Source organism: Sceloporus occidentalis, unplaced genomic scaffold, assembly GCF_023333645.1.
Source record: "Sceloporus occidentalis isolate IW3139 unplaced genomic scaffold, rSceOcc1.0.p SCAF_95, whole genome shotgun sequence".
Classification (NCBI taxonomy): Eukaryota; Metazoa; Chordata; class Lepidosauria; order Squamata; family Phrynosomatidae; genus Sceloporus; species Sceloporus occidentalis.
Genome location: NW_028317075.1, coordinates 172,381 through 239,064, shown reverse-complemented (window position 1 = coordinate 239,064; position 66,684 = coordinate 172,381). Strand labels below are relative to the sequence as shown.

General features: G+C 39.6%; 3 protein-coding genes across 3 annotated transcripts; 1 reads left to right on the top strand and 2 right to left on the bottom strand.

Moving 5' to 3' along the window:
- Nucleotides 1–9,798: 9,798 nt before the first annotated feature.
- LOC149284286 (nuclear pore complex protein Nup54-like) lies at nucleotides 9,799–22,925 on the top strand. The gene is made up of 13 exons (XM_089496876.1): nucleotides 9,799–9,844; nucleotides 10,886–10,984; nucleotides 14,006–14,095; nucleotides 14,779–14,925; nucleotides 15,205–15,443; nucleotides 18,658–18,845; nucleotides 19,234–19,430; nucleotides 19,664–19,718; nucleotides 20,053–20,146; nucleotides 20,231–20,338; nucleotides 20,523–20,642; nucleotides 22,113–22,223; nucleotides 22,770–22,925. The coding sequence occupies exons 1-13, from the start codon at nucleotides 9,799–9,801 to the stop codon at nucleotides 22,923–22,925; spliced, it is 1,650 nt and encodes a 549-aa protein (XP_089353002.1).
- Nucleotides 22,926–27,714: 4,789 nt separating this feature from the next.
- LOC149284285 (serine/threonine-protein phosphatase with EF-hands 2-like) lies at nucleotides 27,715–49,078 on the bottom strand. The gene is made up of 16 exons (XM_089496875.1): nucleotides 49,042–49,078; nucleotides 40,969–41,096; nucleotides 39,536–39,593; nucleotides 38,602–38,777; nucleotides 36,208–36,322; nucleotides 35,829–35,875; nucleotides 34,907–35,073; nucleotides 34,786–34,822; nucleotides 34,427–34,576; nucleotides 33,492–33,884; nucleotides 32,546–32,731; nucleotides 32,305–32,447; nucleotides 31,113–31,219; nucleotides 30,277–30,440; nucleotides 29,187–29,274; nucleotides 27,715–27,920 (listed from the first exon to the last, which is right to left on the bottom strand). The coding sequence occupies exons 1-16, from the start codon at nucleotides 49,076–49,078 to the stop codon at nucleotides 27,715–27,717; spliced, it is 2,202 nt and encodes a 733-aa protein (XP_089353001.1).
- A 373-nt stretch (nucleotides 49,079–49,451) lies between these two features.
- On the bottom strand, nucleotides 49,452–66,186 carry LOC149284284 (N-acylethanolamine-hydrolyzing acid amidase-like). The gene is made up of 11 exons (XM_089496873.1): nucleotides 66,002–66,186; nucleotides 65,036–65,203; nucleotides 64,320–64,446; nucleotides 62,369–62,459; nucleotides 61,298–61,377; nucleotides 60,228–60,400; nucleotides 56,340–56,402; nucleotides 54,270–54,336; nucleotides 52,893–52,921; nucleotides 51,714–51,790; nucleotides 49,452–49,456 (listed from the first exon to the last, which is right to left on the bottom strand). Exons 1-11 carry the CDS (start codon nucleotides 66,184–66,186, stop codon nucleotides 49,452–49,454), a joined length of 1,065 nt encoding a protein of 354 aa, XP_089352999.1.
- Between the last annotated feature and the right edge of the window lie 498 nt (nucleotides 66,187–66,684).

The window sequence follows — 66,684 nt, the reverse complement described above, 5'->3', positions numbered from 1 at the left end:
TGAACAGATTTGCATTTTTGCACTTACATATTAAATAATATCATATCAAGAATTGAAGGGATTAGGGTTTCAGTTTTCCTTAAAAAGTATTTTAGTTGCCGCCAGTATAATTTTTAGCAGAAGGGTGTTTTGGCTAAGATGCTTACAATACTAGATGCAACTTACACTATATGCCGCTGTATTCCTTGACCTAAGCCAGCTTTTAATGTGTACCAGAGACAAACTACCATAGATGACTCTTAAACTGCTATAGGACACAACGGGAGTGACCAGAGGCGTCAATACTTGGGTTCTCTATAGCTTTTGCACTTTATGGTGCAGGGAGAGTTTACTACTTAGAGACAAATGTTAATACAATGTCAATATTTCTTTAGATACCGTATGTACCCAGGGGCATTATTTTATTTTCAGGTAACAGTACACAGATGATTCTGTGCTTATGGTGACAGTCAACTGGCTAATGGCATTGGTAGTCGTTACAGTCACCCAAATTTAATTGACTACCATCTATTTTAATTAGAAGGATGTATACGTTTGACACTTATGTAGCACCAAATAAACGTTTTACAAAGATAACTGGCTGCATGACGTTGGGCAGTCTGGTTTCTTTATTACCTTTTTTGTGTTGGAGCCCAAGGTGCAAGTGGTTCCATATGTCGTGGAGAAGTGGAGTGAAACAAGATGCTCAGGAGGAGACAAAGTAGATCACAGTTCACTTCTGGGGCTACACTTCTATGCATTTTCTTCCCAAAAGCCCAGCGAGAGGGCTGATTCTTGCCCTCTCTCCAAGAAGGGGAACCACTGAAGAAAGGGAGTAATGAGTGCAAAGGAACCACTCCGCAAAAAGCCTAATCTTTGAGAATATGTCTTCACTGTGGCCTTTTCACCAAATAAAAAAAACATGTGCTTCAGTATATTTAGTAACATAGTTCATAAGGTTGAAAAAAGACCAAAGTCCATCAAGTTCAACCTATATACATATTGTGTCCCTACTGTGTTGATCCAGAGGAAGGCAAAAAACCCTTATGAAGCAGATGCCAATTGCCCCATACCAGGGGGAAAATTCCTTCCCGACTCCAAATATGGCAATCAGAATAAATCCCTGGATCAACGTTCTGTCCCTATTAATCTAATATCCATAACTTGTAATATTATTGCTTTCAAGAAACACGTCCAGGCTCCTTTTGAACTCTTTTATTGAGTTTACCATTACCACTTCCTCTGGCAGAGAGTTCCATAATCTCACTGCTCTTACTGTAAAGAACCCCCGTCTGTGCTGGTGTAGAAAACTTCTTTCCTCCAGCCGTAGAGGATGTCCCCTTGTTATAGATACAGTCCTGGGTATAAATAGGTCCTGGGAGTGATCTCTGTACTGCCCCCTTATATATTAATACATAGTTATTAAGCCCCCCCCAAGCCTTCTTTTTTCCAAACTAAATAACCCTAATTCTGATAATCTTTCTGGGTACTGTAGTCCTCCCATTCCCCTTATTACTCTGGTTGCCCGTTTTCGAACCCTCTCCAGCTCCACTATATCTTTCTTGTACACTGGTGCCCAGTACTGTACACAGTATTCCATGTGTGGTCTCACTAGTGACTTGTACAGTGGTAGAATTATTTTCTTGTCGTGGGCATCTATACCCCTTTTGATGTACCCCATGATTTTATTTGCCTTAGCAGCAGCTGCCTGACACTGGTCGCTACAGGTAAATTCCTCCTAAGTCCTTTTCCATGTCAGTCATCCCCAGTGTTTTCCCATTTAATACATATTCCCAGCCTGGATTTTTCTTCCCCATGTGCATAACCTTACATTTATCTGTGTTGAACCTCATCTGCCACATCCCAGCCCAAGCCTCCAACCTATGCAGATCCATTTGTAATCGTGCACTGTCCTCTATTGTGTTAACCACGTTACAGAGCTTAGTATCGTCTGCAAAGATTGATACTTTACTATACAATCCCTCATACAAGGTCATTAATAAATATATTAAAAAGAATAGGACCCAAAACTGACCCCTGTGGTACCCCACTAGTAGCAGTCACCCACTCAGAGTATGTACCATTAATAACCACCCTCTGTTTCCTATCACTGAGCCAGTTACTTACCCACATACACACATTCTCCCCCAGCCCAAGCATTCTCATTTTATGTACGAGCCTTTTATGTGGCACCGTATCAAATGCTTTGGAAAAATCAAGATATACGACATCCAGCGATTCACCCCGATCCAGTCTTGAGCTCACCTCCTCATAAAAGCTGATCAGGTAAGTTTGCCGGGACCGATCACTTGTAAACCCATGCTGATATGGAGTCATACATTTATTTTTATTGAGATACTCCAAAATAGCATCTCTTAGGAAACCCTCAAACAGTTTACACACAACAGAAGTTAAACTAACAGGCCTATAATTCCCCGGGTCACTTTTTGTCCCCTTTTTGAATATTGGCACAACATTTGCTATGCGCCAGTCCTGGGGAACAGACCCTGTCACTATAGAGTCCTTGAATATTAGAAATAGGGGTCTGTCTATTACATTACTTAACTCCCTTAGAACGCGGGGGTGAATGCCATCTGGACCTGGTGATTTGTCTATTGTGATTTTTTTAGGCTGCACTGCACTTCTTCCTGGGTTAGACAGGCGACATGTACTGGGGCATTTATCTCATCCTGCTGTATATTACCCGGCATTTTCCTCTGTGAATACAGCAGAGAAGAATATATTTAATAGATTAGCTTTTTCCTGATCCCCGTCTATAACTTCTCCCTCATTACTTTTTAAGGGGCCAACGCTTTTTTTTAACCTTTTTACTATTTATATAGTTAAAGAACATTTTGGGGTTTGTTTTACTCTCTTTGGCAATGAGTCTTTCTGTCTCCAATTTTGCTGCTTTTATCTGATTTTTACATATTTAATTTTTTTCCCCGATAGCTTTTTAGTGCTTCCTCACTGCCTTCCTGTTTTAGTAGCTTAAATGCCTTTTTTTTGCCATTTATTGCCCCCTTTACATTTTTATTTATCCACATTGGTTTTCTCTTGTTCCTGACTCTTTTATTCCCATATGGTATGTACCTTTCACAGTGAAAATTTAAGATATTCTTAAAAATCTCCCATTGAGTGTCTGTACTCTTGTTTTTGAGGACATTTTCCCAATTTACAGTGTTAAGGGCTTCTCTTAGTTGATCAAACTTTGCCTTCCTAAAGTTCATAGTTCTTGTGGCTCCTCTAAGAGTTCCCTTATTGAAGGACAAGTTATAATGTATTATATTGTGATCACTATTTCCTAGATGCCCCCTGACCTGCACATTAGTTACTCTGTCAGGTCTGTAGGGCGCCTCCTCTGGTCGGGTCCTGTGCCATTTGGGACAGATAATTATCCTTACTTATAGTCAGAAACCGGTTTCCTTTATGAGATTCACAGGTCTCGGTTTCCCAGTTTATGTCGGGATAGTTAAAGTCCCCCATAATAACCACCTCATTGTGATTTGCTGCCTTGTTTATTTGCTTTAATAATTGATCTTCTGCTGCTTCCATTATATTTGGTGGCTTATAGCAAACCCCGATCAGTATTTTATTATTTTTCTTTCCATATATTTCTACCCATAATGACTCCACATTATCATTTCCCTCACATATATTCTCCCGCAGTGTGGCCTTTAGGCTGGACTTTACATAAAGGCAAACTCCTCCCCCTTTTCGTTTTTTCCGATCCTTCCTGAATAGACTATACCCCTGTATGTTAACCGCCCAGTCATAGCTATCATCCAACCATGTCTCTGTTATACCCACTATGTCATAATTTTCTTCAGACATTATTAACTCCAGTTCGTCAGTTTTATTGGTCAGACTTCTGGCATTAGTAAGCATACAATTTAGAGGTGTACGTTTTTTTTCCCTATGAAGCCTCTCCCTATTAACTATTCTAACCCCTCCCTCCGCTCCACCCCCAGGTACATTTATAAGCCCCAGCTCTCTATCTGCACTATCTTTCCCTTTTATATTGTAGTTTCCCTCCCCCCATTTCCCTAGTTTAAACACTCCTCCACCCTTCTGGCCATCTTCTCCCCTAGCACAGCTGCACCCTCCCCATTGAGGTGCAGCCCGTCCCTACCGTAGAGCCTGTATCCGACCGAGAAGTCGGCCCAGTTCTCCATGAACCCAAACCCCTCCTTCCTACACCAGCTTCTGAGCCACTTGTTTAGCTCCCTAATCTCCCGCTGCCTCTCTGGTGTGGCACGTGGTACAGGTAATATTCCAGAAAATACTACCTTGGAGGTCCTTGCCTTAAGCTTGCTACCTAAGTCCCTGAAATCATTTTTAAGGACACTCCGCCTACCTCTCACTTTGTCATTGGTGCCAATGTGCACCATGACTGCTGGGTCTTCCCCAGCCCCTCCCAGTAATCTGTCAACCCGATCCGCGATGTGCCGAACTCGAGCGCCAGGCAGACAACATGCTGCTCGGCGATCCCGGTCTTTATGACAGATCGCCCTGTCTGTCCCCCTAATAATTGAGTCCCCCACTACCAGCACCTGTCTGGCCTGCCCTGCGCTCCTCCTTCCCTCCTTACTAAAGCAGACACCCCTCTGGTGGTCAGAGACAGTGACTTGCTGCAGTACTGCTAACTCTGAACTAACATCCCCCTCATCTGCCAACCGGGCAAACTTGTTGGGGTCTGCTAGATCAGGACTAGCCTCCCTAGCGCTTTTCCCCCTACCCCGCCTTCTAACTGTAACCCAGCTAGCTGCCTGACTGTCCTGTACCTCCATCCCGCTATCCTCCCCCACCTCTACCCGCGAGAGAGCTTGCTCAGTGAGCAGCAGACTCCTCTCCAAGTTGTCAATAGATCTCAGTGTTGCCAGTTGCTCCTCTAGACTCAGGATTTGTGCTTCCAAATGAGCAACCCGCACACATCTCGCACAGGATTGCATACATTGAGCAAGATGTACACCTGACCGCGTTGTCAAACATGGAAGACATCTTGGCAATGGGGATAGCTCAAATAACTGGCAAAAACAGACAGTAAGGCGCAAAATATATATAAATATATTATATGGAATCACTAGGATTTATACTTTACCCTCCTTCTTGCTTTTTAACTCCTTCTTTGCTTGTAACTCCTCACTTAGAGATGTCACTTAGGAGATGCGCCCCAGCTCAGGATTCGCTTGTGTGTCCAAGCTAAATGCAACTGCAAAAGCCTTTTTTATTTGCTTGAATAAATATCTTTAAATCCAGAAAAGTGATAAAAATCGATTTTGATGGCAAATAAGGTAATCTGCTCATTTTTCATGTTGTAAAGACAGTCATTGGTCTTGTCATAGATTTACATCTATCAAATAAAATTGAGGAAAAACTGTAATTTTGTAATTCACTGCTTGTTGGGATTGATTTGCTACAGGAAAGTTGTGATTAATCTCTGAATTCACAATTCATTATTAAGGGCCAATCTTAGCAAATTTATCTAGCAAGAAGGACTGAGCTGACCTTATATCATGTATAATCCAGTGGGTGGGAGGCTTTAAATAATTCTCACTGACTTAATTATACATTATACGGGCAGCCAAGCTCTTCCTGCAGAAGAAGCTCTGTGGGTTGGCTCTTCACAATGTATAGTGAAGTTAAGGAGCTGAACTATAACTCTCCTGACAACTCTTCCTTAACTTAACAATTCTTCATAATGCAGTGTGCCTGTCAATATGGTGAGCTTTGTTTTTACCTCTTACAGACCCCTTAATGTATTTTTATAAATGCAATGTCAACCTGATTTCTAATAATGTAAATGGAAAATAATACAAAATAAAGGTTTGCTTGTTTACCAAACCAGAAGTGTTTCCCTTATAAATGCTGGGTTAGGTATTATCTCATGGTGTCCTCATCAACCTTGAGTCAGAGCTGCTGGTGATAAATGCCTAGACTTTAATACCTAATGTTTAATGTTACAGGAAATAAAGTCAGTGTCTATTGCTGATCGTTTCCTTTTAAGGTTATAATTTAGGGGCAATATTAACACAATAATCTACGTTGCACCTTAGTGGATATTTAATGGCAGGTGCCGCATAACCATTCCTTTATTTTCGTTCTCCCTATTGCTGCTTCTGTGGCTCGGGGGCCATATCATATTTCATCATGTGAGTTGAAAAAAAAAATTGCAAGGTACAATTACTTAAATTAGAGTAAAATGAATGCAACCACAAAACAGCCGCCTTCTTATCTTGGATGCTCTCTAAGTAAAGGCAGATAACATTTAGCCTGGGCATGATAGGAGTGTGATTGCTGTTAACAATCGTGTATATATATATATATATATATATATATAATATATTAATATTGTTATTACATTTTTTGTCCGATTTTGGTGTGTTACTTACTTTTAATAAAAGTGTGGTTAACACACCAAAATTGGCCAAAAAAAATACAACAATATTAATTTATATATGATTGTTAACAGCAGTCACACTCCTATCATGCCCAGGCAACCAGTACATGCTGAAATCTGGGTATGCCTGAGATTGCTGTTAACAATCATATATATATATTAACATTGTTGAATTTTTGGTACAATCTTGGTGTTACTTTTAATAAAAGTGTGGTTATTTTTTTTATTTTTTAAAAGTGGGGGGGTCATTTTCAGTTTTTGCTTCAGCTAAGTGAATCCTGAATTTTCCTTTTCGGTCCAGAATTTTCGTTTCAGTGGATCCCTAGAATAAATAGAACTATTTAATTTTTACGTATCCAGAATCCTGAATTTGTAGTCTCTTTAGAGGACAAAACCTTCTAGGCCCAGAAATCAGTGAGAGGAAAAGTAAAGGTTTTGTGCCATTTACTTTATTTCAATCTGCATATCTTATTAAAGGCCATATTTTCTCTCAATGAAAAATGAGTGTGGCCCACGCACATATACATTTCTGATGAAGTGGCCCACTGCAGAAAAAACTTGGACACCCCTGGTATAGAGTAATAACCCCCAAGTGCTGTATTCCAATAAATTTCCTTTATCTGCAGACCTGGAGGCTGCCACTAGGCTGTACTAAATCAACTACAACTGCTTTAAAAAGAAAACAGCAAATGGTAAAGTGTGACTTAAACATTAATGTATGTATTTGTAAAATATTTGCTGACATTTTATACAAAATAGATATGAATAACAAGAAATATTATTTCTAAGCCTCCTTTATCTTTATAAAAAAAGACAAGATGTCTGTGGTTTATCTATAGAAAGGAGGAGAAATGTTAACAAGAGGTCATGATCAAAAGCTAGAGGGTCAGAGATTTAGATGTAGTGTGAGGAAGTTTTACTTAACTGAGTTATTTGGAACTGCCTTCAGGCAGAGGTAGTAAAGGCTTATACAGTAAGAGACTTTAACCATTCATGGGATACACATATGGCTCCTGATGAGACCCACAACTGTCAGTTACCGAGTAATTGTTGCCACATAAAATGTATCTTCTCTTTTATATGCTGCTCTATCACTTCACTATAAGACCTAATAACTAAAATATCGCTGCCCTGTGAAGATGATGTGAAATAAGACCCTTTAAAGGTTAAATTAACTTGTTTATCCTTCTTTAATTGGAAAATGACAATTAAAAGCAAATAAGGAGTTGAACTAAAAAAATTCACAAACACCGATTATGAGATTATTAATAGACTTTATTATATAATCAATTTTTTTCTATTTAATCGACCTTAAAGCAGGTCGAGGAGGGGGCCACCTCTGGACTCACAAAGAGTCATTCACCAGCACGCAGTATAGGAAAAACCCCCTGTTTGGAGGAAACCTATGAGGGACCATGGCTGGAAGAATTGCCCTTCCCTCTGGGCATTAAGAGGTTAATCCTATCTTGTGGATGGGGCAAAATTAAATGAAAAAATAAAAGTTAATAGATGATCACAAATGTCCATCTGCGGGTTACAATCTTCAGACCTCTGCTGGGATCCCGACACTCTGCGAATCTCTTTGCCGGAGAGCCGACACTCCGCAGATCTCTTTGTCAGGCGGCCAGCAGTTTTGACATGGTTCTTCCGACTACCTTGCTGCTGTAGAATTGCCCTTCTCTCTGGGCATTAAGAGGTTAATCCTATCTTGTGGATGGGGAAAATTAAATGAAAAAATAAAAGTAAATAGATGATCACAAATGTCCATCTGCGGGTTACAATCTTCAGACCTCTGCTGGGATCCCGACACTCTGCGAATCTCTTAGCCGGAGAGCCGATACTCCGCAGATCTCTTTGTCAGGCGGCCAGCAGTTTTGACATGGTTCTTCCGACTACCTTGCTGCTGTAGAATTGCCCTTCTCTCTGGGCATTAAGAGGTTAATCCTATCTTGTGGATGGGGCAAAATTAAATGAAAAAATAAAAGTAAATAGGATGATCACAAATGTCCATCTGCGGGTTACAATCTTCAGACCTCTGCTGGGATCCCGACACTCTGCGAATCTCTTAGCCGGAGAGCCGACACTCCGCAGATCTGTTTGTCAGGCGGCCAGCAGTTTTGACATGGTTCTTCCGACTACCTTGCTGCTGTAGAATTGCCCTTCTCTCTGGGCATTAAGAGGTTAATCCTATCTTGTGGATGGGGCAAAATTAAATGAAAAAATAAAAGTAAATAGATGATCACAAATGTCCATCTGCGGGTTACAATCTTCAGACCTCTGCTGGGATCCCGACACTCTGCGAATCTCTTAGCCGGAGAGCCGACACTTCGCAGATCTCTTTGTCAGGCGGCCAGCAGTTTTGACATGGTTCTTCAGACTACCTTGCTGCTATAGAAGATTTGCCCTTCCCTCTGGGCATTAAGAGGTTAATCCTATCTTGTGGATAGGGCAAAATTAAATGAAAAACTAAAAGTAAATAGATGATCACAAATGTCCATCTGCGGGTTACAATCTTCAGACCTCTGCTGGGATCCCGACACTCTGCGAATCTCTTAGCCGGAGAGCCGACACTCCGCAGATCTCTTTGTCAGGCGGCCAGCAGTTTTGACATGGTTCTTCAGACTACCTTGCTGCTGTAGAAGATGCTCCAGAGTGATGGCTGCTCTCCTGTGTGGAGATCTGTGCACCTTCGGTTATGACATCACAGTGGGAGGAACAAAATAAAAAAAAACTTTATTTACACACACGTTTACACAAAACTTTACAGATTTTATAACGGGAACTGGGCATGGCTGAAAATGGTTGCTGTAGTGGGAAAAGTAACCTACAACCTGCTCAAAATGCATAACTTTACTACTGATAGGATGGTAGAAGGTGGAAAAGCTTCCCAGCAGAAGCGGTAGAGGCTAATGCAGTGAGGGAACTTAAACATGCATGGGAAAAGCATATGGCTCCTGCGTTAATAAATGTGTAAAACAAATAAAAACTTTAAAAAAAAGAACGTGTTCTACTGCCCTAAAAGCCATAATAAAGTGTATAGAGGCAAAAAACAAAACAAAAAAACGGTTAATTGTGTAAACTTCTGTGAATATTTCGCTGTCCCCGAGTGCTGTAGGACGTTTGTGTGGACGTTTGTGTGATCATTTGTGATATTGCGTCGCCTCCGTGTTCGACAATAAACGTTATAATTCATTCTGGCATCAATATACCGCCAACGCGCATTTTGGCTCACATCTTGCATTGCTGCCTAGCAACCAACCGTAGCTGCAGGGAGGCGCCGGCACGGCTCACTGCGCATGCGCGGAAATGTAAGCGTGACCTCGTTACGTATGCGTGCTACCCAGACGCAAACGCGCGCGGTTGTTTCGTTCCGGTGATTCGTCTGGAAGTGTGTTTCCGGCCGGCTCTCGAGCAGTGACATGGCCTTTAACTTTGGAGCCAGTACGGGGACCGCGACCAACCCGGGTGAGATAGCGTTAGAAAGAAGTCGCTGGGCTACCGACTTATTTTGCAGGGCCCTGCGTGAGATAGGAGTTGTAATAGTGAGCTGGGGGTAGTTAGAGGAAATCATTATGAGACGAACGAAAGGTAAACAAGGCTGCTGAGACAAACTGCACCATGGCAATTGAGCTGCATTGGCCATTCATGGAACGCAAGCTGTCTAGAGTGATATGAAGTGTCTGTGGTGGAAGTGGGTTGCAGCAATAGAGGGCTGTCGTACTGGTCCTCTATATAGAATGTAATATGGTGTGAGACAATGAAGTAAAGTATGATGGGGCAGATGGATATTTAGAGGTGTAGTTGGGCAAAGGCATGCTATATAGAAGGACCTAGCTGTTGTAATGGGTGTGGTAGGTGACAGGGAGCAGGCTTTTCTGATTACAGGATGATTACATGGCTCCATACTGATGTACAAGCCCAAGGTTTTTTTTTCCAAACTACCAAAGCTTGGATTGTGTTTTTGTGTTGTGGATGTTGTGTAGCTGCATTAATGTTACGTGTGTGTGGCTTGTGTCGCATGCACTGCCTTAATGTCATACTGTGAGAACCCTTGTTAATAATCAGCCCCGGGGAAGAAGAAAAAAATAAAGAAAACCAGAAATATAGTACTAAGATATATATTCCCTTTACAGTTGTATGGTACTAAAGCCATCAAATTGGTGGCATCAAAGAGGCAAAAGTAGGGCATAGAGCTAAAGCTATATCCACGCCTGCCTAAAATATGGTAGCTTGCCATAAATAAAGTAACACAATGTTTAGCCTGTTGGCAAATAATGTCTATCAAATCACTCCGCGTGTTTCGAAGCTGGCACGCTGCTGTGGCATCTGGGACTACGTTAGATATCTCGAATAGTAACTGCCATATATCCCAAAATCAATTGAACGTGAACTACATGTTTTGTGTCATTCATGGTCAAAGTCTCCTTTGGGTAAAGGAAATGCATTCATTTATTCATTCATTGGTCTTCTAATTTTGTATAATTTGTTTTGTGTGCTGTCCACTAGGTACGACTGGATTCTCGCTGGGGACTTTTACTCCCAAAACAACCACCTCGGGCCTCGGTTTTGGTACGGCCACCACTACTGCGTCAACTGGTTTTGGAGGTAAGGGCAGATAGAGGTGATCAAGATTTAAAGAGGGCTAATGTTTTTAAAGAGTATGTTAACTTTGATTGTGCGCCCTGAAATGTTAATGTGTTGCTTATAGCCATCAAAAGAAATGCTTTATTACTTAGTAATATAGAGTTTTCCTCTGTTTTGTGTAGTTCAGTTACTGCATAATATGTTGTCTAGCTAGAACCTTTGGATGTGAGAAGTGACTTGAATGATTGATTAAATGACCAACATCATATCCAGAATTTCCAAGTATCTTATTTAAAGTGTTTTCAAACCAACAAGTCTCATTCTTGTGTTTCCTCTTATGTTTAGGTCAGTAGTGAATCAAATCTTCTTCCATCTGTTTAACAGATAAACCTGCTGAATATTTTTTTTTTGTGTGCCCATGAGTAGGATAGAATAATGCTACAAGGAACATTATCCTACCCATGAGTACAAAACACTATATGTTACATTAGGACTGTTTATTGTAGGGATTGGGTATACACTTAGTGTTTTCTTCAGATTGCTCTATCCTTGCGGATAGCAGTTAGTTTTTTTTTTTTTTTGTAAGGGCAAGATTTACTAAGCAGCAGGATTTCTAAAAAGTTCACACTTGCCTGTGTTGTGTTTGTGCAATTAAGGAATATGCAACCTTAACCAGCCATACGTTTTCCTTCTCCAACTTTTGGCCTGTTATCAAGGCTATCTTTTCCTGCACAGCCACTGTTCCTCTTGCTAAACTTCTATGCTATTACATTTTCTATGCTGGATCCCTTAACGGAATTCAAATGCCTTTCCACAGAGTGATTGCGTGGCATTGTATGATTAGGTATTGTTCATGGGGTTAGGATTATTTATTAAGGGTAGTTTGTGGCCAGTGGCGATTGCTGTTTGCAGTCCCTTTGTCTATTCTAGCTATATGGTATTAGTCACATGTTTGTCGAATATTTGGTTTAGTGCAGAATAGCTGTACTTGCACAAAGACAACCCCGCACGTGTAACTGCTTCCTATAATGCTCCTATTGCTAGCTGTATACCCCAACATGGTGTAGGCGATCCTCACTTTTATGCTGCTTTCTTTCTGTGCACTTCTTTTCTTTTCTTCTATGCTTGTTTCTAACTCTTGCCACCTTTTCTTCATGCTTCCCATGCCTCAGGATTTGGAGGGCTTGAATCTGCGACCTCCAGTAACAGTGGGTTTAACTTTGGGGGGTTTGGACTAGCCTCTAATCCTGCATTAAATTTTAACATTGGGAATTTCAGTGTTTCTTCTGCTCCCGCAGCACCCTTCAATTTTGGTAACACCCTGGCAAGTGCAGGTAGAGAGATATATGTATGTGATGTTTGTTTGTGAACACTTTAAACACAGTGGTGCACGAATAGCCAGAAGATGCTAATGTTGAAGAATGTGTATAAAAAGGCTTGCTGCTTCCTTTAAGAAAAAAAAGTAATAAAACAGTATTTCTCTTTGGTAAAATTTCACTGCATTTTAGAACATTACGCTGCATGTCTACTCTGGCATGATTTATTTGAATAACTTTTTTGAGCAATGTTGTTTTGGTATAAGTGTCCCTTGAAGCTGCCTTTTTCCCAGTGAGTGCAATGGAGTTCTCCTCCAGCATGCTTTATAATGGCTCTCAAGAGCCTTTGGTTCAGTCAATGATTTGACAGTTATGTATGTGTTTGTTCCTAGGGAAATCTATGCATATATTTTTTGTTATATAGCGATAGCACTTGTGTTATTGTTGATGGGTATTACAACTTTCGTTGGTGCTATAGCTACTGTAAACACTACTAGTTGCATGTGGAATAAGTAGTTTCAGCTCAGTGAAGCAACACACACACGCTTTCATATACTTCTTGCCCATCTCCAAAGAATTTTCTATCTAGCAAGATTCTTAAGACTGTATCTGTGCTTGCAATCTTTGCTGCAAACAAACAAGACCTCTGTAGAACCCGTTTGAGACTTGCGTAACCAAGCCATTGGCATTCCCTAAAGATTTACTTGAGATTTTGCGCACTACTGTAAAACCAGAAGATTTTCCATAATGTCCTCTTTACTTTAAACTTTACTATGTTCTGTTTGGCACTAGTTATTCTTGGACCACTGTGATTTCAAACACATTCCACCAATCTGTTACCATTCTGCTTTTGTCAAGTCATTTTATACGGTTGACTCTTCGTTCAGTATCTGTATGCCGGGAGAAGGGAAACTGGAGATGTCATATTTGATGCCTCATTTTACATCTTTCTGTTTGTACTTTTCCCTCTACATTTACCGTACCCCTTACGACAATATATATATATGACGATGTAACGATCAGACTGTTTAATCTGTGCCCCATATATATAAATACAGCTATATACATATACAGCCATATAACCACTACCTCTTACAGAGAGTTTGTGTGAAACATTGTGCTAGCTATTTAACTCTGCACCTTTGGCTTAATGACATGTTAGCCTGTTTATGTACACCATAGAAAGGTATCTTAACTTTCTTATAAACCTGTTATGTCTAATCTGTTAAATTATGGGTTTGGTCAAATAGTCTTTGTAAGGATGAGAAGAAAAGAGAGAACATCACAGAAGGAAGTCCATTACATGAGACCCGCACTGCCGCAGAGTCACAGATCTGACCTTCCATGCTTGTTAACCTTTTAACTAAATATCTTCATAGCAATCACACAATTCTATTAAAGCAACCTATAGTTTGCTTTTATGCTAAAAGCTGTGATGGCAACAGATCCACTTAAGGGAGTAAATCCACATGGATGTGCTAGCTTTAGTACCAAATAAACTGTAGCAAAATGGGTTCAACTTAACACTTTAACCATTCATTTTGGCATTATTATGTGACTATTAACGATAATAGAATATTTATCTGAAATTAGGATATTTGCACCTACACACGAGGTGTGTTTAATGATTAGGGCTCTTTTAGATCAGCCCCCACCACCAATTTTCCAAACCATTCTCCTTTTCTTTGTAGTTTTATGACAACTGCTTTTGTTTTCTTAGCGTCAGGTGGTTTTGGAGGATTTGGGAACACAGCTACGACAACAGCTTCTGGGTCTGCGTTTAACTTTTCTACTCCTTCAAATGCTGGCACTACAGGTAAGACAGAGTTACATAGGCAAAGAAACCTGTGTGTGTGTGTTTCCAGTTCTCCGTTTTAACCCCTTAATGACAATTGCCGGTTTTGGCACGTCATGGCTTTAAACGGTCTACATTTTCTTTCTGCACCGAAACGGTGTCGATGTAATGCCTTGAAATAGCAAAACGCTACTTATTGGCCAATAACGTGCAAACAAAACATAAAAACATTGGGCATTTCTAAACTCAGAACAAATAGTAGAATTTATTTAGCAAATTTTTTTTCCATTAGCTTTTATAGATGAGTAAAAGTCCGTTTTTTTTCTCAAAATTTTTTACCATATTTTAATGGTAAATGGAATGATACAATCAAAACAATGACATCTAAAGAAAGCCCTTCTTGTCGTGGAAAAAACAATATATAACTTGTGTGAGTTCAGTAAACGGAAAAGAAGAAAATTACAACTAATCACGAGTACCACAGGAATGTTAACACAGCCATTGTCACGAAGGGTACCAAAAATTAAATCAGCCATTGTCACAAAGGCGTTAACATTGTTCCTTTATTTTACTTATTGGGTGTAAAACCAATCCATGTTTAATGTTGGCTGCACATATATCTGCTGGATTGTATTCATTATGTGTATTATTTCCTTCTCTTGGAGAAGGAATGCTTAATATTTATTGTGCTTTTTCTTCTGTAGGACTGTTTGGTGCCACTCAAAACAAAAGTTTTGGGTTTGGAACTGCGTTTGGAGCTACTGCCCCAAGTACAGGTCTGGGTACTGGCTTAGGAACAGGTCTTGGCTTTGGTGCATTCAACACCCAGCAGCAACAGCAGCAGCAAACTGGTCAGTATCATCTCTTCGGATCACTGTCTGTTCTGTGAAAACCTATGCAAAATAGTTTGTGGCATCAGCTGATTGCCTCAGTCGCCACTAGTCATTCCAGTGTCCATCCAAAAGTCATGACTTGCATTATAATATCCATTTAAAGTGTGTCCCTGGGGTAAATGGTGCTGTGCATCTGGGTCGGATTCATTGGTAGAACGTTTTCCTAAGCAGGGAAGTAGTACTGGTGCTAAAAACTGCAACTCTTTTTAACAATTCTGTATGTTCTATCACTCCTAGGACTCGGTAGTGGTCTGTTTGGTCAGCCTGTTCAAAATGTTCAAGCAAATGCCCAGTCCAACCAGCTGATAAACACGGCGAGTGCTCTTTCTGCACCAACTTTGCTTGGAGATGAAAGAGATGCGATCTTGGCGAAATGGAATCAGCTTCAGGCGTTTTGGGGAACTGGGAAAGGTTATTTCAACAACAGCATTCCTCCAGTTGAATTCACCCAAGAAAACCCATTTTGTAGATTTAAGGTAGAACACCTATATTTTAATGGCTACACATTTTTAATTCAATTTTTTTTTTAACAGTAAGATTAACTAGAAAGTAGTTTTGTTTTCCCATAAAGTTCCTTAGAAATATACCATATTGGCTCGGATATAGGCCGCACCCTAAAAGTTTGGTGCTTTTTTAAAGAAAACATTTTGTAATAGATATGCTGCCACTCTGTCCTCCCCCCCTCGAGATATGCTGCCACTCTGCCACCCCCCCGACTTACCAGAGCAGACTCCTGGGTGTCTTGTGGGGCCAGAGGGGGACATCTACGCAAAACGCGTATACAACTCCTGGTGCCGGCACTCAGCGGAAGTTCCGGCACCGGAAGTTGTATTGCGTAGATGTCCCCCGCCGGCCCGGCAAGACACCCGGGAGTCTGCTCTGGTAAGTCTTTGGGGGCAGAGGTAAAACGCATCGTGCGGACGTTCACCGGCTGCGGCGTTGCGCGTAAACAACCTCCGCTGCCGGCATGTCTGCACGATGTGCTTTAACCCCTTCGTGACAAAGGCTGATTTTACTTTTTGTACCCTTCGTGACAATGGCCGTTTTAACATTTCTGCGCTGCTCGTATTTAGCTGTAATTTTCTTATTTCCCGTTTACTGAACCCACACACATTAGATATTGTTTTTTTCAGGACAAGAAGGGCTTTCTTTAGATGACATTGTTTTGATTGTATCATATTGTTTACTATTAAAAAAAAAAGTATAAAATATGGTGAAAAATTTAGAAAAAAATGACTGTTTCTAACTTTTAGTTGAAAAATCTTTTACTCATCTATAAAAGGTAATGAAAAAAACCTGCTAAATAGATTCCACTATTTGTCCTGAGTTTAGAAATACCCAATGTTTTTATGGTTTTTTTGCTTTTTTCTGCACGTTATGGGGCAATAAGTACAGGTAGCGTTTGCTATTTCAAAGCCATTTTTTCCAAATCTGGTAATTCTTCCCCCCACGTGCCATTTCGGGTATATTTGAAGCCGGCCCACGCAATTTACCCCATCAAATCGCATTTTTTTTAAAACTAGACAGCCCAGGGTATTCCAAATGCTAGTATTTTAACCCTTTCCAAGCACTTATTCTACCATCAGCCTTTGTCAAACTTTATGGTAGTAATTTTTTTTGCATTTGTTTTTTCACACACATTTTACTTCAGGTATGAATTAAAAAGTTCTCGTATATGTCACTATCAAAAAACACCCCAATATGTGTTTAGCAACATCTCCTGAGTACAGCGATACCTCACATGAATGATTTTGCCTGGCTGTTTGGGGGCAAAAGGGCCACATTTGGGGCATGCACATTTTTCAATGTTGAACTTTGGCATTTGGGGATCCACTGCCCATGCCCTATTTGGTACATCTTTGAGCCGGGCCATTTCAGTGTGCCCAGAATTACCACCAGAATTTTTTCAAAGTTTGCAGTAGTATTTTTGTGTGTGTATTTTTCCCACACACACCTACTTTATGTATGAATTTACAGCTCCTGGTATATGCCGCTGTCACACGACACCCCAATATGTGTTCAGCAACATCTCCTGAGCGCAGTGATACGCCACATGCATGGGTTTGCATTTTTTGAGGGAACTAAAAGGCCACATTTGGTACGTGTGCATTTTTCTAATTGGAAATTAGATGTGGCCATCCTTCCCCCCGTGTTATTTGGGACCTTGTTGAACCCGGCCAATTCATTTTACCCCATCAAATCATACATTTTTGTTAAAGTAGACACCCCATGGGCATTTAATATGCCAGTATTTTAACTCTTTCCATGCGAGAATTGTTTTAAGCTAATATACTAATTTTAGGACTTGCTCACAAAAATATATTTTTTATATATATATATGTAATTTTTTTGCCTTTTTTAAAAAAAAATTACAAAATTTTTTCAACTTCAAGATTCCCCTGATAGTGAATCAGTGGGAAATTATTTTTACATTTTACTGTTTTTTACAATTTTATTCTAATTATTATTAATTCTAATTTATTTTTACTAATCACGCTGTGATTAGAAAGCTGGGCTCCATTGACTTGCATGGTAGAATGCAGTACCTGTATTCAACCTGCAAGTGGAGCCAGAGTTCTCTAGAGGGTCTGGAGACCATCTAGCGAACTTTTTCGTCTTTGTTTTTTTTCCCGGGCCGGTCACAGTCCATCCAGAGGTAAGTGTTTGGTGTCGCTGGATGCCTCCTGATCGAGGCATTCCAGCGACACCATTTAAGTTTAGGAGGTGATCGTTGATCGCCTCCTAAACGCTTTTAAAACGGGCGTCCGCCGCCATACAATGTATGGCGGATGTTGACGCCCCAGGGAGGGGCCAGAGATGGCCCCTAGTGCCGATCGTGGCGTTGCTGAATGCCTCGAGGTCGAGGCATTACAGCAACGCCGTTTGGGTGCAGAAAGCGAAAGTAGATTGCTTTCTGCACCCGTTTAAAGACGTGCCGGTCCTGGCACGTCAATTGTCGTTAACGACTTGATTTTCCGTGCATGCCCGGACCGGCAATTGTCATCAAGGGGTTAACAATCTCCCTTGCCCCGGGACTCCCCTTGTTGGAATTCCCGGCAAGGGAGATTGTTAAAGCACATCGTGCAGACATGCCGGCAGCGGGGGTTCACCGGCGATGCGCGTAAACGTCTGCGCGATGCGCTTAGACAACCTCCCGTGCCGGCACCCCCCCCCGTGGGAAGTGCTGGCAGGGGAGGCTGTCTGAGCGTATCGGGGAGTAGGATGCAGGTCCCCTGCACCGCTGCGGGGGATCTGTATCCTAACCCCGCTGCCTGCCCGGCGCCCGGAACTGCATGTCCCGGGCGTCGGGCGCTAGAACCCGAATATAGGCTGCACCCCCACTTTAAAGACTTAAAGTGGGGGGAAAAAGTGCGGCCTATATTCGAGCCAATACGGTAAATATCCCGTCTCTGTACCAGAGTGACATGTTGCTCTTTATATAAAGACTGGTGGGTTTTTCAAGGCATTAACTGTTTATAAAAGTTTTTTATTGTTATATTATCACTGACTTCTTTTAAAATGGTATCCTGCAACATTGACAGAATAGAGCACTGCTATGTTTTACTGCATTGTGTCATTTGCATAGGGTTTATATTTTTGATTTATGTTCCATCCAAGTATACTAAACTCTTCCTGATTTTCGGAACAAGAAAAAATAAGTTGGTAATTATCGTCTCCTTTTACGTACAGGCTGTAGGTTACAGTTTCATACCCAATAACAAGGATGAAGATGGCCTGGTAGCGCTTGTGTTTAACAAAAAGGAATCTGACGTAAGGGGCCAGCAGCAACAGCTGGTGGAAAGTCTGCACAAAGTCCTTGGATCAAACCAAACACTCACTGTGAATGTGGAAGGTGTTAAAGCAATGCCCGATGACCAGTAAGTAGTGTCTACAAAGCTGACATGTGAAACGCAATAAAGTAACTCCCGGGTAGTAGATGAGACTTATATTTCCCTTCTACTTAATGCGACCGCCGTTACCGAAAATGCTTCAATGGCTCTAGCAAGCTGTGCCATGCTAAAATAGAACATAGACTCCTGCTTAGTGGAGTATGTATGAGGTGGATGGCTTTCTAAGGCTCTCAATGGTCCTTGCCATATGAATGTCTCATAACCGAGTGAATATTCACTGGGATGTAGATTTGATCCACAACAATACTATGAGAATTGAAATCGCCTTTCAGAGAATCGCCTTTTTCTTTTTCCCCCCTGAGCTGATAAATGGCAGTACCACAGATTGAAAATATGATTTGTCTTTTCTCTGCAGGACCGAGGTGGTGGTCTATGTTGTTGAGCGATCTCCAAATGGCACCTCCAGGCGGGTTCCAGCCACAACTTTGTACAATTATTTTGAGCAAGCCAATATCAAGGGAAACCTGCAGCAACTGGGAGTCACTCTTGCCGTTGCAAGGACAGAGCTTTCCCCAGCGCAAATAAAACAGCTCCTACAGACCCCACCTGCAGGCAAGTGTTAACACATCAGTGGAACTGCTCTTGTTGCATGCATCGTAATCATAAGCGCCTGTTCAGGGCTCTCAACTTTATAAACTATATATGTTTTATGCAAACTGACCAGAAGAAATAAGAAAAGTATTATAGTTCATGCTAATAATTTTGCGTTCTTGTGGATTGATGCTACCGTAAAACAAATGCAAAGAATTAAAGTTGTTTTTTGGGGTTTTTTTTTGTGTGTGTAGGTGTTGATCCAATCATTTGGGAACAAGCTAAAGTAGATAACCCGGATCCTGAGAGGTAAGTAAATATCTGAGTGTTTGTGTGAAATTCATTTTGAAGTACTTTTTGTCCTATTGATTTATTTTAACCATGCCAGTGACAAAAAGGTACAGAAAATTTTGCTTAGCTATAGAAAATGTAGTCACCTTTTGTACTAAATATTATATAAATTGTAATACGTTTTCTGATGTATATTTAATTCCTACAGCTTTAGTATTACTGGTTTTTCATTCCTATGTAATATGTAGGAACTGTAGCCATCGTAGGAGTCTTTGGTCCGAGTAATACAATGCAGTTGTTTTTGTTAAAGGCTTCATGCCTTTGAAACAATATGTTGATTTTGTTCTTCCAGACTGATCCCTGTACCCATGGTTGGCTTCAAGGAACTTCTGCGTAGACTTAAAGTTCAAGACAAAATGACTAAACAGCACCAGTCCAGATTAGATGTAAGTTTTAGGGTTGCTAGTGCCAATCATTTTTGGAGATTATTTCAGTGCCGTTTTACCCAACTTACCCTCCTCCATTTTTAGATAATATCAGAAGACATAAGTGAGCTACAGAAAAACCAAGCTACAACAATGGCTAAAATTGCGCAGTACAAAAGAAAGTTAATGGAATTATCTCACAGAGTTCTCCAGGTATCTACCCATACATATACCTCTCTCTCTCTCTCTCTCTCTCTCTCTCTCTCTCTCTCTCTCTCTCTCTCTCTCTCTCTCTCTCTATATATATATATATATATATATATATATATCTATCATTTATAATTTTATCTGTTGGTCCACAATATATACTCTCACTGAGGACCCTTTTGTCGTTTAGGTTTTAATAAAGCAAGAAATTCAGCGGAAGAGTGGGTTTGCTATCCAAGCTGAAGAGGAACATCTACGTGTTCAGCTGGACACAATTCAATCTGAACTTAATGCACCTACTCAGTTCAAGGTAAGACTCAACCTGTGTCCTGATGTTTTAGATTCTGCTTACTATAATATAATATTGGTATTACGCATATGGAAAGCAAAGTTCTGAATGTGGTCTTCTTTCTTATTCAAATTCAACTCCAGAATCCACAAATGATAGTGTAATATAGGGCTGAAACAACGAATCGATAAAATCGATAATAATCAATAACGGAAATCGTTGTCGACGATTTCCGTTATCGATTAATCGAGTGATCGATTCGTTGTTGGAGCACTCGGCTCCTTTTACTTACCTCCGCGAGCGTTCCCCGCTTCCGCTACACGCTCCTTCTTTTAGTTGCGGTTCGCTCTGTGCGAGTGGCTCCATTCGCACAGAGCGATTCGCGGGGGTGGGGTTTCAGGGGATGCAGGGCAGAGTGGGGGTGGGGGGGCAGGCCAGGGTAGGAGACTGAGTGCAGGGCAGGGTGGGGGTGGGGATGCAGGGCAGGGTGTGAGTGTGGGGGCAGGGCAGGAGACTGGGTGCAGGGCAGAGTGGGGGTGGGGGTGCAGGGCAGAGTTGGAGACTGCGTGCAGGGCAGAGTGTGGGTGCAGAGCAGAGTGGGTGCAGGGTGTGAGTGTGGGGGCAGGGCAGAATGTGGGGGCAGGGCTGGGTGCAGGGGCACAGTGCAAAGTGCCAGGGCTGGGTGCAAAGTGCTGGGTGCAAAGTGCCAGGGCTGGGTGCAAAGTGCCAGGACTGGGTGCAAAGTGCCAGGGCTGGGTGCAAAGTGCCAGGGCTGGGTGCAAAGTTCTGGGTGCAAAGTGCCAGGGCTGGGTGCAAAGTGCCAGGTGCAAAGTGCCAGGGCTGGGTGCAAAGTGCCGGGTGCAAAGTGCCAGGGCTGGGTGCAAAGTGCCAGGGCTGGGTGCAAAGTGCTGGGTGCAAAGTGCCAGGGCTGGGGCAAAGTGCCAGGGCTGGGGCAAAGTGCCGGGTGCAAAGTGCCGGGTGCAAAGTTTCTTGAACAGTAATAGTCCACCTCTTTTCAGAATGTTTGGGGTTATTTTGTTTCATAAATATTGTGTTTGGGTTTTTGTACTTTGAAAATATTGTTTTTTTATTACATCATAACAAAATAAGAATGTTAATGTAAATTTTAAGTTGTTTTTTAACATCCAGTTCATTAAATTATTTTAAATAAACAAAAAATTTGCATATTGTTTTTTTTTTATCCGATTAATCGAAAAAATAATCGGCCAACTAATCGATTATTAAAATAATCGTTAGTTGCAGCCCTAGTGTAATAAAACACAATTTATAAGGAATATATTTGGAAATGGAGTCTGATTGGCACTGATTTATTAAGCGTTAAAAAGCCACGTATATAAACTCTGTCCCTTATCTACAGCGTTAGAAATCCTCTCTTTTTACCCAGTGTTAAGTGTTTGTCAAGTGGTAATTCTAATTCAAGTGGGCTAAGCATCCGAGATTATTTAGTACATTTACCTTTCCTTTTTTCAGGGCCGACTTAATGAGCTTATGTCACAGATCAGAATGCAGAATCACTTTGGAGCAGTTAGATCGGAAGAAAAATATTACGTAGATGGTGATCTTCTGAGGGAAATCAAACAAGTAAGTGGCTTCTTATCTAGCTGTTGCCCTTGATGGCTAAAGTGTGGTGTTACACATCGGTCTGGTTCAGATGTGTATTAAAACAAAGCCATCGTCTGATGATAGTCAATAAATGCTATGTGGTAAAAACCACTCTCCTGCAAATTGTCTGAGTTATTGGAAAATAGGTGTAGTCTTACTGGTTAGTTCCTTGCCGGATTAGTTCTTTCCAGGAGCCAGGACCCTCATCTTCTGTACCAGTCTATTTTTAAGATGTATTAATGTCATTTTAAATAGTCAAATATTATTGCCCTGTACTGTAACGGTCATATGGAATGTTGAAGCTATGTTAATGTAAGTCGGGATTCCATTTTATTTGGAGAGCACAAGAAATTGTAGTCACAATCTTCCGGCACCTCGGATGGGTTCCATCAGAAGTAGAGACCCTAAAACATATGCGACTGCATCCTTTTGTTTGTCCATATGATTATTGGGAAATCGGGAGTAAACATTGGACTGTAAAACTTTTGAATTATACTAACATTTCTTTCTCCCCTCAACTGCTAGCATTTAAAGCAACAACAAGAAGGACTGAGCCACCTAATTGGCATAATCAGAGATGACCTGGAAGACTTAAAGCTCGTTGAACAGGGACTCACTGATAATGTTCACATCCGAGGGGGAATGCTAAGCAGCCAAAACACAGCAAGTTCGTTTTTTTAGAGGCCCTGGTTCTATGACAACTTTACTGCATATCGAGCAACACGTACTACACAGATATGACCAAAATAAAAGCAAGTCAATGGATAATGCACTTGTTTGGTAGATTTACAGCATTACTTGATGCCGCTGTATACATAATGCTACAGTTTGACAGTCCTGGGTTTTTATTGAAAAGATTCTTTGGTTTCTATAACACTCTAAACCAGCTGGAATAAACTCATGGAATAGTTTGTGAAACATCAATTGCATAAGCTGCGGATTTAGTGAATGTAAAGTTCTGATTTAGAAGACTTTTCATCTCGGTGGTTTGTGTGTGAAATGGGGGGGATATCATGATATATGGTATTTTGCAAGAATATTAATAATGTTGCTATGGCTACAGTACAAACTTTACCTAAAATGTGGTCTTTAAATATATGTAAAACTGTTTTTTATGGCTCCTATAAATATTTTCTTAATATTTCTACTGGAAAGAGATTTATTTTTTTTTGCGGGAAAAGCTGTTCCATTCCAAAATGCATAATCTTAAAATGGCAAAATGATACACTATATGATCAAATGTATATGGAAATGACTCTTAATTATTGAGTTAAGTTGTTTCAACCTCGCTAATTTGGTGTATAAAATGAAGCAAATGGTTGAATATGGGTTTGGCGGATAAATGCTCTTTTGGCTGAATCTGTGCTCGGATTTCCTCAGACACATTCCACAAACGTCTGGTCATGAAGTGTATGTTTTAAAAAAAACAAAAAAAACCCACCAATTTTTAATAGCCTATCAGTGTCCACATTTTATCAAATGACTATCAGTTAGTATTAAACCCTTATGAACTGTACACACACACACACACACACCCACACGGTATCGGTTGATTGTTAAACTTATTCCATGCAAGTCTACTGGTCAAATGAAAATAAGATGAATCTATCGGTTTATTACAGTGCTTACTTAAGGGAAAAAACAAAATGGGTATATAAATATCCTGTAGTGCCAACGCAGTAGTACAAGAAACTGCATGTAAGAAAAGGAAAATGACCAATCCTGTGAATGCATAAATACAGGGGTCGTAGTGGTTAAAGAGAGCAAAGTTGGCAGCAAGCTTCCGTTTGTTAGTAAAGGGCTTTTTTTTTCATTCAGCAAAGTTGGCAGGAGAGTTATGGTTTAAAACTACACCCATCATGCTAATTCAAATTTAATTACGGTAATTTGATAGAGCATTAGATTCCCTTATAGGTGGGGCTGGGTGAACTTCCCAAAAATGTTGTTTTTTTGTTTTTTACGTTCTTAAAGTTTAGTCCTGTCCCTGAAATCAGATGAACCAAACTAAACGTAAAAAAAAAATTAAGTGAGGTTGTTGCTTCTGTGGTTGTAAGTAACTTGCACAGCTTTTATTACATGTGTGTAGGCATCCCTGTCTAAGTCAATCCACCTGTCCAAAAGGGGTCACTTCATCAAATAAAAAGTCATAAAATAGACTTAAAACTTAAAATAAAGAAAAGGAAGTACAGACTAAAAAGCATATTAATTCTGATTTTGTAAATACTTTTTGTAATCGCCTACCTGAGGCATACATTTTGGGGATTCTATCACAGTATATAGCCATATATTGCTTAGCCCACCACTTAGTCAAGTTTGGCACATTCTACCTATATTTCTTACCAAGGAGCTCAATTAACTGGACAGCACAGCTTCACTAAGTTTAATTTACAGCTCTGCAGTCTTGACAAAGTATCCCCCCCTTGAAGTAAGTCTGCCTTGCAGGTGGATCTTATACTTTGTGTGACTGTTCCGGCCAGTCGCTTTATAACAGTATGTGCATGTCTATAATAAGTCTCCCCAATGCCCCTCTTTTCTAAGTATACATTGGTTGCTACATGTATACCATGGCCTTGTCAGGCACAGACTAGTCATCTGGCATATTTTGGCATTTAGTGTTTTAACCTTTTGAACTCGGGAAGCATTAATTAGGCCAGTGCGACAATTAAACCTTGCATTCAGCGCCTACATAGATCTGAACTTGGTACTGTATAGACTTTGTGAACAGCCATTTACCTTTATTTTTTATGCTGTTTCTACTTCCCATCACCTTCCCACAATTGCAGAGGAAGGTCTGTTGATACAGGCCCCAGATGACAACCAGGGTCCCGAATGGCAACAAAGAAAACTTGCAGAATACTGCCGTCTTTATTACAAAAACTGAGAGTGGCAAATGAATTAAGTAAATACAAGAGTTGGGCAGATCAAAAAAAAATGATGATGTAGTCAATGTGCACAACAAGCTGGTTGACCACCATACTGAAGTTATGACTAGGCAACTGACCAACTTTAATTTTGTTGTTTTTAGCCATTCAGAGATGGACTTGCTTTTGTGTACTTTGGGTCATTGTCCTGCTGCATAAACCAACTGTTCTTGAGCTTTAGGTCACAGACTGATGGCCAGATCTTCTTCAGGATTTTCTGGTAGAGAGCAGAATTCATGGCTCCGTCATTTATTACAAGTTGCGGAGGTCCTGAAGCAGCCCCAGACTCTCACACTACCATCACCCTGACTGTTGGTATGATGTTCTTACTGTAAAGTGCTGTGTTAGCTTTATGCTAGATGTAACGGGACCTGTGTCTTTCAAAATTTCCCCTTTTGACTCATGAATCCACACAATAATATCCCAAAAGTGCTGGGGGTTAACAAGGTTTTTTTTTGGCAAATGTGAGAAGTCTTTGTGTTCTTTTATGTTATCAGTGGTTTACGCTTTTCAACTCTCCCATGGATGCCATTCTCTTTCTTGTTGTGGAATTGTGAACACTGGCCTTCTTCTTTACATGTTAGTTTGGGTTCCTTTGTGACCTCCTGGATGAGTCGTCCATATGGTCTTGGAGGAATTTGGTAAGCCTGACACTCCTGGGGAAGGTTCACCACTGTTCCAAGTTTTCTTTATTTGATAATGGCTCCTACAGTTGTTCTCTGGAGTTCCAGAGCCTTAGAAATAGCTTTGTAACCATTTCCATACTGATAAGTCAGTGACTTTGTTTCTCATCTGTTCTTGAATTTTAGATTGTGGTACCATGTGCTGTTTTTTGAGATCTTTTAGCCTACTTCACTTTGCAAGACAGGTTCTTTTTAATTAATGTTTAGATTCAACAGGGCTGACCATGGGTGTATCTAGTAAAATTAAACCAAATTATTAATTTGGTTAACTGTTTAATAACTAAAGAGGAAATTACCTTTTCACATATGGCTAGGTAGGGTTGGATAGCTTTTTTTCCCTTCTACGATAAATCATAATTTAAAAACTGCATTAGTTTGATCATCTGAAACCGTTAAATGTGAGAAATGTGCAAAAATAGAAGAAATCTGGAAGGGGCAAATACTTTTGCACAGCACTGTAGGAGCAACCACAGATTAACCTCAAAGTGGTAGGCTGAACAACCTTCAGTCTGCATTCTGCCACTTTCCTTGGTGTTGTCTCTTCTGTTTTGCTCCTGTGAATTCCATCTGACCCAGTTTGGTGTATTTCACCCGACTAGTTGTTGGACTTTTTTTGCGGTTCCTGAATTGGCTCTGAAACTCGGTTTTTGTTCATACTTGGCTTGTCCAGGGACCTCACTCATGTCTCCTGATTTGGCACCTGTTGTCTTTCTGAACTGGTTCTGACCCAGCTCCTGCTTGCCGTTCGGCTTCTGATGTTCCTAACTCGAGGTTTCAGACTTGTCATGCTCCTTCAACTACTCCTGTCATTCCTGTGGCTCATACCTCCTCCTACTCCTATTCTTGTGGTGTCACTCTGGAAGCAATGTCAGTACAATAACTATTTTTTAGTAACTTCATGAATTGGGTTCCCATGGCTGAGTCACACACAAGACTAACATCAGTGAGGTATGTTCACTAAACGGAAGAACTTGGCTGGCCTTGTATCATCAAATGTATAATATATATAGTCACATCGGTGAAGGTTCTTGAAAGCCTTTTTACACAGTTAGCATTATACAGGGCAAGTTTGCTAGGAATAGGCCTTCATTCTGAATAATGAAGCGAGAAAGTTAAAATTAAAATAAACGCCACTCTCCTGACAACTGACCCTTAAGTGGATATACCCCACTGTCCAGTGACAAATATCAGCAGAGGTGGTATAAAGCGTCTCTGGAGTCATTCTTCATTTGACAGTCCAATAGGTGACTGGGTGAGTATGAGAAGAGGGTGCTACCTCCCTGCCTGCATTCTGCCAATAAGATAACACAATAATTGTTGAATAAGAAATAACGGAGTTGCTTTTCGTACCTTGGGTTGGGCCCTGTAATTCCTTTGAAAAGTCATCTAAAGCATGAAATAATGTTCAACATTATTCTTTGCTTAAAAAGTCAAAGCCAAAAAATTCAGTCGCGGGATGTTTCTGAGAGGTGACATAGGAATCCACTAGGGAAGCCAACATATTGAGTTACTTATTTAATGATTGTCAATGTTAAATGGACTTTCAGACTTTTTATGTTTGTGTCATAAGTGCTGTAGATGTCCATGTTAAGGATACGGATGTAGATGGCAGGTGCTGGTATAAGTATATATGAGTTTATGTATTTATTTATAGATGCAAACACAATCCAAACATCTATATGTAACCTGATGCTGATGAACTTAGGGTAGCTATAGTGGCTCCTTCATTAGTGCTTTTAGATGTTTTTAAGCTCAAAATCTTAATGCCCTACTTTATCTATTAATAATTCAGTACTTTGCAGAATGCACAATAAGATTGCTGTACAGGTTTTATGTGCTGAATGTCAGCCCAAGAATATAACAAGCTCAATAAATTTCTAATTCTCTGTCTCCAATATGAGGTCTGTCAACTAATCGGAAGGCTTCCAGGAACTCATTGATGTCTATGTTCCCATCCTTATTGAAGTCAATGCTTCGGGCCATGTTCCAGACTGCCTCATCACTAATTTCTATGTTTAAGTGGGAACTTAGTAATTTCCAGGTGTGTTGGAACTCCTCAAATGAAATAAGACCTAAAACAGGAGAAAACAAGTAATACATCTTATTCACATGTGTAAAAATGAACAACATATTTTATTAATGAAATTGCATCCTATTATCTTCTTCTGTAGAGAACAATCACCTAATCAAATGTGTTTAATTACAAAATATCTATACTTTTCTCCCCAATGTCTCGCTTTTCTATGAACTAAGAATGTTTGCTGAAAAAGTCACAATAACATATGTAGAAATAGCAGAAGTCTAGAACTTGAACTGTGTAAATAACACATGGTTCCTCTTCTAAATACTTTATTAAATTATTTAAATGGATATCAATTGGTCACCAAGTCACATAAACCATCTGAGCAAAGCCCTGACCACTACCCTTACTACACACACACACACACACACACACACACACACACTAACAAGTGTCTCTCATTCACCACTTGAAATAATGGGGGTATCAATTTATATTCCTTAGCAAATTTACATTCTTTTAACACTTTGAAAAGCCTTTGTTAAGGCGAAACGTGTAGTGTGCAGTTTTATATTATTTTATAGTTTTTATTATGTAAAGTATAAATAGATTTTTACATTGCTCCTGGGACCATTTTTTTTTTTATTTTTATTTTTTTTATTAAAAAGGACACCTGCTGTTCCAATATCCTTGGTGGGGATCATACCACCTACGCCTGTAGGAAAGAGCAACCTTCAAATTGCTCTTAACCACGATTTTAACCAACACCTGAGTACCACACCATTGCTGCTATTTCTTTAAATCCTTAGGCGAGGATTGTATCGCCCATACGTGCATTTTGGAGCTAGGACAGCTCCAAAAAATTGTGAGTACCACATTTTTATCTCTTTTTATATATACCTGGAATACAAACATACTACACCATTGTGCTGCTTTTCTTTTTTCTATTTTATATTGTTGAAGCGCAACCACTACCCTCTTTGTGAATTTCTACTAGCAATCAAGCCAAGAAGAGGAAACCTTGGCAAGTAAGCTGCTGCTATATTTTTGAACTTTTAAGAATCTGTTTTATATGTTTTTAACAAAGAATTACCTTTAGAAAGTTCTGTCTAGCGTGTTTTCATCCCCCTATTTAAAATTTACATTCTGTATCCTGTTTTTTCCCATCTACCTACTACCTGAAAAAAGGGAGGGAAACGCTTCAAATATGTTTAAAAACGAGACATTATGGCATCCTGTCAATTCAGTATAATTAATTTGACATATAATAAAGAGGTGCCTATCAATAAGGACTAAGTCTTATGTGTATTCAACGTACCAGAGTTGTCACTGTCTATTATCCTAAATATGGTCTCCAAATCCGATCGGTTTCTGTAGAGAGCTTCCAGTAAACTGGCATGTAAGTTCTGCAATACAAAAACCATTCATATAAAATACACACATGGCATTCCATATTTGCCAGTTCACTATTTTTTACAGATGTTATTGTAAAAAATATTATTCATTTACAATTATTACAAATCAATTTATTGAAATGTACAGAAACATTGTTTATGTTACACTAATTACTGTGCAAATGGGCCAAAAAATATATGTAGAATATTTCTTCACTAGCATCCTCTTCATCTTCTTGCTCTTTCTTATGTCTTTCGTTTTTTGGGGGTTTTTTTGTCCGCATCTCCATAGACATGTCCTCCCGGTGAACGCAAAAATGGCGGGATTCCGGTGACACCCTTCAATCAGAGAGAAGATATCATGGAAGCTACACCATTTTTGTGGACGTTCACCGGGAGGTCATGCCCATGGAGATACGGAAGAAGAGGGAAGAACAAGAAGATGTAGAAGATGCTAGAGACAAAGGGGAGCTTTGAGATATGGAAGGTCGTGGAGAAGGTAGGGAGACATTCAGACAGTGTGAGAGAGTGGAGAGAGTGAATGAGCCTACGAATGAAAATTCAGAGATTTTGGCTTAGTTTTTTTTTCGTTTCGTCTGGGGTTTTGAATTGAAAAAATATGCAAGTTTCATAAAATTTGCGATTTGTAGGAATCTGAATGCACAAAGTCTCTTACTAAGCCTCTTATTGGCATTTAAGCTTCAAGCCAAGAGAGTGTTATCTGGCCTTGAGTTCCCCTTGCACAGGTTCTAGCCACACCCTGCCCCTTCCAAAACTATTTGATCAATTCCAAATAGACAAATTATATTAGACTGACAAAATAATGACCCTGCATAATAGATTGTAAGTGCGCAAGAGCAAGGCCCTCTACCAGTATGTTTTAACATGTTATTCTTATTGTGGAATTGTATATTGTCAATTTTAATGTTAATGTCAAGTACTAATATTCCCTGTGCTCCCTTTTGTAATAGCACTATGGAATTTGCTTGGGCACTGTAAATAATGTAGCAGTACCTCTCTAATTGGTTGGCATGCAGAAAGTTCATCAAACCACTCTCTATATTTAAGAAGTCCCTCTGGAGAACTACGTATAAGCTGTGGCCTCAGCATTCGCCATGGCAGACCAAGATTCAAAACTGATTCCAACGCAGTTGCCCAGTCATTTAAAGTAATGTATCCTGTGGAAAAGAATACAAATATCTGTATAGTTTGATGTGTCAGGGGTGGGCAAAATAAGAAAAGCAAAAGACTAAGAGATGCCACACCAGTTTCCTTTATTAATCTATACATAAAATAGCCAATAGTTGAATTGTTTTTTGAGATATCCAGCCATTTTTTTATCTCATTCTATAACATACGAATAATTGATGTTTAATGTTTCACCATTTTCATGAGGCAACAATTCCCAATATTATGATTGTTAAAACCATAATGATTAATGCCCTATTTTCAACATAATAAAAAAAATGTTTCATAGTATAACAAAATTTCCACTTTTCAGTCCAAAGGAGTGATTTTTCCTATTAACATAAGATTTAATAAACCATGATACTATAAGCGTAAATGGGATTTCCCAAACTGTTTGTGTCCTAGACCAAGCAGATCCTGCTGGCTATGAGTTCTTATGTATTATTTATTCTTAAAATCACCTGAATACACAATGGAATGTAAACTACCTGGATACTTACAAGAAGAATGTTGTGGCTCAATATCTATATGACCCTCTTTGTGACATTTACAACTAGTTTGCCATTAAATAATCAGAATGTAATTTTAAATGAAATACATAAAAGCTGAATTAGCATTATTGGTGTTAATGGTGACCTCAATATAATGATGGCTGTCCTTACCGCTTTGCTTTTTGTCATAAAGCTTGAATGTGTTGATGAGGTCTGATTTATGAGCAAACAGTTTCTCCCTCAACGCTCTCAAAGCGGATTCCTCTACCGCACTCACTCTAAAACACAAAAAATAGGAAGGAACTCGGCTGAATGTCTAGTCGAACAATGGTGCAAACTTCCTGAACCTAAGTTGGAGGCAGATCAGTCAGGCATTAAAAACTTTTTCAGTAGGGCCGTGGAAGACAAGGTGCATTGCCTAATGTAGCTGTGCCCTTTGGGTTTTATTTATTTTAATTAAATGGTTTCTATCCAGTGTCAGGGCCGGCCTTAGGGGTGTGCGACCTGTGCGGCCGCACAGGGCGCCATGGCAACAGGGTCGCCGTCCGGGACTTAAATTATAACATTGTTTGGTTTTTTTTGTAACTTTATTTAACATCCTCCATGTTAAATAAAGTTTTTTTTCAACTTTATTTAACATGGAGGATGTTAAACAAAGTTTAACCAAAAAAACAAAACGGTGTTTTCATTTAAGTCCCAGACAGGGGCGCCGAGCGGTTGCTGAAAACTCCGTGACTCCGGCAGTGAGCGGGAAGACGGACGCCTCCCGCTCCCACCGCAGGACTCCGGACACAAGGTAAGTAAGGATAGGGGCAGATATAGTGATAAGGGGGGGGGGGGGCAGTGAGAAGGCAGAGAGAGGGGGGAAGGCAGAGAGAGGGGGGGAGGCAGTGAGAAGGGGCAGAGGGGGGGAGGCAGTGAGAAGGGGCAGAGGGGGCAGATTTTTTTCCTTTCTTTTTTTTTTGTGATGGGGGGGCGCCAGAGGAGTAGTCCGCATATGGCGCCAGAACACTCAAGGCCGGCTCTGTCCAGTGTGTACATTACGGCAAACCTCCAGAACTAGTCCTTATAGGTTGGGTTACCGTGCGACTGCAGCGTTGGAAGCAAATCCTTTAACACAAGCACTTCAATGGGTTACATAATTACATTTAATCACTACTATAAGGTGGTGTACATTAATGTTAAAAGAACTATGACAACCAAAGTTGATGATAAGGTATTAATAGTGAAAAACAAAAAATCCCATAGGGAACAATTATCTTCATAAAGCTCTGCCACACATTTGTCATATGTATCCCTTTGTTAAAGTGGAAGTTTGGTCACATGTATGGATATACATTTTTGGCAATGAAAGGCAGAGTACCTTTGCCTCATAGTCAGAGTATGTGTAGTCTTATTTGCTTGGTATTGTACGAAATGGGGGACAAGGTTAGGTCCAAGTTTGATGTAGGCCCCTTTATTGCTGCCAACTTCATAGTAATTTGAAGCAGAAAATATAGTCAGTACCTAGCCAAAAAAACAAAAGAAAAGGTATTAATGACTTTATTAATTGTGGTATAGAATGCTATGTTATCGTTCAGTTCTGTGAATGTAAATTTCCTTACCTTCCCGTTGTGGCAGAACCCATAACCTTCCTGCTTACATTCATGGGAACGTATTAGTAGCTGTAACCCATGTTTTTTAAGGATTTTTTCTGTCACATCAGGACCAAAGTAACAACCTCCTCCACGCACTGAGTTTGATTTGCACCCATCTTGTGCCATTGGATCACTCCAAAGAATATCTACAATCTACCCAAAATAAAAAAACGGAATCCTTGGAACAAATATTGATATATATGTATAATAATAATATATATTATTGATACAAATAATGAGAAGCTTGAGAGCATTGAGAATTGAAAGCGCAAGCTGCCTAAGCGGCACGCTAATTGTCCATTGCTGGACATTAGTTATATAACAGGGGTCATTAAAAGGTCAGGAAAGTCAGGGCATTTAGTTTTGGCGGGCTAGGTTAGCTAAATTCAGTTTTAGGTTGCTGGGCAGGTAGTTTAGATAGCACTACACAGCACGAGCGTTTGCGCGAGCGTTCTGTGCGGCGGGAAAATAAGCGCAGCTGATTGGTGCAATCAGCTGTGCTCGCGGCGCAAGACAATTTTAAAATAAATAAGCTGCACACAGAGAGATTAAACTGACCTCAAGAAGCTGTTGCTGAGCGAGCACCCCCCTTTTTTCTGTTTAAATGTATGTTATATTGTCGTAGTTTTATAGGGGTAAAGGTCGCTGAAAACTTCACGAGCAACCGCTAGGCGCCCCTGCCCGGAACTTAAATTAAAGCATTGTTTGTTTTTGTTTTTAACTTTATTTAACATCTTCCATGTTAAATAAAGTAAAAAAAAACCTTTATTTAACATGGAGGATTTAAATAAAGTAAATGCCCACCTTATTAAAGGTTTTGATTGTGATTTTTTTTCTGCAAAGGCCAAAAGCTAATATTACATTTAAAATAAATGTGAAGCACAAAATAAATTAAATAACATATTTACTTCACCTGCTTTCTCTCTTCGTTGTCAATGTCATATTCCTGTATGTCCGAGTCAGACTCGGAACCAGAAATGGGGCTATCTGGCTCTCTGAACGTGTCTGTGAACCCCACCTGCCTACGGCATTTCTCAAGTTCTTCGTCCACGGTTTGTCGCACCCGCTTAGAAATCTCCTTTCTGTCGATGGTGATCGTGGTGGGACTGCTGGCAGATCTTTTGCCCCTATATTTTGGTAAAAGGCTTGGGCTAGAACTGTAGGAGAATGAGCAACTCCTTGGATAGGGCACTGTTGTTTCCACAGGTAAAGCAGAGTCTCCATTAGTAAATGTTTCCTGACTTGACTTTGACTCGTTCTGTTTGACATTCTCTTTCTTTTTCCGAGGCCGCAAGGTTGAAGTGAACTAATGATTCGAAACAATTACTTTTTAAAATGCTCTTAGGGTACTTAATTTTTAAAAGCCAAATGCAAAAAAACAACAACAAATATGCATCAATAAAATGTGACATAGAGAGTATTATCTCTGGTATCTGCTTTTTATTTTCAATATTGTAATAAATGATTTTAATTATGTTTATATTGTGTTAATTTTATGTTTTTTTCACACAAGTTCTGTTATATTAGTTTCAAACACAACATATTATTTCTATTAAATTAATTTAAAAAACAAAACAAAATCAATGGCATACAAGTTCAGTGACACTTGCTCCTCACTTCCTCTTCCAAAATAGAGGGGCAATTTATTATGGATGAACATTATGTAAATCCTAAGAATTCATGTGATATACATATAAAGTGGGTTTCTAATAAATATATACAAGAATTATATATGTATTATATATTTTACATTTTGGTCTTCAATACATAGCTTTATTAAGGATATACAATTTGGAAAATTGACAGATTCTCTTGAAATGAAGTTTTAAAAATATCTAAAAATATTACCTTGTGTCGTTCAATTTTAGACAGTAGCTCTAAGTCTGTTGTATCTGATATTCCTCCGTGAGTAACAAGTACCTTTTGGTCAATTAGAGTGGCTAGTGGGAGCCAGCTAAAAACATTTTGTAGCAGTTTCAAGATTTTCTTACCATGAACCTGAAATAGGGAGATTACACAAGTTTATATGAAAATGTAATATAATTTGTGTTTTCTTGGTATTTTAAAAAGTTTTTATTGATTAAATTGTTGAGGATGTCCATAACCCTATTCAATGCACAATGCATATCCTGACTCTATTCACAAGGTATTCCTTTTCAAGTCAGCGGCCACATTGCATACAAAATAGTCCGCAACCTCAAACATACCTTGTATTTCTTCATAACTTCTTTTGTAAATCCGTATCTATAAAAAATAAGTAAAAGGTAATCATTATTTGTTAAAGATAATACAATTAGACACAATTAGCCTTAATTTTTCAGTAATTACCTTAAGTTGACCATGTAGTCCTCATGGTTTCCTCTGTTCAAATGGACAACTTTGGGGTAAACCAGCAGGAATGCAAAGAGAATCATCAGAATTTCAATTGATTGTTTTCCTCTGTCTACAAAATCCCCGTTAAAAAGGTAAGGTCTCTCTGGGGATGGAAGGCCATTCTGAGAGCGAAACAATGAAATAAAAATACAGATTTCATTAGATTTATATATAGGACCTGCAGATTCCACAGCATTGTAACAGCAAAATTATTTAACAAAGACAATTTAATAGAATTTGACAGAAGATAGGAACCATTTGGCCCAAATTGTGCCTGCTCTGATCTCCCTGCATCTGAGTTTCTCAAGTTCATATAGACAGAGGGAAAAGGAAAAGATAGAAAGATAAAAAGGAAGAGGGGGGTATGTGAGAGCAATGTTGTATTTTAGGCTAAGTCTATGCTAGGATGTGTGTGTGTGGGCAGGAGTCAGTAAGGGCAAATGTACAGGTGTGTAGCTTTACAACATCTTAAATATTGTATTATTTTCTATATTTTAAAACATTTTTGATTCAAGATTAGAAATTCTCAAAGTTGAGATTCTGTTTCAGATAAGATTAAAACAGTGTGATTCACAGGGCCCCACTGATATTATTCTATATGAAAAAGGCACCTAAGTGACCATCCTCTGTGAAGATGTTGGTATGCAAAGATTTATACATTGAGCAGAACAAAGCATGCACCAGTTTGTAAGCCCAATAAAGTACTAACTTTTGGATACATTTTAATGACATTTTTAGATAAGAGTTAATGAATTCCTTCCTATAATGCAAATTATAATCCAAATCACATCTTCAATGACATCCCTCCATGTATTCATAGTACTACAGCTTCTAACAGCTATATGTAAGGAATGCATATAGAAGATACTTTACATACCTTGTAAAATATCAAAAACAAGTCATCGAGTCTGCCATGCAAATCTCCTAAAAAACAAAAGTAAGGCAAAATGTGATCATGGAGGTTACATATTAATTTTTAAGGTCAAATGATCCAGAAAGAACTTTTGGTACAAAAAATAGTAAAATAATAGTGAGGAATAATGAATTACATAAAAAATAGATGGCTCAAAGAAAGCAAGGTTTTTAGATTCCTGATGGATTAACATAGCAGCCAAAAAAAACTAATCAACGTACAGACCTATTAACAAAGTCCTGGGATCAGCCCTGTCTATCATACATTAACACCCTAAAGAAAGGGTTAAAACTTACAGGCAAATAAGAACAACATAAATAACATTATAAGCACCTGTGCTTACCACAGATTGTGATTTCTTTGCTGTAACTGGTAGTTACACGCTTTATATTTGGCAGTAGTTTCAGGTGATTTTTTGTCTCATGCAGGAGATGCAAAACGTAACGGGCATGGAGCTGCTACTGGGAGAAACAGTCAGAGAGTCAGAGAATAAAGCAGTACCACAAAAATCATGCATCCTCTTTCAACACACAAAACTAGCATGGTGGACAGTCTCCAGGCTAGATAGCTGCGAGGGGGGGGGGGTCCTAAAAGGGTTAATGCCAAGCAGCCTTCAGGATACCCAGTCACTACAGGGCACAGAGCTACCACATCTAACCCGAACAACTCACCCCACCACCCCATATTTGCTACCATCATCAAGACGGTGTTAACATACACAGGCTGTAGTAAACCCAACTGACTATACATTAATAACACAATTTAGCAAAAATGTATACTATAACCATGTGCAATCCCCAAAACTTCAATTCACAGCACAAAGACGAAACTACTTAAATCTTATCTTTAATTTGATTAAATATAGGCATAGAAAAAACATAAAAGACCCATGCTTCTCTCAATGCAACGCATTCCCCCAAACCAACAACCCCCCCATGACATCCCTCTTCCCAGAGACCAATTTTCTTATTTATATGCACTATACAGATATTTATTTGGATAGGAATGCCCACAGCGTTTATTATAATTAACTGTTTACACCGTTTAACTGTGTAATTGTGTGTGAGCATGGATGTGTACTTGTGTAGGTGAGCATGAATGTATAATTGTGTGTGTGTGAGCATGTATGTATAAGTGGGTTAAATGGAGTGTGTGTGTTAGACTGAATATGTACGTGTGTGTTCGTGAGCATGAGTAAGTGTGTGTAATTTGTGTAAGTGTGTTTACATATGTGTTGCAGAGTGTATGTTGGAAGGGGGGGGCAAGGGGCAAAGAAGGCACAGACAAGTTGTTTGGGGGCAGTGATGGCACAGACCAGCTGTTGGGGTCCCCGGGTCAATTTTTCACACCAGGGTCCTGTGGTTTCTAGATACGCCCCTGTCCCACATGTGTCACACCTATGCCAAAATACTCAAATGAAGCTAAACAGCAACCAAAGCTAACATTAAACTAACATTTTTACCACCCTCACCCAGAGACAAGATTTCCAATGTCTCCCACCAAACAAACCCGTGCAACGTTGTTGCTTCAGTCTGAAAATTAGGAATGATATCAACTTGTCTGTTGGTGCCCTGTAAGTAACCCAAAAACCTCTCCCCTTGTCTTACATTTTTTCAACTTGACCCTATCCTTTCAATGGCTGCTCTAAACAAGTACAAAACTATTTTAAATAAGCAAAGGTTAAACATAAACACCTACACAAGTAAAATAACCATGGAATTTTCCAAATGTTGACGTTCCTCACAAGAAGAAGTTCCCTCAGTTCTTTTGTTTTCACATGCTAGGTCATGACTAGTCACTAGACCCTATGTTATTAATTCTGTTTGTATAGCTTTACACCAAACCTTCAATCATGATAGTATTTGCTGTAAAACATGTATTTTACCTCATATGTTCATAACATTGGGTTTGTTAGATGATTTGGTTCCCACACACAGGTGCCAAATTCATATTTGTATATTTGGAAAGTAGAAGTATTATTAAACACTCATCTACAGACACCAGACAAGCCAGAAGGCTTGTTTTTCCCTCAGAAATCTCATGGTGCTTTCACAACCACAAGGGATTCTGGGTAGGCACATGCAAATAAGGTTAACAATTATCACCTTTGCCTCTATATCCACTTTATATAGAGGTAATGGTATATTTGGAAAATAACACATTCCTATTCCTCAGGCACTGTCAAACCCATGACTGCCACATTTACTGTGACTGTGGAGGGCACACAGCTGGCTCCTGGGACATATTTATGTTCTAGGCCTTCCCTGAAAGTAAACTTTGGACATAATCATGAGCATGCAGTGTCCCCTGTGTGACCGCGTACATTTGCAGTTCTATGACGCCCAGGACAGGATACCTGTCCAAGACTCACACCATTGAAGAAGAATATCAATATCTTCAGTACACTAAAGCTTCTGACCCATAAAGCCCTGGAAAACAATGCCAGGATTCCTTTATTTGAAATGGGGCAATTTTGCCCATATTTCTTCCAGGGATCTGCGAAGAACATCATGGTAACACATACTCCCTCCGGTGATGGCATTGTCGATATTGACAACACAGATATCTGAATACCAGTCTCAGCAAAAGTAAAAGGTCTTTACAACAGAAAATAAACTTTGTTTGTAGTAGAAACATCCATTATTTACCAAATAAATAAAACATAACAAATTTGAATTTTTAACTATAAAACTATGTTATCTTTGAATGATACATCATCATGTAATATAACACTTACTTGTTTTTGTTTGAATGCTTCTACCAAGGCTGCGGCATGCATAGGCTTTAATGGGAAGGTAAGGTGAGGACCAGTGTACGACTCGGGAACCTCTATGTATTCGTAGTCATAGTATTTTTCCAGCTCGGTATCCTTGAAACTTTCCTCATCAGAGAACATACGGCAGATGAAATCCCCTTACAAAAGTTAAAAAGTTCCAAGGAAGACATTTACCAAGGAGTGTTGCAGTGTTTCAAGTTATTACTTAGACTAACAGTACTATAAAAAAGGCTAATTATTCCAGTAAAACTACATAAATTAGGCATTCTTAAATATGTACCCTGCCACCACTATTTGGGTTTATTCACTAAACTGTGAGACTGAACATAGCCTGCCAACCAGCCCTCAAATGTGGACATGACTTTCTAGAACAGGGCTGCACAACTCCAGGCCATGGTTTTTGGGAATCCCAACACAAGCATGGGCGTCTCAATTTAAAAAAAATCATTAAACAACTTTTTTGGGACAGGTATACACAGAATTCCTGGTTGGCCTGTGGCCATTGAGGCCCAGAGTTGTGCAACCCTGTTCTAGAACATTCAAGGTTCCCAAAATTCTGAATGATGTCACCTGTACTCAGGCAGGCAGTTCAGCTTTGATATACCAGTGAGAATAACCACAGATATTATCACATCACATAAGAATATAAGGGATTAAACTCCAGACTGTGTGAGCCTGAGAATCTGCCCATTCCATGCAGTTGGAGGTTTTATAAAAGTTCAAATATACTCTTCCTTGTCATTTTAATTAACATATAAAAACAGCTAATTACACTGAATATTTTCTTTTAGACAGAAAATGTTAACATCTATCAACTCTGGGATTATAATTATTATATATTATTATATATATATTATATTTATTGATATGTACTATTATAATATGAGTAACTTACTTTCTTTACTATTGTCAGGAGTGAAATGGTCCATCAGAAAATTGAAGAAATCATATAGCTGCACGAAAAAAATACAAATATTACATTACTATTGTCATTACCTTACATGACCTCATCTATAAGAACAGGGCATTTATTGGTTAAGCAGCCAAGAGAATGTTGACAAGATTAAGGTCTTGTGAATCATACCTGAAAATCTGGGTCATCAAGGCATTAATTAGGCTTATTCTGTGTTAAACCACTAAATGACAGGATGACAATATTTACTTTAGAATTCCTAAACAACAGGGTATCATTCAGTGGCAAGAGTCCTGATAGGTGAGTGGAGGCCAGGTACACAAAAAAGTGTTTTGTTTTTTTAGAAAATAAGACCATGACGGCAGTAAGGGTGAGTAGAATTTAAGGCCCGTCTATGGGCTGCTTCCATATCGTCAAAACACCTTAGTTCCCTCTAACCCCTTTGCTAAGATATTCTGTAATTGATGTGATCTTCATTTTAGAGAAATAAAAAGCAAGAAAGAGCATTTTGTATATTTTACCAGTATGTGTACCACAAGTCATGAGTTCCCATTTCACAGAAGACGATAAGGGGTTTAACTGGAGATTGGAGCACGTTTGGTGCAGCACATTCCTTAACGTCTCTTTCTCTAACCATATAATAAGGAGTAGTTGAAAAGGATAATTTTTCACTCTATTTTAAAATCCCCTTGTACATTTTTAAAAGTTAAAACAATATGATACAAATGTCCCCCAAACTTTGGATGTTAGTGAAAGAAAAGAAGAGGCCAATATATAACACTCTCTCATTCATTCTCTCTCACCCTCTCTAATGCTCTTTGTCAATGTCTCCCTAACCTTTCCACTGACCACTTATGTGTCTGTCTCTTATTCCACAGCTCCACGTCTTCTCTTGCATCTTCTTGTTCTTCTGTCTTCTTTCTTTGTCTGCCTGTCCTCTGTTATCTGCTCCATTATCCAGGTACTTCAGCAAAAGTGGCGGAGCCTTTGTGCATTCCCTCTCCCACGATTGGAGGAACATGGGAGAGGATGTCTCCATGGAGCTTTGCGTGGCTTCGCAGATGGATTCCCAGGGAAAGAAATGTGTAAAAACGCTTAATTTTCTCTGCGGATCCATTTGCATTAGCGGAGCTACGGAAAGGAGACAGGGACATAGAAGTGGTCGGCAGAGAAGATTGGGAGACAGTGAGAGAGCGTAAGACACAATACATAAAAGTGTGAAAGAGTGAATGAGAGTGTGGGAGACAGCATAAGAGAGTGTGAGAGAGCGAGTGAGAATGAGTGACAAGCCCCAAAGCTTAGCCAGTTGTGCCGCAGATCTGAGGTCCAAATAAAGAATGACCTCGATTATGAGAATGATTTTTCTGAAAGATTTATTTAGTGTATCATAAGAAATTTTAAATTTTCCAGATTACCTTGATTTGATCCTGTTCCCCTGTGTACTCTATAGACTGGAAGATACTCCAAGTGCATCTCCTTCTCACCTCCATCTGAGCAATGTAACGTCGGTACCAGCGCTGAATAAGAACTGCTGATTTGAATGCTGCAAATTACATATATCATTGAATACTTTTGAAGAGAGACTTGCATTTACAATGGCATTTGTTAAATTACCCACATTTTCCTCTTCAAAGGCAGCTACTACTTTCACAGCTTTTGGAACAACTATAATAATTTATTAAAACTACCTCTCAGCATAACTGTTTTTGATGTCTTTGGTTTAAAAGTAAAGTATTTTACCTTAGGGAGATTAAGATCTGCAGCAAAAAATGGCACAAAAAGCACAACTACCCTTGATCACACAACATCCTCCTCCATCCTCTGTAGTTCAATTATTTCCTGTCATACATACAATGTACATACCTGTGCTAGCCGGGACAAGAGAGGAACCTGTAATGAGAAATACAAGGCCTCCGTAAACTGCCATGTATTTTTGCAGTGACATTAAGGAAAAACAAATGCATGGTTTGGGACAGAGTTGGCATTTCCAGCCAGAGTATGAGAGTTATTGCAGGAAAGCATCTCAAAAGAGAATACATGCAGTGATCTCTATGCATTCCTGTCCAACACATGTTCATCAAGAGCGACTGCTTAGAAAAACCATAGCCTTCCCTGTTACTCCTTTTGTACGATAACACAATATATGGTTCCCTCCACTACTATTGGCATCCATATATAGGCGCAAAGAAGGCTGTGAAAAATTGTTATTATTGTTTAAACTTGGATGTCAAACAATTGCGCACACAACACAAAATATATGTGTGACACAATTATTGGCACCCTTTTAGTCAATACTTTATGCTACCTCTCTTTGCCAAGATAACAACTCTTCTCCATAATACCTGAGGAGGTGGGAGAATACATGGCAAGGGATCACATACAGAATCTCCTCCAGATCATTCAAATTTCCAGGTTGACGCTGGTGGACTCTCTTCTTCAGCTCACCCACAGGTTTTCTATGAGGTTCAAGTCAGGGGACCGGGATGCCCATGGAAGGACGTTGATTTTATGGTCAGTAAACCACTTTTGTGTTCACTATGATGCATGTTTTGGATCATTGCCCTGCAGGAATATCCAATCACGGCCCGTTTTACGCTTTCTGGTAGAGGCAGTCAAGTGTTCATTTAATATCTGTTGATCTATGATAGAGTCCATTATGCCATGTATCTTAACAAAATGTCCAGAAAAACAGCTCCCAAACATTAAAGAGCGACTTTTCCATATGGCTACCTCTCTGTGTGTGCCAAACCCACCTCTGTTGTTTATTGCCAAAAAAAGCTCTATTTTGGTTTCATCTGACCATAGAACCCGATCCCATTTGAAGTTCCAGTAGTGTCTGGCAAACTGAAGATGGCTGAGTTTGTTTTTGGATGAGGGTAGATTTTTTTTCTTGAATCCCTACAGAACAACTTGTGGTGATGTAGGTGAGGCCGTATTGTAGTTCTGGACCCCAAAACCTCAATAACTTCTGCGGTTCTTCAGCCGTGATCCTTGGAGATTTTTTGGCCTCTGGAATCATCCTCTTTAGTGCGTTAAGACAATATAGACACACATCCTCTTTCCTCTTCAAGGTAAATTCATAATATTTCCAGTTGACTAGAGCTTCTTGATTATTGCACAGATGGAGTAAATGTGCATTTCCATTGCTTTTGCTATTTTCTTATAGTCACTTCCCATTTTGTGAAGCTCAACAACCGTTTGTGGCATCACAGCTATATTCCTTGGTCTTACCCATAGTGATAAATGACCAGGGGGATTTGGCCTATGTGCTATCTAATATTTATAGTGAAACAGGAAGTCATGATTGAACAATTTCCTGTTCCTAGTCATCCAGATGTACTCAAAAAAAGTAAAGTATCAATGGAACTATACTTCAAATATATTTTTTTTCATATGCATTCATGGGGTGCCAACAATTCACAATTTCCCATTTTTTCCAGTTTTTTTGGATACATTTGCATTGTGGTTGCAATTGTTTGATATCCATGAGAGCAGAGTATTATTGTTTATTTTTTAAAGAAAATATCAAAAGGTTGAACATTAAACCTTTTTTCACAGTATATTTTGCCCATATTTAACAAGGGTGCCAGTATTAGTGAAGGGCACTGTATAAGCTAGATTTCAGTCAGTTGAATTTTACCCCACAATTAAAAAAGTTGCTCATGATGCCTTGACAGGATACGAGACACCATGACAGGAAAGCCACAACCAAGAGCTAAACTCAAAACAATGGAAATAAAAACGAAACAGTTGTCACTCCTTACCACTATTAATGTTATGCCTTCTTGGTTATACTAACTCTATAATATACAACAAATAAAAAGAAAAAATTTAATCACGTTTATCATGTAAACCAAGTATATGTTGTTAATGGAGTGTATATTTGATGTGCTTTCCCTCTTACAATCAAAATGTCCCAATATATTATTTTAAAATAAAACAACAATATTAGGTTGTTAGCATTGTGTACGATATAAATTGTTGCTCACCCTTCCTTGATCTGCGAATTGAGTGACTGTGGGTTGAGCTGGTAGAAGTTCCACATCCCATATTTTTGTATAACTATGACCTAGACAAAATTAGGCAAACAATAAAAATAAATGATGTTTGTTTTTACAAAGAGAGTTGTAAACCAGGTTAGTAAAGAAAGAAACAGACAAAGCAAGCCCAAAAATATAAAAAGAGGAACTGCTTTATAGTGGGTTGTATTTGTGTTGGATACTAAAAATTTCGCCAGATGCTTTCACCAGATAAAGAAATTTATGTCATTATGAGTTTTTGAGGTACAATATTCTCAACGTAAGTGCCTATGATGCCAGTTTATCCATGTTTATGTTAATTCTAACTCTTAGATATGACCTTTTGTTCCATACACAAGCAATTGACGATAGGCGTTGACGTGGTGAAGTTGGTCAGGCATATGGTACAACAATGGTAACAAAACAATTCCCTCTTTTGTCTGTGATCAAATAATTTTTTCTTAGATTAAGGGATAGGTAGGCTGAGACTTTAGAGGGGGTCTTTGGCAGCAGAGCCATTAAAGCATAAGCACTCTCTTCAAAGGTTCATACACTTAACGTAAACATTACTGAACATTCACTTATAAATACACACAATAGTACATTTTAAGTAACCAAAATGAATCAAAAATAAAATTATCCTTCATAAAAAGCACTATGTTTGGACATTAAGACAAGGTTCTAAAAAAAAAAGAGTCCTTAAACATTTGGGAAACCAGAGTAACAATTCTCCAACTTAGTTTAACTATGAAACCAGTAAATAATGGTACACAAGTGCAAAAATAAAGGGACCGAAGCGACCACAGTGATTATACATGGTCCTATAACATGTCTTGTCTTTTATTGTTGCAGTCTTTGTTAAGTAGTAGTCATGGTTACTTCAGTGTTATTTTCATATACCCTGTTCACTAATGATATCACATATCTATTCCATACATCTTTCTTCAAGTTCTTCTGTTAAAGTTATTGCATCTAGCATTAAGTAAAATGGAAATTCTAGCCTTTCACTATTGGGCTTTTTAGGTTCTGATTATTTTTGAATATACTATTTTTTTAGTTGATGCAGGGGAGGGCCAAGTGGCTTATAACATATTTGATCAACCACATGGTGAACCATATGGACTATCCGGTCCTGGCCAAAACACATTAATAGAAAGTAAATGCATAGAAAACACATAAAAAGAGCATATTGTGTTGCTCTAGACACCCCAGTGGCCATTTGCGGAATTGCAATTAAAAAATAAAGGCTAGTGGATAAAATTCTTTAAAAGGGAACTCCCACCATGTTTTTTATTTGTAGTATACAATTAAAAATATGTTTTTAAAAAATATAATGTTTTCAGGTAGCCGCATTTTAGCCGTTTTTATCTGGTAAAAAAGAAACTGTGGTTTGGAACAGGTAATGTCAGACTTATATCGATGACAACCTCCAGGTCTTCAAGGTGAAAAATATTTTTATAGGACCATCCCCACCTGGTGCTGGTTATCTAAAATGAGTACTTTACACAATACGGGTACCAGGATTTGCTTCCTAACTTTCAAGTGCAGTAGGGCTCACAGCAAAGTTCACAACCCTGTGTGCAATATAGCTATTAATAATTCTTCCATACTTGGATGGTGCTACTCCACAGGCTTTTTCCCTCATCTGTCTTGTACACTTTTGGACACTATCGTCGCATTCTCTTTAAAAATTAACCCTTCTTTAAACTCATACACCACATCCTTACACTGGAACGTATGGTATGGAAATTAGTTCCTTATATAAATTATGATTTTGTACCAGTCATTGGATTTGACCCTATTAAATTAAATTGAGCCCTCACTTTTTACATTTAGGATTTATATATTCACTAATCAATTAATTAACAGCATATTGAAATTATACCAATAGCAAATTCACTTTTATTTTTGATGACTTTTTGTTTTAGTACTAATTACAAAAAAATGCTATTTAACGAAAGCTTACCTCATAAGCCAGAAATATGTCATAGTTATCTCGAAAGATTTTGTGTGCTTTAAAGCTGTATCATTTTACTCAGCATCTCCCCAGATGTTTAAACGGGATATGAAATGTGGTTCACAGATGAATTTTCCAATACGCTATTAAACAATGCATTGCCTTTTTTTAAGTAGTGGTGGTGGCAGCAGTGGTCTTCTCCTTTACCAAAATACTCAGCTTCCAGACAGACAATGAATACCTTTTATTTATTTACAAAACTCCAGAGCTGTAAAGCTACCATGTGACACATAAGACACTGAAGGGATCTGTAGCGGATTAGGATTATAATGGGTTCTGAAACAAATACTCTAGACTTTTCCTTAATAACTACGCAGTGAATACTAGCACTTTCGATGCCTTTTTTAGCCACAATACTACAAAATATTTAATGTAAAATTTCAATATATTCATAAATTAACCTTAGAAAACTTTGTTTTCTTGCACTCTTTTCCAATTGCTCTTGTTATACACAAATTTTGAAAAGCAGAAATATATGTTTAGAACGTGTGATTAATTTCTCTTTTTATGTAGTTGACTATGGGCTTTAGAACATACACACAAAATGCTAAAAGGCGAGCTCACCTGAGAGCTAACACTTAAATAACCTTTTCTACGGGGATTGGAAGCACCTCGGATTTTAGTACACTGTTGGTATTTTATAGGGAAAGACTCTATTATCATATCAGACTAGTTTCAATCACTCAATCAAGACAGTCTACTTGAAGAAAAAAAAACAATAAAACAACAGGCTCACCGCAGAAAAATGTTTTGCCCGTCATCATCAGCAAGATGTATTTGGTATCACTCTTAACACAATGAGCAAGGGGGTCCACATATGGACTCATCCTTATACTTGGGGAGACCCCACAAGATTTCCAGGGCAGAAAATAAATTAGGAAAATGTATGAGATTATTTCAACTGAGATTAGACATCACTTAAATAACCCACCTAACAGTGAATCAATATTCAAAAGAGTGCTATTGCTATGAAATAGAGAACAAAAAGGACCATTTCTGGTTTCGGGGAAAATTTAGAAACGTTCTGTCTACTGTAAAGATGGTGCACATCCCTCCAAAACTTTGTTTGTGGAGCATGTCCAAAGACAATGGTAATCACCTCCTGAGTATGGCACTTTGGACATGGAATCCCCCTCATGCTCAGGAGTTATCTGGTTAGATGATGCTTAGAGATGTAAGGGCTGCTATTGTAGTTTTTATTAGTTCCTCCACTGAAACATTGGGGAATAGGGTAGCCCAATATGTGAGCCCTGAGAGCGAAGAGGATGGTTAAGCCTGTATCTAGTAAAATTGTATAATTGGCTGATGGAATGGAAGGCACCCCTGTCAAACAGTATTAAAGTGACTATATTGTTCTGCCAGTCTGTAAACTGCGTAAAGACTGATTGAGAGTAGCTCTATATCTGTAGATTGCTAAACCAAGGAAACGCCATGGCCGGATATTTTTCCTTACATTGTTGGAGTGTGTAGTTTTTACTTGAGGTAGGTCAACCAACTCTTCTAACAATCTAATGAAATGTTCCTCCCAAAGCAGGGAGGATCACATATTTAATTTCTATATTAACAAACATAGAAACGTCTTCTCACCAAATGACCCTCCCAAAAAGCCATTTTGTTGACTCAGACATACCCATACCTACTCTTAATTTGGACAGTTGGGTCTACAAAAAATCTGATTGAGTTCAAAAGGGTTGTATTCCTCCCTAAACCTCAATGGGGCATTTCTGTTAATGAATATCATTTTCTGATTAATCTTCTAGGCACTGAGCAAGGATGTCTATGTTTGGACTCACCTTTGGGAGATCCTTGTGCTGCAGTACAGTACGTGGCACCGTTGGCTGCAGCCAGTGAAGCCATCACTAGGACAGTTTCCTACTTTATCATGGGCTCCCAAGTGGACAGAGTAAAGGACATTAATGTACAAGGACAGCAAAGGAGTGCTCCATGTACCAACTTCGCTTAGACTCCCGTTTTAATGTGCAACTGTGTGTGTAGGGCTCCGAAAGACATTGCAGATGCAGGACTATTTTTGAAGTTATTAGGTATACCATTTTTATTTTACAATTTATGCCTCTGTACATACTCGGTTATACTGGTAATGATTGTATTTTGCACTCCAGTATGTCTTATGTTATGGATATGTATGTTCTGTTTTAAAATAAACTCGACGTTCCAGACTTAAACCTAGGTGTCACTGGCCTTAAGAACAAAGCTAAATCCTCTAGAATTTGTGCATGATCTATCTCATAGCTTCCTCCGATTCCTATTATCAGTACTTTTTGTTGTCTACAGAACTCTTCATTACATCTTTCCATTGCTTTTGAAGAGCTCCTTAATAAAGTGAAAGTAAAAGTGGATGATACACAAATTATGAGAGACATGGTCAAAGGAAGAGCTAGATACAGAACACGGCCTGGAAAACGTGCAAGCATCCACACAATAACACTGGGATTAAAAATGAAGGGAAGCACTGCATAATTGTTTGCTTGTACTTTCATCTGCCTTGGTTGTCGTCTGAATCCTCTGAGTGTCCTAGTTTTCACAAAACAGTGGCCATGGCCTTGGTACATAAGACAGCAAATAGTAAAGCGTTCCTTTTATATGAAAAACTTTGTAAGAAGCTCAGCTGCGATTGGGCAAATATTAATCGTATATATTCCCTACTCAAACAACTTTAGCACATTTCTAATTTTGTACAGAAAATGATTTATAACTAGATGAAACTCATACAACCCTAGGATCATAAACTTTATCAATGCGAGATGTGGTATTGCTGGATTATTTCTGGGAGTGTGACTACTCTAATATGTTGTTTTGTATGTGTGCCCTTTTATAATCTCCATGTGGAGTTTGCGATGGAGGTGTAGTAGTACAGAGCTTCATTGATTTTTGAGCTTCCTGGGCCATTCAGGGGAGATCAGAGGATGTCCCCAACAGGCCGATGTGTGACAGTGCCTGAAATTGGGACCATGCAGCAAAAAAAAAACAGCATAATGGACACTTTTTAACAATTATTTTAGGATAACATTGCCTTTTCCGATTTACATTAAGGAAAACCATATTTTGTCTGTCTCCCATTTTCCTAAAATGGATAATCTACTCCAAGAGTTTAGTAAACGTGCTGTACTGCTACAATCTCACAAAATTTATATGAAATACATATACAATAATCTAAATTGCATTTTGCAGTTTGTTGACCTTTAATGTAAATTGGCCTTTAATGTAAAAGTTTAGTAAAAATAAAACTAAACAAAACATCTACCTCTTTTATCGCAATATAACAGTATATATTATATAATTAATATAAAAATGTATTGATTTTTAGCATTCTCTAAAATGAAAGAAAACCATGATGATAATAACAAAAAGACAAAAAACTCTGTCTGTGTGATTTCATTATGTGCTTAGGAACCTGAATTCTAGGGTAAAAAGAAAGATTCTTTGCATCTTACCTGGTGGAGATGAAGTGCCTCTATAGACAGTGTACATTTACCGTATACAGCCCTGCACTTCACAAATTAGGTCACTGTCTTAATATCTGTTTATCCATGTGAAGGAAAGCGTGATTGCTCTTAAGAAGCTATTAATATGAAAAGGTCATTATCAGATGATGATAATTATGATATTATTATGAATGTTACAGGTATTGTCATGAAGTTTCATAAACACACTAATGTTGGTGTAGGAAGCAGGAAGCCATACCTGTTTCGTTTTTGAGAGTGTGGTTAAAAGTATACAGAGGTATGGGCTCTACTGAGACTGTTCATCTGGTAACTGTATAACTGTATAATTAGACGAAGATCAGTGTACAATTGTCATCTTATTTTAATGTATAAGCTTATCTATTGTTTATATTTTTGTATTACCCTGAAGGAGAACGATAACATGAACACAGTGACATATTCTGGCGTAGGCCGACTAGGTCCAGGGGGTGGCAACCACCCTCCATCAAAAACAAGGGACAGATTGCTCTCTTGGGAGATCTGCCCCTCCACTTTACCGCTGCTCAATGGGCTAATTACAAGGGAGATCTCTGCCAGATGGTTCATGTACAGTATGGAGGCTGTGTCTCCAATGGATGCATTACAAGGCGCCATGTCTTTATCCTGATGTTCTGCATCAAGAATGGGAGCTGCGGAGGGAATGGCTGCAGGTGTTGTCATGTTGTCAAGGTGTTGCCCTGGTCAGGCCTAGGGCAGCACCAAAAATAAGTATGTTGCTGCATGAATAGGCATAAGATGTACTGGTACAGAAGAAGAGGGGACCATTCTTTTTGTGGGCTTACAGTCTATTAAGAGGGCTAGATCATTATTAGGATGACACAGAATACTGTGGGTTTCTGGAATTTATGACACTGTCTGAGGTCCCCAGGATATTGATACTGGGACCATGAAGAGTCCTGGAATGAACTCTACATGCAAACTGCTCACATGAAGACCCTTGTAATCTTATAGGAGTTTTAGAGTTGAAAGCCTAGGTTTGAGGATGTGAAATGTACTTTTGCACAGCTGGACTGGTGATTACTATGCAGCTCTGGCACTTTAAGTCCATGTGAAATATGTGGTACAACCGCTACATGTGCACAGCTGCACACTATGTTTTTATACTTATGCAGCGTGAAGCCACATGTATCAAGCTGGTGACCGCACACTGCAAGGACCGATTTGCCAATGAAGCTGCAGTATGGCTAAGTACGAGGCCCTACAGTATGTATACAGGGGCATAACTAGAAACCACAGGGGCGTGGTGCGGAAAATTTCCCCTGGGGCGACCCAACTTCACCAAGCAACATGTCCCACAGTGCCCCCAAGCAGCTTGTGAGTGCCACCTTTGCCCCAAGCGACTATCAGTGCCAACCTTTCCCCCAAAAAATCTGCCTGTGCCATCATTGCTCTCAAACATCTTGTCTGTGCCATCATTGCCTCCAAACAGATGATCTGTGCCTTTTTTGCCCCTTGCAACATAAATTTACACATGCTAATACACATACACTTATTGATACTTACACACATGTATACTTTCATTCTAACACATAATCCTTTACACACCACTTATATATACACATTAACGCTCAAACACAACACATACACATCCATGCTAACACACACTTCATCCCGTAGAATCTCTTCAGGTAACATAAGTAGTATATGTATGAATTCTTAACCCTTTTAAGTTAGCAGGGTGGAGGAAAGGGGAAAGGTGTAGATGGGCTGTGCATCTCTCCAAAGGGTTAATAGCACTTATTCCCAATGGGTAGGGAATGAAGGAACATAGGTGCTCATTTTGTACTCCAAAGGTATTTGAATATATTTTTTAACCCTGTCTACTCATTGGGCAGAAGATGGTGTTCAGAGGCGAATCTCATATTTAAACCTTCCTTGCATAAGGTGGCTGTTTTTTTTTTTTATTTTTTTTTTTTTAAATATTCCTCTAGAGGGTGGAATGGCTCAGGTAGAATCACATCCCCAGGTGGCAACTTGTGATCTAATGGGTCACAAGTTGTTTTTTTCAATGCACATTATGTTGACTCGCCTGCAGTCTATATGTAAGTTAAATGTTTATTTTTCAGAGCGCAAATGTAATTGTTGGCAATAGTGAATATGTAAGTTGGACTGTTGTATCCTGGGTAGGTAGGTGGTTATACTGGTTGCTAAAGTGTAGCGGCAAAGTAATAAAAGGACAAGGTATTTCAATTTAGACATTTTAATATATCTAAGGAAAATAAATATAGTCAGAATGCAGAAACCAGTTATCTGGAGTTTTTTTTTTAATTAGAAACTAAGTTACTTAAAAAATTATAGAAATTCTAAGATATTTTAATTACAAATTTAATTTTTGATCAATGCTGAAAAATAAATGTTCGCAAAATGTGTTCACAGTAAACTAATTTGTTCTAGATCTTCTTAAAATATATTCTTAACTTATTCCTTATGACCTGCAAATACAAAAAAATCACTGTAATAAATCAATAATTTAATAATAATAATAATGTAATAATAATAATTTTTTTTTAAATAAACACATCTATTCTTAACCAGTATCAATAGCTATACACTTACAAATATAAAACTAACATTACAGCCTTACAAGGAACAAGTGGTTAATTTAGAAGTATTCTACATACCTTCTTTTAAATTCCTTTTACGGGTTGTGTATTTTTCTGGGTATGCGGCACTCATTACTGTTGTATAGACAGTTTCACTATAAATAGGAAACAAACAAAAATAGTGTTTCCCAAACTCCTGGATGCAGAACAGCAGTTACGAAATGCATATCTGGTATTATTTCAAGTCTGCCTTCCCTTGCAGGACACGACCAGGACTGCCCACTGACGTAAGCGGCGGTCCCGTGACGTTGGGCGGCGGTCCCGTGACATCGGTGGGAGGTCCCCCTGACTTCAGTGGGATATCCCACTGACGTCAGCGGGCGTTGCCGTTGACGTCAGCGGGCGTTCCCACCTACGTCAGTGGGAGGACTCGCTGACGTCGGGGGCGTTCCCGCTGATAGCAGAGGAAAACACTCCTATTTAAAGGGAAAATGGGTGGGGCGTGTCAAGACCCCGCGACCTGGAGGATTCGGGTCTTGACCCGGAGAACCAGAGAGTTCCAAGGTATGTGCATCAGTCATTGTGCTGAAAATGCTTTTATCTATGTTTCATATCAGTAACCTTAAAAGTAACAGTACTGATGACCAAATTCAAGGGAAACTTAAATTGTGTTAATAAATCAGTGTGAGGTCATATTGTCTAATAAACTGAAAAACTGCATCAACTTACATAGGATGTTGCAAGATTCATAGAAATTTAATTTATATACGAGACATTATCCCATTCCCCCTCGTTACCCCAAAAGAGAAAAGCACTGTATTGTGTCTCAGCGTATCTCTTTTCTATTAAAGAGTATTACTGATATGCAAAAAAGCAACTGTTAGTGATGCAGAGCACCTACTGGGCATCTTATAACCCTTTTAATATATGCTACATTTGCATGTAAAATAAATAAAAAGATATATTACATACAGTATATACATACACACATAGTAAAATAGTAAAAAAAAAAAAAACAACCCTCATATCTATCCTTATAATTTCATACAAAATATATTACATTTATAATTATGATTTTAAAAGAAAGCCCTAGTTGTGCTGAAAAAAACAAAAATATAATTTGTGTTTAACTGTATGTCATTGAGAAAGAGACAGTAAAAAAATTGCTCCTGTCCCATAGTGTGAAAAAATCCCTGGTCCTTAAGGGGTTAATAAGCAACTGATACATCCTTTTTATACACAAAAAACCATACTTACTTATTTAACACTGGAATTACTGACAATACCTGTGTTTGCAAAAAAAAAATAAAAAAATAGACATACATTAGAAAATAGTATTGTAGTACAGGCAATACCACATCCATTCTAAAGTATAAGAAGGGAGGTAAGTAATCAAAATATTAAATATTCTCCTGTAGACATTCATGTGATTCACTACTGACATCCATGAAAAAGCTCTAATGAAAATGTGCCATAAACTGGAGATTATACAGCATTTTTGTTACATGCAATCGCTCTGAAAGCTGTTTTTTTGCCAAGGGTAGTTCTGCTTTGTGTGTCATTATACAGAGAGAGACTGTTTGAATTTAATTTTGAAAAACTGATTTTATAAATCAGTTTTATAAATTATAATAACAATACAAAGGTGGGCCCGATACTTGATTTGCTACTGTAACTTTAAATACAACTAAAAATATATACCGTATTGGCTCGAATATAGGCCGCACTTTTTCCCCCCACTTTAAGTCTTTAAAGTGGGGGTGCGGCCTATATTCGGGGTCTAGCGCCCAACGCCCGGGACATGCAGTCCCGGGCACCGGGCAGGCAGCGGGGTTAGGATACAGATCCCCCGCAGCGGTGCAGGGGACCTGCATCCTACTCTCCGATACGCTCATACAGCCTCCCCTGCCAGCACTTTCCACGGGGGGGTTTCCGGCACGGGAGGTTGTCTAAGCGCATCGTGCGGACGGTCACCGGCTGCGGAGGTTGTTTACCGGCATCGCCGCAGCCGGTGACCGTCCGCACGATGCGTTTTACCTCTGCCCCCAAGACTTACCAGAGCAGACTCCCGGGTGTCTTGCGGGGCCGGCGGGGGACACCTACGCAATACGCGTATACAACTTCCGGTGCCGGCACATCCGCTGAGTCCCGGCACCGGAAGTTGTATACGCGTATTGCGTAGATGTCCCCCGCGACACCCGGGAGTCTGCTCTGGTAAGTCGGGGGGGCAGAGTGGCAGCATATCTCGGGGGGGGGGGGGACAGTGGCAGAATATCTCGGGGGGGAGAAGGAGGAGGACAGTGGCAGCATATCTCGGGGGGGGGACAGTGGCAGCATATCTCAGGGGGGGGAGACAGAGTGGCAGCATGCTTTTTTGGTGCTTTTTTAAAGAAAAAAACTTTTTCTTTAAAAAAGCACCAAACTTTTAGGGTGCGGCCTATATACGGGGGCGGCCTATATCCGAGCCAATACGGTATATATATGCCCAACATCACTTTTTTTCAGGATCATGTCTTTACTAACTTAAATATAAAAAGTACTATTTATTTCTAATATTTGTGTTATAATAATGTAAATTTGTTTTTCACATCCAATCAAGGTACAAAGAAGAAGGTAGACAAATAGAAAACCCACCTTATATAAACTGTCAAAGTTGATATTTGCCTGCCCAGTGGCATTCAATGCTTTAATAGCTGGCGTCCTGTGATACAATATAAAAAAATAGGTATTTTGTATATATTTTATACATTTTATTTCATAAGAATTGCCTCGGTCCCAAAATGTTTTGTATATGTTTTTAATACAATTCAGTTTACTGCATGTAATTTGAAGCCAGCAATATTTAGTTGCTGGGGTTAGAAAATGAGACTTCGATCTCATTTACGTCCCCCTTTGGCCAACTCTACTGAAAGCAGTAAACACTGTACGGTATGCAAACTTCTTGCACATGCTCATGAAAACGCTCATAGAAATTAGTGAAGCAACAGCCAATCACACGTATGCTAACAAAATGTCAGTGTTCAGATAGCATAGGTGTTTTTGGCTGCTGCTACTCATTAATTTTAAAAGGAACTTTGCTTACAGTAGCGGTAGCTAGGCATGGAGTTAAATAAGACAGAAGTCTCATTTTCTAAATGACTAAAAAATGCATGCACTAATATGTATGCATTAAAACGTACGGAAAATAGACTCCAGTATCCATTTTACTTAAAAATTGCACTTTAGTTGTCCTTTAATTATATGATTAAATGCATGTGGCATACATTAACTTTGCTATATGAAAACATTTGGGGTTGGTTCCTTATTTGTTTCTGTAATGAATATAGTTGGTTTGTTACCCCGTCTTAATATTATGAATTCCATTATCCTTCTGAGGCTTCATAAATCGTTCAATGCAGCGATGTACCTACCTTTGGGGCTGCCCAAGGCTCCATGGTAGGTGTTCCAAGTACAATAGAAGGCCCTGTGCACCTTTACAAAATATAGCGCCAAAATATGATGTAATATCCCTGAACTCTGTCTTAAAGGCACATAGCACTTTTTAACGAAGTCTATGGAGACTGTGCTGAGCCGGCACAGCCTCCATAGCTTAAAAAGTTCTTCCTTGTAACCGGCCCATTGTGTAGAAGGACACAGGAGGGCTTGGTAGCACATTAAAGTTTTTCCTGCAAGAAGTGGCTTTAAAGAAACCTCATGGATTTAACTATACATGTAACAGGACCATCTCAGCTGTTCTAGCAAGGAAAGGGTTGGCTCTTCATGTACATAGCTAAATTGTGATAGAAGTTAGACTTGCGCGTTCATTTTCTTGCTGAATGTCAACGTTTAGTCCGAATTAGTCCAAATAATGAGCAAACACAACATTGGATGAAGGAAACAAAACTAATCTCGCCATTTTGCCTGCACTAAGAGGAGGGACATTGAGTGAGTTGATCTTCGTTTGTCCAATCACCTCACTCCTATCACACCATGCTGAGGGCTTTTCCAATGGCTGCACTGCATCTTTCAAAAAAAAAAAAAATAGTAATGAAGTAATGACTAGTAATGAAGGAAGCCTATATAGGAGCAGAGCAGGCAGGGGATCCATTCATTTCACTGCTTTATGTGACACTGCTGTGCTGCATCTGAGCATTTTACAGAGTGAGATTCTTGTGTGTGAGACGTGGAGTGCCTCAGCCTGCCCTTTCTCACTGTGTCTAAGACTCTGTAAAGTTTTGATTTAGTTAAGATCACAAATTAAATTAATTATTTTAATGGAGATAATTTGACCAGTCCACCACTATCCTTAACCCTATAACTGTAAGCTAATTTTGACCCTCTTTCTTACATCCGTTGGTCTGAAATTCCCTATTGAATTTCTTGTATGCATTTCTGGTTTCCCTGGCAACTGGACAAACGAATGGGATTTTCAAAAACGAAAATATTGAACGAATTTCTTTGACTATAAAGACGGAGGAATTTTGTCAATTAATTTTTTCCCCCGAAATAGAACACAAAATTTCCGCCGGCGCGCATGGTTTCCTTGCAAAGGTCCATACCCTCATTGAATAAAAACCAGAGCTAGACATCTCTATCACACACCTGTTCCACATTAGTCAGGTTAAAGCCGGAAGTCACAATAACAATGATAAAAAAATAAATAAAAGGATTATGAAGAAAGTATCCCAATGTTAAATATTTATCTTCTGATTTAGTGCCACATACCTGCGGTCATCTGTTGGAGGTGGATTGATCCAGTGGTCATAATTTGTTTCCACACGGAACCACCTGCAGGTACAGAGGAAAAAGTACATTACTTGGGAGTAAAAGTGCAAGATGTCATTTTACTATTTCCACCAGTACCACATAACCAATGATACAAGAAAATATGCTGGGAGAGTCACAAACACACACATTAAAAACAATGGGAATGTGCAGGGTTGCTTACAATTCGTTAGTATGTGAAATCTGGATTTTTCTCTTAAAATCAAGAGAAGTCTTAAATTTTTTCCCAAATATAAGGCTACAGCATCAGTATACCAAATCAGAAAAAAAATAGCTTGCAAAAAGTGATGAACAAAGTTATATGCGTCCTGTAAATGGCAAAATGAATGCAAACAGTAAGCATATGATGTGCTTCCACATTCAAGTCTAGCAAAAGTGTGTATTGGTAGGATCTATCTTTTTTTAGTTGCACTTTATAATTATTGCCCAAATAATATCAGCACCAGGTAGAAGGTGCTGCATAAATCATGTATCTGGTTCCCTGAGATGGAGCAAGAGAAGAGAACACTCGTGCTCTATCCCCTTCACATTAAACCAACTAGAAGTGAATGCTGGATTTTGATGAAGCCTGCAACAGGTGCAGGTGGTGAACTCTTTCTCTGAGCCTAGTGAAGCATTTCCTGTGCAATGTCTGGGGGAAGTTTTCCACAGCTTCGTCTTAGCTGGCAGGAAGGATTAAAACATAAGACATTCAGGATGACCAGCTTAGTGTAAACCTGAGAGAGCTGGGGTATTATTTTGTTTTGGGATGTTTATGTTTACTTGGAAAAAAGTCACAGGTTGCCTTATTTATGCTGTAGCTGAGCATTAATCACCCTATTAGACAGTGTATATTTATGTTGGGTACTGCTCTACCTACAGCCAGATCTCGCTTTGTTCCTGGTACCGTGTGTCCTCTATAATACCTCTGCACAGAAACATACATTGAGCAGATAAGAGACAATATTGAGCCTGCCATGCCATAGGGGCTGAATTGCCTCCAGTAATACAGCAGAGGTGCTGCTGTACTTCAAGTCAAGTAGACCTATGTCTAGTTTAGGGCTGCAACTAACGATTATTTTAATAATCGATTAGTTGGCCGATTATTTTTTCGATTAATCGATTAATCGGATAAAAAAAAACAATATGCAAATTTTTTGTTTATTTAAAATAATTTAATGAACTGGATGTTAAAAAACAACTTAAAATGTACATTAACATTCTTATTTTGTTATGATGTAATAAAAAAACAATATTTTCAAAGTACAAAAACCCAAACACAATATTTATGAAACAAAATAACCCCAAACATTCTGAAAAGAGGTGGACTATTACTGTTCAAGAAACTTTGCCCCAGCCCTGGTACTTTGCACCCAGCACTTTGCACTTTGCACCCAGCACTTTGCACCCAGCACTTTGCACCCAGCCCTGGCACTTTGCCCCACCCCTGGCACTTTGCACCCGGCACTTTGCACCCAGCCCTGGCACTTTGCACCCAGCACTCAGCACTTTGCCCCAGCCCTGGCACTTTGCACCCAGCCCTGGCACTTTGCACCCAGCACTTTGCCCCTGCACCCAGTCTCCAACTCTGCCCTGCACCCAGCCCTGCCCCCACATTCTGCCCTGCCCCCACACTCACACCCTGCCCCCACTCTGCCCTGCACCCACACTCACACCCTGCCCTGCATCCACACCCCCACTCTGCCCTGCACCCAGTCTCCCACTCTGCCCTGCACCCCCACCCCCACTCTGCCCTGCACCCAGTCTCCTGCCCTGCCCCCACACTCACACCCTGCCCTGCATCCCCACCCCCACTCTGCCCTGCACCCAGTCTCCTGCCCTGCCCCCACACTCACACCCTGCCCTGCATCCCCACCCCCACTCTGCCCTGCACCCCCACTCTGCCCTGCACCCCCACCCCCACTCTGCCCTGCACTCAGTCTCCTACCCTGGCCTGCCCCCCCACCCCCACTCTGCCCTGCATCCCCTGAAACCCCACCCCCGCGAATCGCTCTGTGCGAATGGAGCCACTCGCACAGAGCGAACCGCTCTGTGCGAACGGAGCCACTCGCACAGAGCGATTCGCACAGACATGAAGAATACTTACCTCCGGAACGCGTCACATCCGTCACGCAGTGCAGAGCGTGTAGCGGAAGCAGGGAACGCTCGCGGAGGTAAGTAAAAGGAGCCAACAACGAATCGATCACTCGATTAATCGATAACGGAAATCGTCGACAACGATTTCCGTTATCGATTATTATCGATTTTATCGATTCGTTGTTTCAGCCCTAGTCTAGTTGGCCTAAGTCAGAATACACCGCTGTAATAGACCTATAAAATATCAACTAATAGGCCTATGAAATATACTTAAAGTAGTGAAAACAAGTTCCTTTAAATCCATTAAATCCTCTGTGTATTAAGAGACGTAAAAGTCATGGACAAAATGGCTCCCGCCATTCATTGAAATACCATATATTTTATTGCGTGGTCAAGCTCATGTGCCCACATGCCACACCAGGGGCATAACTAGAAACCACAGGGCCCATGTGTGAAATTTGCTCAAGGGCAACTCAACTTCACAAGCATGTCTCACAGCGCCACCAATGCTCCCAAACAGCTTGTCTGTGCCACCTTTGCACCCTAAACAGCATGCCTGTGTCACATGTGCCCCCTAAATGCCTTGCCTGTGTCATCGCTGCCTGCTAAGTACCCTACCGGTGTCATCTCTGCCCCTAAACAGCCTGCCTGGCCATCTCTGCTCTTTAAACAACCTTTCTGTGCCACCTCTGCCCCCTATAACCAGGCTGCCTGTGCCATCTCTGCCTCCTAAACAGCCTGCCTGTGCCATATTTGCCCCCTAAACAGCCTGCCTGGGCCACTTCTGCCCTTTAAACAGCCTGCATGTGCCACTGCTGCCCCTTTAACAGCCTGCCTGTGCCACTTCTGCCCCTAAACAGCTGTGTCACCTCCCCAAATAACCTGCCTGTGCAACTATGGCTCTAAACAGTCTGTCTGTGATACCTAGGGCCCCTTAACAGTCTGCCTGTGTCACCTATGCACCTAACCAGCATGTTTGTGCCACCTCTGCCCTTTTAACAGCCTACCTGTCCCATTTCTGCCCCTAAACACTTAAACATTAATTCACTCCCTAACTTCATCTGCAGATTTCTCTGGTCCGCGGGCCGGCCGAGCAGCAATGGGTCCACGTTGATGTCTATGTCTAACACAGGTCCGCAGCTTACCGTGACGCTTGCGCACTTTGTGAGAAAACTCTCTTTTTCCAGCACTTTTTCCACTACCACTTTAGGTGGTAACGGGGCTGTACAGACATCAGAGCGTCCACAGTCCTGCACAGACGGCATCCAGACCGTTTGGCCCACAGGGAAATCTCCCAGTTTCCTGGTAGGCCTGTCTGGCCCTGTGCGTGCTATATGGGGAGTATGAGAGTGGAAAAAAGCTATTTCTCATATTCTTGCATTAAGGTTCTACTGCAGTTATGTTTAAGGCATTTAAAAAAAACCATATAAGACCCTTGATACGTCTGTCAGGTATATTCGATTACACTAATGATTCTTGCTGTTATTCTGCATTTTTATTACCTAAGGTATCTGTGAAAATTGCTTGGTGTATGAAACATAATAACTGTTGCTTTCCTAAATAACTTCAGTCCTCGAGTAGTGGAAACAGGTCATGAATTCTGTGTATCCTTGCCTGAATACAAGTAGTTTAATAAATGTTTAATTACGATGCCTGTGCTCACGCTGGTATCCAAATATTGCAGTCTGTTTGCAGTTGTCATGAACCAGAATTGTGCACCCCTGATCTAGCGTATTAACGCAAAACACTTACTCTCCACTTAAAGGATCCAAAGGCCAGATATCGGCAGGTCCACCCCTGTTCCTGGTAATAACCACTCCTTCTCTAGCATGTGCACCCGCCATAATATAGTATGTTTCAGCAATGATTGGAGTCTTGGATAGATGTAGGACAGCTGTTTGAAAATCCTTGGCATTTTCCAGTGTCTGTGGAATAGCAAAATACAAATAAAATGTTTCTTCAACTGGAGAACTAGTAGTAGTAATATAATCACTAAACACATGGTATGGGGTTATAATATCTGGCATGCATTTAGAAAAAAATATTCATAACCAGTAAAGTAAAAACTTTAGCTGCATTTCATAGGGATTTGTATAATACAGACCTTCAAATCCAGTGCATGTACAGTACAGTCAAATACAATGTATAAAAATGAACCTGTGATGGGCTTAATTTTTTTTAATTATAATTATTATAACTAATTAAACACTCATCTACAGACATCAGACAAGCCAGAAGGCTTGTTTTTCCCTCAGAAATCTCATGGTACTGCCACAACCACAGGTCAACAATGATCACCTTTTGCCTCTATATCCACTTTATTCATGGATCCCTTGAAAGTAATTGCCCGCTGTACAAGACAGCCTTTAGACAAAACTCGGGTATGAGGTGCAGTACACTACATACTACATTTTCAAAATATCTTCTTGCATAATTTAATACCTATGGCCAGGAGCTCCTACATATAAAAATGACAGTCTGGCCAGAGCTGTAACTAGGGATCCTGGAGCAGGACCAGTCGTGCAGACATCACATCCTCTTCTTGAAAAGGAAAGAGGTTTAGAGCCACTGCTGCCAGGCGGCTCTAGCACACTCTTCACTTTGAGGAACATGGGGCAGCTTCTTGCTTTGACCTCATATATGTTACAGCCCTGCTCTGGCCTTATATTGTAATACAGAGCTTACTGAAGTCCCTTCTGCATATTATTTTGTCTCATGCTAATACATGCATGTTAATAATTTCATTATGATTTCTTTCACTTCTCTTACTGGATCTCTTTTAAGTTGAGGGCTCTAATTTTAGTAATTCGCATTATACTTACATCTCGAACCAGCCAACTAACAGGAGAGCTTCTCTTCAAGAATGCGTAAATTGCATTCTCCCACCATTTGCCATCACGCTCTTTGGAAAAAAAAAAATGCATAAGAAAGAGGTCAAATGTAAACTGCAAATTAGTTTAATAACAAAAATGCTTCCTCTTTCTTCTATGATAAGAAGGTTGGTGGAACTGTAAAAGTCAGTCACCAGAGAGTGTTTCAACTTGTTATAACACCAGAGATTGCTTACAACATTACAGCTCCTCTGTAAAATTATGACTGATCTGAGCAGAAATGTAAGATAATAAATATTTTGTATATTTGGGGCCATACCTTCCACATGATGAGAGGCAACTGTCCTAGGTACTATAGTGTGAGGGGTGCGCTTAGGCACATCCTTGTGCTTCCCTCTGCTTCTGGAAGCTGATGTTCTATCAGCATACCTGGGGACCCTCCAGCACTGCTTACATGGGTCTGCAGATAACTTTTCTCTTTTTCCAGGACAGGGAAGAGGTGTTTCGCCATGCCCACTCCCTTTGCTCTCCCACTGTCAACCCTATTAACGCCCTCACATGGCTAACAACACCAGCCAAGCCATTGAACGTCATTAGCCCCACTCCTTCGCAAAGACACTCCCTCAGTGACCCAGAGAAGCTGCGCTTCACCAAGAGTCTACAGACGAATCCTGGGGAGTTCCCAGGTATGGCCATCAGCATACCCTTGATCTTGCCCCAGACACAAAGATTTGGAATTGGGAAATTAGATAATTCTTCTTTACCAGGACTGATATTTCTCCTAATACGCCTTTTCCTTACATTCATAAACTATACTGCTAAAAACAATACACAAAAGTGTATACACTAATAATGTAGTATTATGGAGTAAGGCATGAACATAAAAGTAAACACGACAGAATATATGTATATAACAAAACGATTTTCTTTATTGTTGTTTCTGTGAAGCTTTGAATATAAGAGAATATAATACTATACTATTCTTACACTCATGGCACATACTGGGTAAAAAACAGCATTATTGGCAGATTAAGGGAGCTATAATGTTTGGCACCTAGTTACCTCTTGCATCACCAGATACAGTGAAACTGTAGGGGCTTTGTCCGGTCCAAAGACCAATGTAGCCCAAGAAACTTGTTCCTGTGTATTTAATCTGGAATTAAGTGAAACAAAACAAAATTATACAAGAGTGGAAGAAATCTGCATTTATTTGATATAAGTTTTTGAGTACGTATTCTATTCTGAAACTACATTGAGAACACCAGTGTGTGTGCAGTTTCCACTATCAGTAGCAAGAATATCTTACTGGTCAGGCTCCCTATGAGGCATTAACACTTTATAGTGGGAATGTAGTTTCACAGTCGCAAAAAAGGAGCCTTCATTTAAATATACATTGGAGAATAGCACAGTTATGCGAGTACTGGAATACCCTGAGCAGTGTGCTCTTGATTGGCTTTAACAGGCACTGGTGAGCAATGGCGAGTCGGGGATCATGTACTCTTGTACAATTACTGATTAAAATATCATATGAGGAAGTCAGCGGATAAGATTTAATTACATTTACAATAACCTGCACTTCACAAAACGACACTGCAAATAATCTTGGGACTCTGCTTCGTCCCGATAAAGTATGTCCACCAGAAAAGGGACACAGCACACTTCCAATTTATTCCAGCATAAAACAGGCAGTGGTTTTGGTCCTCTGGTGGCTATAAGGGATCAGATTTGACTGTTGTCAGATCAGATTTATCAGTTGTGGATAATAATGGGAAGAAAATATTGGTTGACTCCCAGTACAACAATGCAGAATACAATGGTGCTCTATAAATCAATAACTAATATTAATTCAGATAGTTCCAGATATGTTGTTTGTAAAGAAATGTGTTTGCATTTTTTAAATCAAAATTTTAATTTGAGATTATTTATGATACATATTAATAAAATCATCAATAAATCCCATCTCTGCAACCTGCAGCTCAGATAACTTATTTGAGAGTACTGACGTTTTTGCATTCTAATACAATGCTGTATTAATAGTAAACTCTCTGTTGATCAACTTCTGGCCGGGTGGATACACAGGCCAAGGATCTTGGAAAAGATCTGGAAGAAGCACTGCTTCTTGGAGTTCTGGGTTAAGATTTTCAATCTCAGGTGTTCACTCATGTCACTTCAAGTCTAACTGGGACTAATCCAGCCCACTGCCAAAGGAAGGGGAGCCCTGGGAAGTTATACATGGAATAGGATTCTTGTATGGTCACCCAGCTAGTCTGAGAACCATACTATTGGGGTCAACTACATCACATGATTTGTCGGTGTCCTGGCCCAAACCATACGCTTCCCAATTGTATGTGGCTCTCTACTTTTTCAAGGGTATATGGCTTTCAACTTTGCAGAAGCAGAGTGGCACTGCTAAGGGATGTAAAGTGATCTGGTTTACAAGCTGTAATATTGCATGTTTCAGATCATGTTTATGTAAAAACCTACAGTTACTGGAAGCTACTCCATTAAAAAAAATTAATAAAATGCCACGACGATTATGATTGCAAAGTAGTCAACTCTGACCGCAGACTGCTGTAAGACAACTGTAATTTTTTTGTATTATCAGAAATTTTTATCAGTAACTTAAAACCAATGGATTTTAATGGATAATGTTAAATCTCAAAGGAAATGGCATTTACCTTGATGCATCATAAAATGTGGGTTTTATTCCAACATGAACATTAGTGGAAGTCCCCATAAGGGGACTTGAAAGAAAACTGCTTCAGATCTGTCAGTATGCCAGATAACAATATTTGCAGAGAGAGATGTATTATTGACTGGATACTTTCAAAAGGCAAGGATCCTCTGATCTGCTATGGTCAGACTGCATAATCATGCCAACGCCAGGTCTGAATCAATTGTCAGCTATGTCCTAGATAGTTTTATCTAATACAATCAGTGTATATTGTGATGGTATAAGGTATTAGTGAAATTATGGTTCATTCCTACAAACAGATCTTTGTAGAATCGGTACCTGACCATTGCTGATAAAATTTAGCTCCACTGTTAGATTTCTTAATATATCTGCAAAGTTGTAGTCCAGATTTCTTCCATGATAAACATTTCCTTTTTCATCTTGAGCAATTATGCTTGTACAAAACCTGCATTGCACAAAAAAAAAAGAATGTTACATTGTAGTCGTAGTAATACATTACAATACTTTAATACATGTAATACATTACAACCATATTTTTATTTATCGTATGCCCATCCTTAGTATCGCTGAGAGCAGCTTCTGCGGAATTAAAGGATTAATGTATTAATAAACAAACACTTTTTTTTTTTCATCTTCCTATATGTTGTTGAAATGTTTGTTTTTGACATATCTAGCACAAAGCATAACTTGAAAATGCTATACATATAAAAATAATCTGATCTGATAAAACGGGCTACATTGCAGTAAATTCCTCCGATTTGCCTCTACGACCAGGTGCACTTTGCACTAACCCTTGATCTATAAACCTGAATTCCTAACTAAACAGGAGAGGCCGTGGTAGAGCATTAGAATAAATGTAAGTGAAGTATCAGTTTATCTTACTTTATTGTCAAAGATAATTCTCATTTTTTTTTTTATTACGAAGGAATATAAATCTATATTCCTATATCTATTATTAATACTATAATTTTAATTACATATAGGCAGACTGGCACCACCCAACAAAACAGATCTTTTTATGAGTCTGTACTTACGCTGTGGCTTCATAGGCAAGGTTTAGAGCTAGAACATCCCCTGGACTGACACCCAGTGTCTTGGCGATACCCCGGATTTCCCCGGCATAAGGCTCTTTAACAAGCAAAGCCAAGTCAATGTCTGTCAATGGTAGGATGAGGGCATGGGCCCACTTTGGCACACTTGAGCTGTAAAAGATAAGTGACGAATATAAAAATCTTGTGTGATGCAAGGTAATGTTTAAATTCTCATAATTCAATCAGTGTTATGGGAATGTAAACAATGTACTGTAATTATAAGCAGAGCTGGATTTATAGCAGGTCTACCAAATGACGCTCTGGTGTCAAACAAACCATAACGGCTCCTCATAGCCGTGCATTACAGCCATTGCATTGGACAATATCCAGCCCTGCTCAATGCATATCCACCAACGGGAACTGCACTGAAAACCCTTAAATGAAGCCTAGAAAGGATATAGTCTGGGTGTAAAGTCTCCCTAACTTGACCCCAGAGGAGGTGAGAGACATGGTTTCTGGCAGTGAGCCAAAATCCTCATATCTTTGGTCCTGGGTACAGCTGTCCCCTGTGCCATCTCACCTCTGATCTCAGCAGCTTCTCATACAGCTTGTAGATTATACCCTGCAGGGGACACTCCAGCCATCATGTATTTAATGGATAGGGGGGAGTCTGAACAGTCCTCCTATATGCATTTGCCCCCTTTTCCTGCATTGAGTTCAAGGGGGATCCTTTCCTGCCACTAATCAGCTGTTGACAATCCTTAGCATAGCTGGGATTTGTGTATTTAAGGGGAACATTCAGGCAGGGCAGTAATAATGTACATTTAATTATCTTTCATTATAAAATTGAACAGAACCAACCAATAGGAGTGTGAGTATGCTGTGCATAAGCCATTATTAACCCTTAAGGCATTGCTTAACCCCTATTTGCCCATTAACTGGGCATTTAATGGTAAAGGAATGACTTACTCATACACATAACGCAGAGCCTCTCTCAGGTAAGAGTAGTTATAGTGCCTCAGTACCGGTGCCCAGCGCTCCTGGGGTGGCCGGTCCAAGCTGAGGTTATAACGAGGTGGCTGAAGGTCCTGCACGTCTAAAGAAGAGGACGGACAGACGGACACAAGGAGCAGCAGCAGGATCACCCAGGCCATTTTACAATAAGCGGTCACACACAATGAATAAATAATCTGGATTATTTCTCAGCACACATTGAATCCACTGGGATCAGCCGGTACCGACATGGAGTTGCTGCAGTGAGTGAAGACGGTGAATGACGTTGGAGGAACAGGCTGTGGGGCTGGCGAGAGGAGGCGGGAGATCTTTAGGTTTCGCTTTCATAATACAATCCCAGCTGGATGTGTTATTCGGCACTACCGTGTTAGTGTGAGCGTTATAACTACAGTAGCGACAGCTCTGAATATAGTAACGGTGTATTGTTATTTATCTTTTATTTATATAGTGCCAACAATGTACGCAGCGCTGCTTACTATACGTACATTCAAAGAGATGAGAAAACTGACAGACTAACCCCTTAAGGACCAGGCTGTATCCTTCGTTTTAACATTTCTGTGGTGCTCCTGTTTAGCTGTATTTTTCTTCTTTCTCATTTACTGAAAGACACGAGTTATATATTGGGTTTTTTTCCAGAA

Coding starts and splice junctions, on each gene's coding strand:
- LOC149284284 (XM_089496873.1), bottom strand. CDS start 66,186: ATGGCCTGGGTGATCCTGCTGCTGCTCCTTGTGTCCGTCTGTCCGTCC. Junction 61,378..62,368: donor TGTATCTGGTGATGCAAGAG/GTAACTAGGTGC, acceptor TTTTTTCCAAAG/AGCGTGATGGCAAATGGTGG. Junction 60,401..61,297: donor TTAGTTGGCTGGTTCGAGAT/GTAAGTATAATG, acceptor GCTATTCCACAG/ACACTGGAAAATGCCAAGGA.
- LOC149284286 (XM_089496876.1), top strand. CDS start 9,799: ATGGCCTTTAACTTTGGAGCCAGTACGGGGACCGCGACCAACCCGG. Junction 20,147..20,230: donor AGCACCAGTCCAGATTAGAT/GTAAGTTTTAGG, acceptor CTCCATTTTTAG/ATAATATCAGAAGACATAAG. Junction 20,339..20,522: donor TATCTCACAGAGTTCTCCAG/GTATCTACCCAT, acceptor TTTGTCGTTTAG/GTTTTAATAAAGCAAGAAAT.
- LOC149284285 (XM_089496875.1), bottom strand. CDS start 49,078: ATGTACACTGTCTATAGAGGCACTTCATCTCCACCAG. Junction 35,074..35,828: donor TGTTTTTGATATTTTACAAG/GTATGTAAAGTA, acceptor TTTCGCTCTCAG/AATGGCCTTCCATCCCCAGA. Junction 33,885..34,426: donor CTAAAATTGAACGACACAAG/GTAATATTTTTA, acceptor TCGAATCATTAG/TTCACTTCAACCTTGCGGCC.